The following is a 72089-nucleotide window of genomic DNA, read 5'->3' as shown; positions in this document are numbered from 1 at the left end:
TTTCCTTTTTTTTTATTTTCTTTGGTGTGCTTAGTTTAGTTTTTCTTTTATTGCTTTATAGTTTAGATTTTATTGCTTTGAAAAAAATTTAAAAAAATTCAAAATTACGATCCAATAAATTATAATTCATGCTTCCCTGTGCCCCATACATGAAAATTGTTTTGATTCTTGGTATATGATGATAAGTATTGTGGATAGGTTAGCCATGATTTGATGTTTGATTGCTTGGATGCCCTAACATGAGTCAATTTTGTCCAACTATTTGTGGATTTGGTGCTTGACTAGTTGATTTGGTGAGGAATGTATGTTAGTTCCTGGTATGTCAATGAATTTTAGTATTGATTTATAACTCTTAGTAATGTTTATATGACTCATTATTATGCACATTGAGGAGGACGAAGGCATTTGTTCTTTTAGGTGGCCTTCAGAAATATTAGATACATTTGTTCCCTTCTTGCTACCCATGTTGTTGCCTTGAATTTTTGTTATTTATTAGCCACATTATAAGCCGGTTTTGCCCCATTGGTTACTAGTCCCAAGCTTGGCTTGGGGGAGCTAATAGTGACTGAGGTGAGGGAGTTGTGTTGTGCACTTAATTTGCACAATGTGGGTGAATTTGAGAAGTTATTTATTTGTTCTTATTTTTGTGGATTGGAAAGAATTTAGAAAAAGTGTTCTAAAGTTGAAAATTTTCAATGTGAGATAAAATGAAAAAAAAAAGAGCAAAAGAAAAAAAATTGTTTCAACGTTCAAGTGTTCTAATTGAAGGTTGCTCAAGAAAAAAGAGTTCAAAGTTTGGTTGTTCACTCAAGTTCTATAGTGTTATATTTTGTATATATGAGTGAAGTTGTAAGTATTGGAAAATTTGGTTATGATTGGATTGGATGTTTGGTGAATTTTTGGTAGGGTTGAGTTGTGTTGGAGATGTTTTGGTCATTATTTAATTTTGACCTTGGTTTTATTTATTAGGATTTGGCTCCCTTAAGCATGACTTTACTCTCACATTTTACCAAATATTTTCTACCCTTTACCTAAGCCTTACATTACAAGCTTTAAAGACCTTCCGACCTTTGTGCATGGAGTTGTGTGAATGTGAAATTAGTTGTTTATCAATGCAAAGAATGATTTGACATATTTCAAGTCGACTGTTAGGTTGAGTACTTGTTTTCTTAAACACATGAGTGTTGTGAGTTTGGGAGGGCACTGTTCACAATAAAGGGGTTGGAAGGAGAGCGATCGGATACATTTTATATCCGCCACATAAAGAGTGCAGAGTGCGTGAGCGCTAGTCTTGAATTCCATATACACTTGTGGTTTGCTCTATTTGACGATTGTTAAGGAGGATAAGTAGTTAGATGAATTTGATTGGTTGACTTTTATGCATATTTGTTGGATTTGCCTTGAATCGATTGTGCTTGATTTAAATTATTTTGGGGTGAAGTTTTGGTTTATTTATTCATTGCTTTGCTTAGGGACAAGCAAAGATTTTGCTTAGGGGAGTTTGATAAGTCTATTTTATATATATTTTTATTCCCCGTCCCACGGTCATATTTGTGCTTATTTGAGCTCTGCGGAGCTATTTTAATTATTAATATATGTTTTCTATTGTTTTTGTAGAGTTGGTATTATTTTGCAGGAATTTGCAGAATTATGATAATTTCCGAGTTTATTGAGCCGCTACAAACACATTAGAATTTGATCGTATTTTATGACCAAGTATACGAGCCCAAGATCGAGTTAAAGGATTTTAGTTTGATGGGGCTCGATTAATTGAAGAGATCCAAATTAATGACACGACCAATACAAATGGAAAACACTAAAGCCCGCGCAAGAGAGAGCCTAGCTCGCTGCCAGACAGACGCGGCCCAATCGAGCGTGGATATCTTGAGCTGCTGTTGTGCTTTTGATGGAATAATAAATTTGGGCCAGGATTTATATTGGGCTTTGAGCATTAGGCGGCTATTACGATTTTAGTGGGTAGGAGGATGAGAGTTTGAGGGAGGTTGGGTTCTGTTTTTCCTTTGTCATAAAAAGGAACGGTAGTAGTATTAGGAGGGGGGTTCTTTTTGACGTAGGTAGTTTTAGATTAGATAGGTTTTGGTTTTATCTTTTTATTTCTTTTAGATAAAAACTTCATGCTTTACTTTTTAGTTTAGAGATTATTGTTTACGTATGATTGTTTTGACGCAACGACAGTTTTCAATATTAAGTTTTAATATTGTTCTTCTTTAGTTTTTATTATAATTGCTTTCGTTAATTTCTTCTTCTTTAATTTAATTGATTAATTGTTTTCATTATGTTTAGTTTATATGCTTTGATTAGTTTAATTTTAATTATGAGTGAGTAGATTTATTTCTAGGGTTTGTGGGGATCCATGAATAATATGAAGGGGTAATTTATTATTGTTAATTATTTATGATTGATTAATTTCCTATTGATTGATTTAATACTATGCAATTAGATTTGGCCAGGTTTAATTGTATGAGTTTTGCAATATTGATTCGAGATTCGAGAGATGAGAATTGATGTTTAGGCTTAGTTTCAATAGGCATGTTAATCTATAAATGGTTAGGTCGAGATTCGAGAGATGAGATTTCATACCGGTAAATTGATTATGTGATTATAATACATAGTGACAGCCCTTTATAATCTGATTAATTTATGCATTGATGATTGATTGTTATTTTTACCCTGAAGTATTATTTATTGGTGAACCTATACCCTAGACCTTTTATTATTGATTATTCCCTTATTTAATTTGTTTAGTTTAATTATTAGTATAATTTACACAATACAAATTGGTTACTCGATAATTTAGATTATAATAATTAATTAGGAGTAAAAGAACATTGTTTTCCTGTGGATTCGACCCTACTTCCCTAACTACTTTAGTTAGAGGACTTAGGTAATTACTTTTGATTAGGTGATACGACTAGATCCTGTCATGGAGTCAGACACCTCGTCCTCCGCATTTTCCTTGCCATCCGTCTGGTCCATGATCTTCTTGTTGTATTGATCGGTACAGATGGCGAATTGGCACTCCCTTTTTTCATAGCCGAACTCTAGGAAGAGGGCCGCCCAGGTCATCTTCATGATGGCACTACAGTCGTCCATCATGTCCTGAACAATGGCCATATTCTCCTTGCCAGCTTTCTCATTAAGCTTTTGGGTGAGCTGAGCCTCTTGATTCTGCAGGCGGCCCTTGAGTTTATTCACCCGGTTGCAGAGTCCCTCGGCCTCCTTGTCCACCTCCTTGGAGACGCCAGCTCAGCTTTGAGGTCCTTTACAGACTTCTCTAGCTCCAAGATCTTCTTCCTGGCCGCCTCCAAGTCCTTCTTGACCTGCAAAGTGGCGGACATCTAGTAATACAGTATGTCAGTGGTCAGAATCTCGTTTTGATCTCTCTAGAACATAGCTTTATCAGAATCAGAGGCGGCCATGGCCTTCGCAGCTTTTACCTCTTTGTTCTTCTCGTTGATGGGTTTGTGGAGACCATACACTCGCAGTATAGACTACACTTGGCCAAAAAAAAACAGACGTCAGTTACAGGCGGCTAGGAATTTAAATATGCAATATGTTAAGAATTTCCACCAAATATACCTCAGCAAGAAGAGCCAGGATGGTTTCTAAGTCAAGGGTGTCGACTCCCTTGACAGCTTCCCTCTCCTCGAGGGGGATGGCCCTTAGCATGGACTTGGCGAGTTGAACCAGGTCCGGCTCTTGAGGGGCATCTGCAAAGTAGACCCTGATTAATACGCGACATAAAAACAGAAAGCAAGCCGACTCATTTCAAAGGAGTCGGCTACTTGATGAAACTTGAGAGATTTGAACAAATTATACCTCTCGCCGCCTCCTTCTCTCTTGGAGGTCGGCTGCTCCCGGGGGCAGCCGCAGTTCTTCCCCCGCTTTGAGGAGTCCTTCCTTGCCGTTCGGCCGCATGTCTTCTGGCGTTGCCAGAATTCGACTCATCCCCAGTCATCTGTTTCCTGACCTTGGGATCCGGCTGGTTAGAGGAGGAAGGTCTGACTAAGTCGCTCTACAACACAAGTCATTGAGTTAGAAACAGGAGACAAATATAAAAAGAAATTGTGCTAAGTTAAAGTAGCTCACCCTAGGCGCCTGTTTGGCAGGCGACTCCTCAGTGGACCACTTGCCCAGAATGGCCGCGCGGTACTAAGCGATAGCTTTCTTGGAGGCCAAGATTTTTTCCATCGCTTTATCTGCAAAAGATGAATCAAATGGTTACACTGAATCAGCCAAGTCTTTCAAGACACTCTAACAGGTGGTCCACTACCTCTTGGCATCTCCCCACTAAGGCCGCAGGGGGCCAGATATGTCCCATTGTATAACCAGTTATACTTTGGGATGTAATTTTGAGGGATGAATTCCCTCACCCCAGTCTCGGGGTTTGCCTGTATACCAACTTTGAAGAGCCCTCGGTCTAGGATCTCTTCTCTTGCTTTTTGAGGAACAGGCGGGAGATCAGATCCGCCTGTTAGGTAAGGTGGATCCCTGTTCCACCTATTGAACTTCTTGTTCTGGACCCCTTGTCAGAATGGGAGACTATGTATAAGGTGTTCCTCCAATCCTTCCACTTGTTCTCTTTCCCCATGGTCATCATGTAGCCCTTGTGGCTAGTCAGCTGGAACCAGCCGGTCCCGCTTGTTTTTGGGGTCCGACTGAGATAGTTCATGTGAGTGAATGCTTCGAAGTTAGGCTCTACCTCATGCATCTCACAGCTGGCAACATAGCCTAAAATGTTGAACCAAGAGTTTGGGGCCAGTTGCCAGACCCCCAGCTGGTACCCGTCTAAAATCCTCTCTACAGCGGATGTAGAGGAAATCTCAAGCCAACCTTAATGGCCGCTTCATAGCAGCCAAAACACTTGTCCTGGTAGCTAGCCGCCTCTGGCCAGACTACGGTATCCTCGGCATTCGGCACTGTAAGAATGTAACCATGACCCATTACGTGGTCAGCCCTAAAACGACCAATCTTTTCAGACATGCCTTCCGCCTGCCTTTGGGAACGTGGGAATAGTAAGGGGCAAACATGTCTCTTTGGGTTGCAGCCGGCTCTGCCCAGCCCTCTCCCTTTTCTACTGAATGACCTTCTCTCGCCGCATGCAGCCGAGAGTGCTTCTCCTTAGAGTCGGCAGAGTACCGACTGGAGTAACTGGGCTCAGAGTCATTGCTCGAGCTCTCGGGCAAAGCAGCCGCCTTTCCGGATAGATCAATGATAGAAGGGTCATTCTGTACCTCCTCTCCTGATTCTGCCAAAATAGAATCACTCGGGGTGCTTGGGACGCCAGGCGGCACGTCCGAGATCTCGCTAACAGGCGCATAGAATGAGGAGCCGTCTGAATTTGTTGTCCTAAGAGTTCTCTTTGTTCTGGCCATGGTGTCCTGCACAGACACATAGATAGTCGAACTCGGGGCAGTTCGCAAAGGGTGGTCCAGCGTAGGGCAGTTGGCACTCCTAGTTCTAGATTCAGCCGTCCCCGGTGACCGACTGATCACTAACCTAGGTCGTGTCGTGTGCTTTTGGGCTACCATTTTTGAAAAAAAAAAACAGAAAAACAAACAAAGTGCAAAAGAAAACAGGCGGTTACCTTTGAGTAACGAAGTCTGAGAACTTTTGAAAAATCGAGCGGCTGAAAAAGCAGGCGGTCTGAAGGCAAGCGGCAATCGTCCAAAATGTCAGAGCAAAAGTCCAAAGTTCTGTCTGAAAATGTTTTCTAGAATGTCCAAATGATTTGGACATCCCCTAATTATAGGGGGGAATTTCAAGAGACAATAAAAATAAAAAATAAAATAAAATAAAATAAAAAAAAACGGGTAAAAAGCGTTAGCCAATCAGAGCGTGACACCTGGCACAGGCGCCACGTGGCATGCCACGTTACCCCTGTGAGGGACAAATGATTAGGGGATTTTCTCCCACCACGTGGACTAATGGAACTCTGCCACATGTCAACCACGTGGACCAACCTGAGCCCGCCACGTGTTACCTCGTGAGAGGTCCTAGGTGGACCAATCAGGCCACGACACGTGGCAGACAGATTGCCAACCAGGAAACCGGCCTCTAACGGCCCAAATTCCCAGGCAAAGCCCAGTCAGTCCTAGGTTTACTAAAACCTAGTACTATGCACGTTTTCCAACACTCTATAAAAGGGAGATGTTCCCCCTCGGGAACAAACAATTAATTCCATTCATAAATACATCGAGAGAAAGTCAAACACCTGACACCTCGAACTGAGCAATTACACATTGCAGATACTCTCTTGGAATCCAAGAGAGACCTTTTGCTTTCCATTCTTTACTCCTCAAACACGCTCTAACTTGATCGTCGGAGGCGGAACTCCACCCAACCGGAGTCTCCGTTGTTTTGCAGGTACAGGCGTCCAGAAACCAATCCCGGAATTGTAACTCTCCCGCAGGACATCAAAAAACCCCGAAACACCAACGATATTTGTTTTGGGAAAAGATATGATGTATCTTTTATCTATTTCTATCTTTTATGCTTTCTTACTTAGATGAGATTTGTAATTAGGAAATTAGATAGATTTTAGGTATATAATCAATATAGGATTATTTAGGCTTGGGGAGCAAGTAAAATATACTAATTGATGTGAGTTTCTAGGTTATCCTATATAAGAGGGTTTAGGATTACTAGAAAATTAATGATGGTTTTATTGAGGAAGAAAATCATCAAGAGGGTCATTGTCTAATGATGATTTATTGAGAAGGAAAATCATCAAGAGAGCTATTGTCTTATTTTGTAGGAACTTAATAAATTAATATTTTGTTTGAGGGGAGGAAATCCAACTTTCCTCATTAATATTGTCTCTTTTATTGTCGTGTTTTGCTATTTATATTATTTTGTGTTTGATGGTGAATTCCCAAATCGTTCCATTGCACATATCCATTATAACATAACAGATTGTGAAACTTTAGGAGGTGAGGTGAGTATGGGATTCTAAGGAGATGTAGTAGAATTATAACTCTTTAGGTATGAGATTTCATCATTAAAACCCCAACTAAAAAATTGATAGACTGGATTCTAACTTCATTCTAAAATATCCAACCATACGACTTATTTGTTTCTTTTTTTATTCCATTTCCAATATATGTACAGCACATACTCTTAAGTTTTAACTATTTGCATGAAAAATACTTGTCAAAATAGGTACTTGCCACTGAAGATGATATTCATTATTTGACTTAGTTCTAAACTGTAGTCAATATATCTGATGCACTTCAGGAACTTTTGAAAATTATAAAAGCAGAGAAATAATTGTGAAGATGAATTTGCGGTTGGATGAACTAGAATCTAATCAATCTAGGAGTGTGGAAGAGCCTGAAATGCATTACTACGGAGCAAGCAGAGGACAGTAATCTCTGAATAAGCACAAGCTTGTCCTCAGACTTCAGTTAGAGATCATCACATAAAATTGCACTCTGCAACACCTTGCGAAACAAAAGATGATGGAGTAATAGGGTAAAAGCTGTGAAATAACAGCTTCAAGCAACCAACTGCAAATACAAGCTTTGTTCGTCCACAAAATGTAGCAAAATTATATCACAAGCTTTAATCAACTAGCAGAAACAGATTTTTTTTTATTTTTTTTCATTACAATAGATGTCCTAAGGAGAATGCACATGTAACTCAACGAGATTAATACAGCTTGTATGTATGTAGTCCACTTCATTACAAAGACGTGGTCACTGGTAAAGATGGGAAAGGAATGTAGAATCACTAATACACAATCTGGGAGATTCTGCTCCAGTTCACAAGATAGAAAGATGGTTAGCAGTGAAGTTTGCTCGGGCTTCCAAAAATAAATGAAGGAATTGATAGAAATGGAGGCAGCGGCTAGGATGAGAAAGAGGAGAAAAATTACAAGTTCTTTTTGAGCTTCCCTGGCTTTTCCTTCAACTTTTCAATTTTTCCACTTACAACGCTACTTTGGTTACTGACTGACCCTTCTTCAGCACTGCACATTTGAGACTTCAGCCTGAAACCCAACTTCTTGGACACATTGCCCCAAGCACTTGAACTCTTACCTCGACCAAGTTTTTCAATTTCATTTCTCATGTTTGTGCACTCCTGCTCAAGCTCAGAAACCCGCATTCTCATGTTGTCCATTCCAACTTTCAATACCTGATTCTCTCTCACTGCGGTAGCCCAACCTCCTTCATTGGATCCAACAACGCCACTTCTCAACTGTCTGGAGCCTTCAAGATTCTCTGAAACCAAAAAGCAGCCAGCAATCGAATTTCTTAGCTGGAGCTGCTCAAAGAAGAGGACTTGTACTACTATTCTTAGAGGCAACCTCTCATTCTGGGCGGCATGGGTACAAGCTTCCAAGGATAATTTCTGACAATCCATTAGCCTACACAACTGTTCTCTCTCTGCTTCTGATAACCAAGGATGAGACTGCATATAACAAAATCATCATTAGACACATATGACTCAAGAAGATGGGGCTTGGTATATATTAATATAAACAAACTTACAAATACCTTGATAAGGAGACAGATCACAAGGGGAAAGAAAGAATGAATACAATAGGTAATTAGTCAGAATACAGGAAACGTTAAATATGGACTGTACTAAGAACATTACCTGATCTTCAACTTTCAACAGTCTCTTGGTTTTTTTTTTTTTTTTTTTTTTTTTGGGGTGAGGGGGGGGGGGGCAAAGGAGGATCAAAAGCCAATAAAGCTAGGGTACTAAAATTTTAAACAGCTAAGATAGCATACAAATTGATGATTCTTTGAGGCACTCCCTCTCACAAGGATTAGGAGGGTATGAGTAAATTTGTACAACACTGTGACTGCATTGGCCTTTGGCTATTAATACCAAGGCCAGAGGTGATCTATGAGTTTTGCCAAAGCTGAAAGAGGGAAAATGCTTTCTGAAAAGGGTACTTTGATTAATAATCAAAAGGTGAACCAGATTTCATGAGAAGATATGCAACAAAATAGATACAAAGTATGTGATAATTTAAAATTACCTTAAGATATATGTCAATAGCACGATAAAGGCCATCATCCAAGGGCCTTGCAAACTCCGGAACAGCTCCAGCAAGGGCTTGAAATTTAGGAAGTTTTAGATTAATATCAGGTGCCACCTCAGCAAGGTACCCATCAATCAATTTAGCAACCATTGTAATAGGGGTCAAAGAAGGTGAGCCTATCAATTGTCCATCATCAATGGAACAAGGGGAGGCATCCCCATTTGCCTGATCCATGATGAGGAAATGCTCAAGAATCCTCTGTACGCAATCCACATTATATAGAGTTTCCATTGAATAAGAAAAGTTAGGCATTAAAAGGTCTTCCAAATTGGCTTGATCAAGCTGCATTCCAACTCTCTTTTCCAAGGTTGATATGCAAGCTGAGTCTGCTCGAAGTATCATGGCAGTACGAAGGAGGCCAAAAAGGAACTTGGTTGAGACAAGCCCCTTCTGCATGGGAAGCAATTGGTCAATCTCTTCAACGAATAACCTCTGGTCTTCTTCAGACGGTGGACTTGACATAGATGGCGGCCCAAGACGGGAGCTGGAATCACCTTGCCGCCGGTTCAGTCCAGGTAGATATCTTTTAGCATAATAAGCAATGGAGCCAGAAATAATCTCTGATTTGATGCCCCGAGATTCCATGACTGATATCAGCCTCTTGTAAAGAGGGAAGCTCAAAGTTGATGCGTCATCATACCACCAATCCGAGCTTGAATTTTTAGGTCTAGCACCTGTGCTAATGCCATTCCACAGAACACTGCCACCAGGACTTTGCATTGGGCCACCACGCTCCACAACAGGCCAGCCAAATAGATTGGGGTCAGTGCTTGCCTTGACAGCCAATGCTTCAGTACATCTCTTTGTAATGTTGAGTTGATCAGCAAAGGAAAGTATGTCATCGCAAGTTTGGAGAGCTCTCAAAGACTCTTTCCAACTTTTAAGGACCACTTGAGTTAAGAATGTTTCTGTTTGAAAAATCAGATTACCTTCTCCATACTCTTCAGTCATTTCAAGATGTTCAGCAGCACAGCGCAAGTATACAACATTTGAGGATGTAAGTTCAAGTTTCACTCCATAACAGAACTTTGCAACAAGTTCAAACATTTTAGCTCCACCAGGCAGATCACTTAAGCTTATAACAGAACCCTCTTCTCCTTCAACAGCTTCAGCAATTAATCTTTCCATGACACCACTCCGTGAGAGTAAAGGAAACTGTAGCAGAATAGTTGTGAAATTATGTCAAGGGACTCATGGCACAAAAAAATAAAATAAATTTTGGAATTTTTTTTTCAACAGCAATTCATAACAATCCATCCAAAACTACGTAAAATACATTACAAATGTAATCGCAACCCATCAAAATCTCATATCCCACCTGGGCCATTCATATTTAACAATTCCAAATCATCACAAGAAATTCCAAAAAAAAGATAATAAATAAGGACATGAAGCAAAAACAGCAACATTAGGTGCATAAGTTTTATCTTAAAGTTCACTACCAAGAATGCTATAAAATAACATGGAAATCCTTACATCAATGCTCATATAGCCTAGTCCAAGCCACATATGATGCATCTAGCATAATTGCATTATCAGCATAAACTAGATTATGCAAGTGTCAAAAGCAAAACTAGAAATTCATCTTTCCTTTTAATATTCTGAACATTAATGCATAACAGATATTTGGTTCTGCGATAATCATGTGATTTCTTGGTACGCTATTCAAAACTGTTAGCTCATCTAAATATATTGGTATATTTGCTAGGCAAGAAAAAAGAAGAAGGTGTTACAACCTAAAACTGTGGACATAAAAAAAAAGATCATTAACAATATTTCAAGCGTAGAAGCAAATTTTCCCACAAATTGATAAATGAAAAATCTTGAACTTAGATGGTTTCCAACAAAATCACAATGGACAGACTAATATTTTTAAACAATAATGGTTTTGCCACCTTCCTCGTATATTTATGCCAACTATATAGCAAGAGAAATGACATTTGATCCCAAAGCTTGAATTTATCCAGAACTTCATTTTAACCTACTCATATCTGATCCTTATTCGATAAAGAAACTGAAGCTTGGTGCATATTGCAAAATTAAATTAGTTGTTTGCAGACAGTTCATGAGAAGTTTCTTAATAAGAGAAGAGATGAATGTGTATATAATTTAAATTGAATGTGCATATTTTTTCTACTAAATGTGCAAATTTGATATTTTGAGCTAATATTTTTTCTACTAAATATGCACATTCAATTTCTTGAGAAAAGGAATAGTGCACATTATGTTTACAATTTATGCACATCAAATTTTAGTCAAAAATTTTTGGCACAATATATAAAACTAAAAGTTTCATGTTGCACAAAGGCTAAATGAAAGAGAGGAAATAAACAAAATAATTTCCCAAATCAACTAGTATAAATTCCCAGCCAAGCTAGTGATAAGACCGTATACACTCATCTTGTTGTTGACTTCTTGTAACCAATTTGGTTACCTATATTATTGGTTTAGCCTGGATTTATGATTGGTAGATCTAAATTGACACGATTAAAAGTTGAATAAATACGGAGTATTTTTCAAGGCTGTACATAATGTCTTTGACATGGTAGAGCATACTGCATAGCTTGTCTTATTTTAATAAATTATAGTACATTTTGTATGAAAAAATAAGCAATTTAAATGCTTTAAGCAAGCTACAATGTATTGGTTGACACTTCCTCCACCCTTATTTATTGAAACTTCCTCCGCCCTTACATTCCAATGTATTGGTTGACACTTCCTCCACCCTTATATTTCGATAGAGATAGTAATAACAACATAAAGGTTCATTGAATTTATCTCGATCCTATAAATCGTCTTTTCTAACAAACCATCTTATTTCTGTGATCAAAACTTCTCAGAATATAATGGAGAGAACAGATTAAAGCTATTATACACTCAACAAAAACAAATTACAGTGAAACATCAGTGCAAATGTTTTTTACTGGAAAACAGAGATTTTCATCAATGGGAAGTTGATTTAAATTAAATGGATGATTGCCAAAAGAAAAGGAAGAAAAGAGGTACAAATTACCTTGTGGAGATGGAATGACATTTCTCCAACTTCAACGACAATATCACTTGGAAGACCAGTTGTGCAGAACCTGTAAATAATTAAGAGCAATTTTCCAAAGTGTAAAATCAGAAAACAAACTTGATATATAAAAGGAGACTTATGCGAGAACCAATGGCGGATGCTGCTCATAAAATTATGCAAACAATAACAAGTTTCTTGAGTAGTGGATATAAGTTCATAAGTTAGCTAAGGCTCTGTGAGGCATATAGAAGAGTTTTATATGTCAACCACGATGGAGTAATTTTGAGAGCAATGGAGCACATGATTAACAACAATTCCAAAACATTGGTAAGAATGAAATTTCTCAAGTCAAATATGACAGTTTGGTTTAAAGTTGAAACAGTCACTTTTAGTCTTTTACTCATTAACCTCTCTCTCAGTTCATAAACAACTAATCCATTATCATTTTCTGCTACATTTTTTTTGTTTGATCTCATACATTTAGCTTATTTCTTCCCATTTACCATAAATAACATGTATTCCACCACCACAACTAATGAGCCATCTAAGACCAACAGTCTTTGTTACTCGGGACGTGGATATCAGTGCCAAATGGAGAGCTATCTACAGATTAGGACACAGGACACAGCATTTGTCAAACTTAAGCCCTACTTAACAAGAAGCTTACATATAATTTCACAAAGACTGGATTGTTAGCTAGTTTCTTATCTCAATCCCCACAAGCCTGAGAGTCCGAAATAGATACATTAAGCAAAATAAAAGTTGAGATGACATAGTTTAGAATTCAGCACCATGATGAAGTCTTCTTAAACAAAGTATGCACTAAAATAAGGCCAGTAACAAGCAATAAGCCCAAGTTCTAACAAGAAGGCTGATATAGAGAGAAACAATTAGATTCCTCTCATCTATCAGTCTACCTATTTTTCTGTTACAATTCTCTAAATCTTTCCTTTAGGAAAAAAATGCTAGAAACATAGATAGATACGCAACATCGCCAAAATAGAACGAACAAACTGGCAACATTCATCACAAATCCTGACTAAATTACTTTAGCTTGAAAAAAAGTGTCATATACAAACATTTTATGATAATGCCTTATTCATTCCATCTTGCCCTAGTCTTAGTAGCGAGTATCGAGCACATATACTTGAGGTAAAATGACCAGTCTGAGTAACACTAATCCTAATGTTCCTAACCCGAAGAGGCCGCTGATTCGGGATTATAACAGCAATAACATCAAAGCATTAAATAATATAGAATGAAACAGAAATCAAAGATGAGAGAAACCATTACCATGCCTGCCCTTTTCTCTGAAATGCATCACTCTTAGATCCCAACTTCACACAAGCCATTTTTTCCACAATGCAGTCCAAAAATCAAAGTGACAGTAACTCGCTCCCTTCTTCAGAGAACACAAATAAGCACCCTTCAAATCAAATTTACCAAAACCTAAAAATTTCAACACAAACTCAAATGTAGCCTCTTTACTGAGCAACTCTGCATCAAAATCAACCCTAAACCTCAACAAAATCACCCATTTTTAATGTAAATTCACCCTAAATTTGAGCAAATCAACGAGTAAAGAAGCAAAACCCAGTTCATTCCAATCACAAAACAAACTGCTTAAACAAGCAAAACCCAAATCTGTAACCAAAACTAACCTACCTTACCAAAACAACCCAGAAAAAATAAATTAAAAAAACACAGAAATTAGGTCAACCCCTCAAAGATTCTTCCTTCAAAATTGATTAAAACCAAAAAAACAAAAAACCCAACTCAGAAAAGAAGAGCAAGAGGCAGAAGAATCCAAAATTTGACCTTAATAAGGGGGATATTAATCATTACACTACACTGTACTAAAGTATAAAGGAAAGAAAGGGAACAAAGAGACAGCGTTTTGCTGTAACTTTTTATGGCTTCTAATGACAAATTAAATATGATTTACAAAGGGTAATAATTGTAGCAATAAGGAAAGGGACCCCTAAAGCTGAGAAATAAAAAAAACTTGAACATGCGTATTAATGGCAGCTTGGAAAAACTTACCAAATAACTTACAAAAAATATAGTGTAACCTCCCTTTTTGGGTGAGCATGTGGGGGTTTTTGCCTTCATGAGTACTCATGTTTTTCTTGAAATTTGCTGCTTAGATTCTTTTTACTAGGCGTTTCAAATTTTATTTTACTGCGGCAGTAGTTTTTACTAGTAGGATGATTTGTTTTTAGATAACTGACTCGGTTGATACTAAATTAATCTCCAACCCATTTTTTTAATTGAAATTAGTGGTGCTCTCAAATTGATGTTTTATAAGAATTATTTATAAAACATAATTCAGAGATAACAAATATGGTAAGAACATTAATTCATAAACAAAGATGGTAAGAACGTTAATTCATTTTTTTATTGGTATTGTGTTCAAACCTTGTGATAAACATTTTTATTGCCATTAAAAAATATTTATAATACTTGATGATGATGTGGTATACATCTAATACATATGAGGGTGCCACGTGACACATATTCTGTTTTAGGAACGCTTTTTAATATAGAAAAGTATAGATACTTTATGAGTGATTTTCATGAAAATTTAAAAAAAAAATCAAAATTCCATAATTACACTACTTTTTTAATTCCATAATTACACTACTTTTTTTATAAAAATTCCCTACATACCATCCACGTCATATATTCTATTTAAAAATGATTTTATTTTTGGGATAGGAACAAAACCGCTAATTGAATTAGCAGTTTTACCTTACATAACCGCTATTTCAATTAGCGGTTTATCTTTTATGTAAGATAAAATTGCTAATTTAATTAGCGGTTTTGCTCTAAGAAAAATATATTTAAAGAGGTTGGATGACTTAGACGGCATGTAGGGAATTTTGATAAAAAGTAGATTAATTGAGGAATTTTTAGTTCTTTTAGCCATACCCATGAAAATCGCTCATACTTTATGGAGTAATTGTTTTATTTTGTAAAATAACTAGGTTAGCTCTCATGTCATGCAGGATAATTTCACAATTTAATTTAAAAAGATTAAAAATTTCTTTTTATAAAAATACAATTATATTTATTTTCTTCTTATTTTGCATATACAGAGTGAAATGACAAATGAAATATAATGAAAGAGTTGATTAGACAAATCTAATAAATTTCATATCGTATCAGTAATAAATAAAGTCGGATCTCGCAGCCAGACCACGAGACAACGACACTTGACATTCCAGTTTTTCGTCAAGTGTCGCACCATGTAGACGACAAATTAGATAGGTATTATTGTGACACATATGATGATAAGTAAACGAATTTTGGATAGATTTTCTAACATAAAAATAATATATAGAGTTTTATATCGATATTATTCTAATATTTCATATATACAAAATTAATCATAACTTTTAATAACTATCAGATAACTCGATTTTATTTCCATTATAAAATTCGTTTTTAAAAGTTCTTTAAAATAAAATCCATTCGTAATATATTTAACTTTTTAAATAAAATAATAGAAAATCTGTAAAAATAAGTTTTAATTAGTAAAAATAATTCTGGTTTGGTAAAAATACTTCAATTCAGTAAAAAAATTAAAATAATTTCAAGTTGATAATAACATAGATATTTATTTACAAACAAAACTATAGAAAGTACACTATTATATAAATTAGCGATATGATAGTGTATGTCTGAATATCCTGCATCATCAAAAAAGATTATATAACTATATTTAACATTTAACCAAAAAAGTTTATTTTAAAATTTTATAGACCATTTGGGCATTGTTCAAGCAAAAAACTAGTGTATATATATAAGGGGGAGTTTTTCCCAAGAATTTAGAGCATCACGTAAGATTATAAATTTCTTAAAAAATTAGAATGCCACATAGGATTATATTAGATTTTTAAAACTCCACGTAAGATAAATATATTAGATCGCAATGTAGGATTGTAATTATAATAAAACAAATATGAAAAGGAAATCTAATCTAATATACTACCTCCATTTCCGAAAGTTCGACTCACTTACTATTCATGTGGTCAAAATAAAATAACTTTGACCACATGTTATGATTCATACAATAGAAATAATTAGCATGAGGGATCTTATTAAATTTTCCTTATTATAAATTTTTTAAATATCAACTTATTATAATTTTCACTTATACATAACCGAAGATAATCACTGTAATACCCCATATTTTTATACGTATTTATTCCATAAAGTATTTAAATAATTTGAAACAATTATTTATGGTATTTTATTAATTTAAAAAGGGTTTATTTTAATTAAAGGTCCATTTTATTTATTTAATGGTTTTAAAAATATTTTATTTTATTATTTAGAAACTTTGGGGTATTATTTTATAAAAAGGAAGTTTTAAAGTCAATGGAATTTTACAGAAGTCAAATGACTAGGGATCATTAACGGTAGAAAGAGAATTTAAGGTTAGGAGGGTTTTTGAGAGGGGCATCTTATGAGCAAGTTAGGTATTGCCCAAGGTGGAGAATACTCAAAGGTAAACTCTCTCTTTCCCTTAATTTTAACCCTCCCCTTTTATTTTGCACACCCCACATGCATACACAAGGTGGCCGACCGCCACCACCACGTCCCAACGGTCGGCCACCGTCACCAGCAATTGCCAGCAGCAGCAGCCGCCGGTGTAGATGGCGACAGTAGCCCCCCCCCCCCCCGGTCGTGCGGTGCAGTTTTTACATTAAAAAAAAAAAAAGTCTCTCTTTTGTTTTAAATTAATCTAGCTTGATTTAATTATTGTTTTTGGGTTTTGTGATTATTTTTATGATGATTATTATGTACGTAATTTTCAAATTTAATTTTTGAAATAAAAAGCCCCAAATTGAAAACCCTAGGTTTCTAAATTAATGTAGATTGTTGGAAATTGATTGTAGATGATTGAAATTATTGAAATAGATGTTTTTAAACATAATTACAGCAATTTTACATGTTTTTCTAAAGCTGGAATTTTTATATAAAGGTTAAAATGATGTTTCTTGAAAGGATTTTTAATTACCCATTAATTGGGAATAAAAACAAGGATTTTAAATTAATTTTCAGCTTGTTTTAGAGGGTTTATAAGTGATTTAAAGAGTGTATATAATGCTGGAAATTTATATTGAATAGGTATTAATGTCTCTTTGTAATTTTGGGTTGTAGGAGACTTCCAAGTGAGTGACTTTATTTAGTCGTGGCGATTTTGAGATCATATTCGAGGTACGTTCGCGTACTCGGTAATTATTTAAGTGTATAGAAGCATGCTAGGCTTTGTTTAATTAATTCCAAGATAGTATCTTGATAAGTATTGGTTGGAATTATTGATTGGATTGATGGTTGTGATTGATTTGTGAAGTATAGATTATTTGTGGTGAATTGATGATTGGAATTAACTACGTTAGCATGTTGATTATGAACCACACTTTTATTATTGGCATGATAGAGAGCATGTTTGATTAAACTAAATGTTTAATTGAGTTTGGAATGTTGAAAGAGAATTTTATTATGATTCATATAATTTTTATTAATACTATAAGCATGGGAAAAGAGTTATTTAAGTGTGTATGTGTTGGGTTTCGTAGCGTCTAATGCTACGCGGAAGAGAAACCAGCCCAAGACCCCCCCACTAATTAAAGCAACTAAACATGCAATCACATAATTAACAACATAAGAGAGAGAAAGAGAAAAGACGTTATTACCCTTGACGCGTACTTCGCTCGAATCACGAGCTCTTACTTCAAAGCTCGAGCCATGCAAGTGCGACAGCCTCCTACAGCTCGCACCCTCGACCCGGCCCAAACGGTCTTAATCCCGAAGGTTAGTCGGGACTTGACCAAATAAAACTAGAGTATTACAAACTTAAAGGTTTTCTCACTAATGATGAGATGCCTTATTGAGTTCAACTCAAGTGATTTTTCCCAAACCCAAAGCTTGGGTATTTATAGGGAATGGAGCCTTGATCTCCCTTCTCCTATCAATGTGGGAGATTTGCATTTTCCTCTATTTTATTTTAATCAAAAACAAAATAAAAATGCAAGGCAATCAACAAGCTCCAAGTGTCACATGGAGGGAGAGAGTAGGTGAGGACCATTCAAGGGGGGGGGGGGGGTTCCAAATCCCTTTGCTCACCAAGCAACCCTTCAATTTCGGTCCCCACACAAAAATCGCACCACCTCGCCACTTGGCTGGATGGCAGCCTGCCTTTGCTGCCAAGGCTGCCAGTTGGCGCCTAGCACCAAGGTTGGGCAGCCGAGCCAGCCAGCTCGCAACACATGCGTAGCCAGCTAGCACGCAGCCAACCAGCACACGCATGCGCTGCTGCTGCTGTTGTGCGAGTGGCGAGTGCTTGGTGCTGCTATGCTAGCAAGCACGCACAACCACACAAGCACGCATGGCTTGCGATGCTGTGTGCTGTGCTGTGCGATGCCCAAGCATGCTGCGATGCTAGCAATGATGCGGCTGGTGCTGCTATGCTAGTAAGCACGCCCAGCCATACATGCATAGCCACAGCACACACACGCATGGCACGCATCTTGCGATGCTTATGTTGTACAATGCTAGGCACCCTATCACGCATGTGGTTTGGGACCTCGCCTAGCCTAGCACTCGCATGGCTAGACCAATGCGATGCTACAACTTGGCTTGTACTTGTCACTTGCTCGATTCCACATCTTGCCGAATTCCGAATTCGACTCGACTTACGACCCCACTCGGTTTCAACGCTCTAAGCTCGATATCCGACGTCTTTGTTCGTAATATTCTAATGACTCATCTAATCCTTTCGGATTGATTCGTCGTCTCGGATCGGTTATTCGATAGGGGTGCAACCCGAAGGGTTTGTTCAGTCTAGATTAAGCCGTAATATTAAATATGCATTAATATTACTTATCGGAAGCGGCCTCCACCTAGGCATTCCGATCACTTGACCTTACTGAAGAATTAGCTTTCTAATAATTCCAAACCCTCTATCAGAATAATACACTTGTTGGAAGGAAACCATTCCTTTCACTATGTAAATAAGGATTAAATTATATTTTGGTGCCTAAGTGCACTTAAGGTGTTCTAAAGACCGAGGAATAGCATTTGTGGTGCTTTATTCACTTAAGGTGTTATTTAACACCGAGGTAGTTTTAAAAGGATTCAACATTAAATTTATGTGGTCACTAATTATTCAAGAATTAGATTGATATGTTTGATTGCTTGAATAAATTATAATGATTGATTGTATTATGGTTTGAGAGTCATCACCAAGTCTAAAAATATGTAAACAACATAAAGTGAAAGAGATTACACACCAAAACTCTTGGAACATATGTACCTTGAGTATGAACATATGGGGGGAGTCATGCGACTTTATATTTGACCATAACTTCTACTAGGAGTACAGGACGTTGTATATTCCTTTTTATTATGCGCTGGAATTCCGCCACTTACGAATGGTTCTTTTATACTAGCATGGTTAGCTCCTGTGTTAGTACCCCTTTATTGGGGCAGGTTAGGGGGAAACTCGTTCGATGTGTAATCAAGCTAAATAAGTAATCTAGTTATTTATTGGTTGGTTATGTTGTATGCTTGTAAACAGGTGCAACAAGGTAAGTTCTGTGATGATAGGATGAAAGCATATTAGTGTGTACTGTTTACGCTTATGTACTCAGCATTGCTGATTGTGTGTTGTATGTTTGTTTGGCCTTGTCTTTATCTTGGCCCTATGACGACCTATTTCTAATGGCGAGTAGTGGGGACAAAGTGAAGAGAAGCTTTTCAGGTGATGAAGCATATTTATGATTGCATGAGTGAAGAGCGAATAATGTTTAGTTTCCATAAGAATATGATGTGGTTTATTGCTTTGATTATTATATATTTTTCTTGAGAGATTAACACAAAGGTTTTTAAAGATTATTTCAGTTTTATTAAAGGGCCTACGATGGTTCCAAGTTGTAGGTTGATTTTGTTTGACTTTTTAAGTTGACTTGTTTTGAATGGTTTTAAATATAGTCTTCCGTTGTGTGTCTTTGACAATTGTCTTAGCCGTTTTCACGGTGGCGGTAATGTCTTAGAATTTCCTATTTCGTATTTAAAAGGAGCAAAACAGGTATTTTAAAGGAAAGGAATTTCTAGGGTGTTACAAAGTGGTATCACGGAGCTTTGGTTGAGATTTTGTTACCACTAAAGCCAAAAACGTGTTTTAAAGTATTTTGTTTTAAACATGGCCAAGTGTTTTCAAGTAATTTTAAAAGTGAGTTATTTTATTTTAATTAAATGAGGACCGAATTTTCTTAATAAAAGGGGTTCGGAATTTTTTTTTATTTTGGGAGAAATCCGAATTTTTTTTTTATTTTGGGAACATCTGAATTTTTTTTTAATTTAGGGTGTTCGAATGTTTTTTATGAGGGCTGAAATTTTTGGCCTATCTCGGAATTTATTTACGAATTTATTTATTTATTTATTTTGTAAAGGAGGGGTCAAAAATATTTTAGTTTGTTTCTTTTGCAGGAGAGTGAAGGATTAAGGTAAGAATTATGTGTTAAAAGCTTTAAAAAACATGTTGGTGAGCTTGGGTAGGAAAAATTTGGGCATATAAGTTAGAATAATCATGTTCTTGTATGCATTAATATTTAGGTTGTGATGTTTGATCATGTGAATTCTTTGTTTGGAAGCATGTAATTATGTGACTAGCAATAAGTGAGATTGTTTGATTGAACATTGAACCTGATTCATGCAAGAACTGTGTTATTTTATTTTCTTTGGGAAGAGAATTATTTTATAAGTCTTTTCCTTTACAGGATGCCGATCTTTCCTAGAAAACACTCTCAAATTGGTACTCTAACTAAGAAAGAATTTGAACTTCCATTTGACTATGTTAAGAAATTTTGATTCTACTATTCTCATATGAGCGATGTCCTAGGTGACAAGCATTATGACCTTCCTGATCGTGTTTCAGCTATGATCATTCATTGTCTTCTAGATGAACCCCCATATCTTGCTATCAAAGCAAAATTTTCTGATTTTTACTTACCCGAGACATCCTATATTACTCCAAATACAAAGATTACTATGGACAGTGGTATCCTGATTATAGATACTTAATTTCTTACCTCGTTAGAGTTGAGAAATATCATTGTGAGCGCTTACACATTCCATATCCAAACTACTACTATGATAATCCAGCAGGGAATGATTCCCCTTCCACTAGTCATCAATCAGGAACTTCTTCTCCACCGCAGGGTAATTAAGCAGGAACAGATGGAGGGCAAGAGGATGGAGAGCTAATGGATGAGAGTAACCATATTGTTGACAGTTTCATTATGGAGATTCCAAATCCAAATCCACCCCCAACTCCAATTATAATTGATATTTCATCTGACGATGAGGAAGATGAAAAGTTCATTCAAGTATAGCAAAATCCAGAGACACCTGAACCAATGGAGGAAGAAGATGACCCAAAATTCGATCCAGGAAGCTACAAACAATTGAAGGATAAGAAAGACAATGTTCGAAAGGACTAGATTTTTGTAGTTTCATTTCTCTTAGGATTCTTAGTTTCATTTCCGCATTTTAATTATTTCAGTTTCAGTAAAGTAATAAGTGGCATGTCCACAAGAGTCAATAAACCTATTAAGTTGCGTAGGTTATTCGAACTCATTTCATTTCAGTTTTCCATTCATTTTCTTACTCAACAATAAAATTCTATTCATTTCCTTGTTAAATAATTTATTTCGTTTCCAAATCATTCATTTCGTTTCCAAATCATTCATTTCGTATCACTACTCCAATAAGCCATTTCTTACTCAAATATATTTCAATAATTCATTTCTAAACTCCGCGAATTCATAGGAATTATTTTTTATTTATTATTGTGATGCTTTATTAAATGTATGGTTGGTTAGAAATCAATATTTGGTTAATCAAGCTGCAAATTTTGGGAATTGTAATTTTGCAATCTCAATTCGTTAGCTTAAAATTAAATGTGTGTGTATAAAAGGTATAAGATGGTTAGACGGGTGTCTAATTTGAGAGCTAACCATGACCATAATTAATAAATACCCCTTGTTTTAATTCAAGCGAAGAAAGAAGGCAAGAGGAAGTGGTAACAACAATGATGGAGGAGAGCTGAGTGAGGTTGTGAGGCAGTTGGCAGCAGTCGCCCAACAGTTGGCAAGAAACTCAACCAACAATGGAAATGCTCAGGGAGAGCTATTTAAGAAGGTGGCCAAAGCAAGCCACCAACCTATCAAGGAGAACCTGATCCAACAGTACTGGAAAACTAGTTGAGGGAGTTCGAGAAACTGTTAGGGGCAGTAGGGTGCCCAGAAAATTCGAAAGTAGGCTGTGCTACCTATTACCTCAGGGGTGAAGCTGACCTTTGGTGGCAACAAAATGAGGCTACCATTAAGGCACTGCCTGGGTTTAACTGGACTATGTTTCAGGAGAAGGTTAGGGACAAGTTCTACCCTAGCTTCTTACAGAAACAGAAAGCTGAGGAATTTTCCAACCTAGCAATGGGAGATATGTCATCACTGAGTATTATACTAAGTTGAGTTGTCACGGTTTGCCAAAGAGTCTGTGGCTACTGAAAAGGCAAAGGCTAGGAAGTTTTGAGAGTGGACTGAACACTAATTTGCAGCTAAAGCTGTGTAGACAAATGTTCGAAACCTTGGATGAAGTGTATGGGAGATCTGCACTCCTTTATGCATTGAAGTTGAAGAAAAAGAAAGAGTTAACTGAGGTGGAAGGGAAGGAAAAGAGATGGGGAAAAACTCTAGGAACCCTCAAGGTAACCAGAACAACTTCAAAAAGCAGAAGTACCACCATAATAACAACAATAACTTCAACAACAACTATAATTTCCAAGGTAATAATCGTCAAGGTGGACGAAACTTTAATGGAGTTGCTAAGAACTCTAACCAGGGAGATAATAAGGAAGGAAGGCGTTATTTCTATAGGAGGTGCAAGAATAATCACCTTGGAAGAGGCTGTGACGGCAACCTAGTTACTTGTCGTGCTTGCAACAAGTTGGGACATAGGGAGTATGAGTGCTTCTCCAATGATTAACAAGCAGGACAATAATCAAGGAGCTGAGGGGCTCAAAGGAACTTTCAGGGAAATAACAACTACTCAGGGAACAAGGAGGCACATCAGAATGGAGGGAAAAGCAACAATAATGGAAATAATCAAGTGAAGAGTGGATCTCTAGGAAAGCTGAATGTGATAAGTAGGCATGAAGCTAATACCACGAAGGATGTTATTACTGGTCCCTTTTCTATTACTCTACTCCTATTAAATTTTGGTTTGATTCTGGTGCAACTTTTTATTTTTCATTTCAAAGGCCATTGTTTCAAAACTATCACATTGTTTGAAAATCGTAGATGTTATAGATGTACCCATAGTTATTATTCCTACGGGAGGGGTAGTACACTGTACCAAAACCTTTTAAGGATGTTCAATTAGAGATCAAGGGAAAAGTGTTTATGTCTGACCTCATTGAGTTTGGGTTAAGTGACGTCGATGTCATTTTGGGAATGGATTGGTTGAGCAAGTATAGTGTACAAATTAGTTGTCGATCGCAGAAAGTGCAGATGAGTACAACTGAGAATTAGTTGGTAACATATTGGAAACATGGTGAAACAAAGTGCCCAAGGATCATATATGTGTTGAAGTTGGAAAAGTATATTAAGTAGGGCATCCAATATATTTTTGTAGTGTGAGGAGCTTAGAACAAGAAGAGGCGGCCAAGCCTGAGGACATAGAAGTGGTGAATGAGTTTCTGGATGTGTTTCTAGAAGAGATTCCAGGAATGCCACCTAAGAGGGCAATTTACTTCACAATAGAATTGGTTCCAGGGACAACACCAATTTCCAAGGCACCATATCGTATGGCATCTATAGAAATGAGTGAGTTAAAGGAGCAATTGTAGGACTTAATAGAAAAAGGGGTACATTAGATCAAGTACATTTCCTTGGGGAGCTCCAGTGTTGTTTGTTAAGAAAAAGGATGGGAGTATGAGGTTATGTATCGACTACAGGGAGTTGAATAAGGTCACCATAAAGAACAAGTACCCATTACCAAGAATTGATGACTTATTTGACCAGTTGAGGGGCGCATCTGTGTTTACTAAGATTGATTTAAGGTCTAGATACCATCATTTGAGGATCGCAGACAAAGATATTCCCTAGACTGCATTCAGAACAAGGTATGGACATTATGAATTCACAGTAATGCCATTTGGATTGACGAATGCTCCAGCAATCTTTATGGACTTGATGAATAGGGTCTTCCATCCATTTATGGACAAGTTTGTCGTGGTATTCATAGATGATATACTGGTGTATTCAAAGAATAAGGAGGAACATGTAGAACATTTGAGGGCAATTCTACAAACATTAAGGGAGAACAAGCTTTATGCGAAGTTTTCCAAGTGTGAGTTTTGGTTGGAGAAAGTAGCATTTCTGGGTCATTTTGTGTCCAACGATGGGGTAAAAGTAGATCCAACAAAGACTGAGGCAGTGAAAGGATGGCCTACGCCATAGACGGTGTCTAACATTAGGAGTTTCTTAGGTTTAGCAGGGTATTATAGGCATTTTGTGAAGGACTTTTCTAAGATTGCTAAGCCTATGACCTCTCTAATGAAGAAAGACAAGAAGTTTGAATGGGATGAGATGTGTGAGGAAGCTTTCCAACTCTTGAAACAAAAGTTGGTTACAGCACCAGTGCTTACACTGCCAGATGATAGTGGAATCTATGATGTATATAGTGATGCATCCAAGAATGGTCTGGGATGTGTACTTATGCAAAATGGGAAGGTGATTGCATATGCATCAAGACAATTGAAACCTCATGAAGTAAACTACCCTGCTCATGACTTAGAATTAGCTGCAATCATTTTTGGACTAAAGATTTGGAGGCATTACTTGTATGGAGTAAAATATAGGATTTACATAGACCATAAAAGTTTGAAGTAAATTTTCACCCAAAGAGATCCAAACTCACGTCAAAGGAGATGGTTAGAATTCACGACGGACTATAATTTAGACATACAATACCATGAAGGGAAGGCAAATGTAGTTGCAGATGCTCTAAGTCGTAAGACTAGTCATGGACTGAACACTTTAATAGTGGCAAATGAGTTATGTAGAGAAATGAGGAAAATGAACCTGGAATTAGTAGAATGGGGAGTACCAGCAGGTATACTTGCGAATCTAAGCATTCAACCAACAATATTTGATGAGATAAGGGAAAATCAGGAAGGAGATGTTAAGTTGGATAGAATTCGTGAGAAAATTAAGCAAGGAAAGGCTACAGATTTCAAAATTCATGAAGATGGAAGTTTAAGGTACAAGGGTCGATGGTGTGTGCCACAAAAATGTGAGGAGGTAAAGAGAAAATCGATGGAAGAAGGTCAAAATACACCATACTCAGTACACCCAGGAAAGGACAAGCTATACAAAGACTTGAAAAAGATGAAGAATGAAGTTGCGAAATTTGTAGCGAAATGAAGAATGAAGTTGCGAAATTTGTAGCGAAATGACTAACTTGTCAAAAAGGTGAAAATAGAGCACAAGAGACCACAAGGAATTGTGCAATCATTGGAAATTCCTGGTTGGAAGTGGGATTGTATTTCGATGGATTTTGTGACTTGCCTCCCAAAGTCAAAGAGTGGAAATAATACCATTTGGGTCGTAGTGGATAGACTTACAAAATTTGCGGTGTTCATACCAATGAAGGAGACCTAGAAGATGGAGCAACTTGCAAAAACTTACATAAAAAATGTTGTGAGGTTACTTGGATTTCTAAAGGATATTGTTGTATCTGATAGAGATTCTAGGTTTCTTTCAAAGTTCTGGAAGAGTGTTTAGGAAAACTTTGGTGCAACACTAAAGATGAGTACAACATATCACCCTGCCACAGATGGACAAACTGAGAGAACTATTCAAACCTTGGAAGACATGTTAAGAGCTTGTGTCATAGACTTCCAAGGGGGATGGGAAGATAGCTTGGACTTAATTGAATTTTCTTATAGAAATAGTTACCATGCAAGCATTGGCATGGCTCCATTTGAGGGATTATATGGTAGGAAGTGTCGCAGCCCTGTATGTTGGAACGACATAAGTGAAACAATGATCTTAGGGCCTCAAATGATTGAGGATACAATTAAGCAGGTAAAAGAGATTCAAGCAGCACAAGATCGTTAAAAGAGTATGCAGATTTGAAGTGCAGGGAGGAAGAGTTTGAGGTTGGTGACAAAGTGTTGTTGAAGGTGTTACCAATGAAAGGTGTCATGAGATTTGGGAAGAAAGGAAAGCTTAGCCCAAAGTATATTGGCCCATATGAAATATTATAGAGAATAGGCAAAGTAGCTTATAGGTTGGCCTTACCTATGGAGCTAAGTAAAGTGCATAATGTATTTCATGTATCTCAGTTAAGAAGGTATATATAGCTGATAAGTCACATGTGCTCCAACCTGAAACAATTGAGTTAGATCAAATCTTAACTTATGAGGAAAGACCTGTCAAGATCCTTGACAGTAAAGTGTGTAGTACACGCCACAAAGAAGTTAAGATTGTTAAAGTGCTATGGTCTAACCAAGAGTATGAGGAAGCAACTTGGGAAGCTGAGGATGAGATGAAAAAGAAATACCCTGACTTGTTTAAGGTATGTTGAGTTACGGGGACGTAACTCGTTTTCTTTAAGGGGGGTAGAATGCGGTAGAATTTTGTGCCTTTTCCCAATATTTTCAGTTATTTTTGTGCTTTTTGCACATTTTTAACGGTTATTTCGTGTTCTTTTGTTTTCAAGAAGACATTAAAGGTAAAAGTATGTCAAAAGAGTACAACAAATTATACATAGTGAGGAAAAAGTTTGATTTACGTTACCCAAGTTTCGGGACGAAACTTCTTTTAAGGGGGGTAGATTGTAATACCCCGTATTTTTATACGTATTTAATTTAAATCATTATTTCATAAATATTTAAATATTTATGGTATTTTATTAATTTAAAAAGGGTTTATTTTATTTAAAGGTCCATTTTATTTATCTAATGGTTTTGAAAATATTTTATTTTATTATTTAGAAACTTTGGGGCACATTATTTTATAAAAAGGGAGTTTTATAGTCAATGGAATTTTAAAGAAGTCAAATGACTAAGGATCATTAAGGGTAGAAAGGGAATCTAAGGTTAGGAGGGATTTTGAGAGGGGCATTTTATGAACAAGTTAGATCTTGCCCAAAGTGGAGAATACCCAAAGGTAAACTCTCTCTCTCATCTTATTTTCTCTCTCCCTTAATTTTACCCCTCCCTTTTATTTTGCACACCCAACACGCATACACAAGGTGGCTGACCGCCACCACCATGTCCCATCGGTCGGCCACCGTCACCAACAGCCGCCAGCAGCAGCAGCCGCTGGTGTAGATGGCGACAGTAGCCCCCCCCCCCCCCGGTCGTGCGGTGCGGTTTTATTTTACAAAAAAAAGTCTCTCTTTTGTTTTAAATTAATCTAGCTTGATTTAATTATTGTTTTTGGGTTTTGTGATTATTTTTATGATGATTATTATGTACGTAATTTTCAAATTTAGTTTTTGAAATAAAAAGCCCCAAATTGAAAACCCTAGGTTTCTAAATTAATGTAGATGATTGAAATTATTGAAATAGATGTTTTTAAACATAATTGCAGCACTTTTACATGTTTTTATAAAGCTAGAATTTTTATATAAAGGTTAAAATGATGTTTCTTGAAAGGATTTTTAATTACCCATTAATTGGGAATAAAAGCAAGGATTTTAAATTAATTTTCAGCTTGTTTTAGAGGGTTTATAAGTGGTTTAAAGAGTGTATATAATGCTGGAAATTTATATTGAATAGGTATTAATGTCTCTTTGTAATTTTGGGTTGTAGGAGACTTCCAAGTGAGTGACTTTATTTAGTCGTGGCGATTTTGAGATCATATTCGAGGTACGTTCGCGTACTCGGTAATTATTTAAGTGTATAGAAGCATGCTAGGCTTTGTTTAATTAATTCCAAGATAGTATCTTGATAAGTATTGGTTGGAATTATTGATTGGATTGATGTTGGTGATTGATTTGTGAAGTATAGATTATTTGTGGTGAATTGATGATTGGAATTAACTACGTTAGCATGTTGATTATGAACCACACTTTTATTATTGGCATGATAGAGAGCATGTTTGATTAAACTAAATGTTTAATTGAGTTTGGAATGTTGAAAGAGAATTTTATTATGATTCATATAATTTTTATTAATGCTATAAACATGGGAAAGAGTTATTTAAGTTTCTATGTACACGAGGATTAAATTATATTTTGGTTCCTAACTGCACTTAAGGTGTTCTAAAGACCGAGGGATAGCATTTGTGGTGCTTTATGCACTTAAGGTGTTATTTAACACCGAGGTAGTTTTAAAAGGATTCAACATTAAATTTATGTGGTCACTAGTTATTCAAGAATTAGATTGGTATGTTTGATTGCTTGTATTATGTTTTGAGAGTCATCACCGAGTCTAAAAATATGTAAACAACATAACGTGAAAGAGATTACGCACCAAAACTCTTGGAACGTATGTACCTTGAGTATGAACATATGGGGGGAGTTATGCGACTTTATATTTGACCATAACTTCTACTAGGAGTACAGGACGCTGTATATTCCTTTTTATTATGCGCTGGAATTCCGCCACTTACGAATGGTTCTTTTATACTAGCATGGTTAGCTCCTGTGTTAGTACCCCTTTATTGGACAGGTTAGGGGGAAACCTGTTCGATGTGTAATCAAGCTAAATAAGTAATCTAGTTATTTATTGGTTGGTTATGTTGTATGTTATATGCTTGTAAACAGGTGCAACAAGGTAAGTTCTGTGATGATAGGATGAAAGCATGTTAATGTGTACTGTTTACGCTTATGTACTCAGCATTGCTGATTGTGTGTTGTATGTTTGTTTGGCCTTGTCTTTATCTTGGCCCTACGACGACCCATTTCTAATGGCGAGTAGTGGGGACAAAGTGAAGAGAAGCTTTTCAGGTGATGAAGCATATTTATGATGGGCATGAGTGAAGAACGACTCATGTTTAGTTTCATAAGAATATGATGTGGTTTATTGCTTTGATTATTATATATTTTGCTTGAGAGACTAACGCAAAGGTTTTTAAAGATTATTTCGATTTTATTAAGGGCCTACGATGGTTCCAAATTGTAGGTTGATTTTATTTGACTTTGGGTTGACTTTACTTTCGTTTGGTTTGACTTTTTAAGTTGACGTATTTTGAATGGTTTTAAAAATAGTCTTTTGCTGTGTGTCTTTGATAATTGTCTTATCCGTTTTTACGGTGGCGGTAATGTCTTAAAATTTCCTATTTCGTATTTAAAATGAGCAAAACAGGTATTTTAAAGGAAATGAATTTCTAGGGTGTTACATTCATAGTTAAAGATGTTCATTGGAGACCGCACAAATGCAAAGTGAGTCGAACTTTCAGGAACGGAGGGAGTATATGATTAAAAAAACTATTAAACTTTAAATAAAATTACGTTCAGTTAGAGAAAAAAAAAAGCTTCTATTTTAGATTAGAAAAAAAAAATATGAGAAGTGATTATAATAAACCAAATAAATTTAAGTTGTAAATTAATAATAAAAATAAAATATTATATTTTTATATTAGATTTTTTATCTAAGTATGAGAGTTAAAATTTATTATTTATTTTATAGTAAAAAATTCAAGTAAAAAACAAGCGAATAAAATCACAAAATTACCTGAGAAACATATAAAATATTTGAATTAAAAAATTTAAAAAAAAAAGTGCATCGCACGGGTTTCATCTAGTGAGTATATTAAAACTATATCTTAAAAATTCAATGATAAATTGGTTTTTCTTTTTATCAACCAAACAACTATCAAGCTTTATTCTCTTCTTTATTCTAATTTTAAAAAACAATAAATATTAATGGGTGTAAATTTAAAAAATGTTGATAAAAATATAAAATATAAATTGTAGTAAAAAAAATTATAAAAATAAATTTTACACAAGGTAGATCGGGCTTTTATGACTTCAAATCAAGTTCTGCAGAGCAGTGATACTATGAGGCCAGGGAACGGGCCTGTGCAAACATATTCATCATAATTGTTAGTTTCCTTTTATAGCCACTAAGTGAGCTACCAAATTGAGAGTTCGGTTTACATGGGAAAAAGTACAATTATCGAAAGTCAAATTCTTCTAATATCTTTAAAGATGTGATGAATCGGAGCAGCCCCGTAGCTAGTACCCTTAACATTATTCATTACATTGATAGCATCACATTTAACCTGAATTCTTCTGTACCCCAACCTTCTAGCAAGAGCGCCAACAAATAGTGAGCTGCAAGCGCCTCTGCAATCGCAAGAAAAGTGTAGTGCTGCTTCCTCTTCCCCACAGCCAATAACCATCTCATCCCTCAACACCGGACCTAGACCCACCCCAACCCCTTCACAAACATGAGCATCAATGTTCACTTTAATCATCCATACACTTGGGCGTTTCCAAGATGAAGTAGCAGTTGCACTTCTAGTATGAGCATAGCTAGCCCTGTAGTAGCACTCACAAGAGCATACACTCTCCTAGAGTATCTGCCATAGTCCTCTAATAGTCTCGAAAATCCAGCAGGAAGCATAACATTGTTAGGCCGCTCATCATTGAATACAATGAGGTTTCTGTATCGCCAAGCTGCCCACATCAAGGTACTGGTGGACAGCAGGTCCTTACCACTACAATTACGAGCAATCCACAGCCACTTGCTTCCAAACGAATCATTCGGTGCCCCAAATAATCTGATCGCATTTATACAATGCCTTCAAATCTCCATAGCAAGCTCGCATTCAAACATCACATGATTAATTGATTTACTTGGAGCGTGACATACCTGACATGTTCCATTTTCAATGATGTGTCTATGGCGTAGGGTTTTCTCACTGGAGAGTAGGGTTTTGGTGCCAATGAGTCGGCGGATTTTGACGTGGTGATTTGACTCTTGTTACTATGGCAGACGAAATAGTTGAGCGTTACGCTAATTTGAAACTTGAGGACGAGGATGGTGGCGTGGTGGACTTAGGGGTTGTGGATTCAGGACAGCCGAATGACAAATTCCATTTGGTTTTAATTAGACGATTGGTGACGGAACGACCTTACAATGTGGAAGCGTTCAAGATTAACATGACTAAGGTATGGGCGCTGGAGAAAAAACTGGTGATCAGGGTTTAAGGTCATAATGTCTATGCTTTCTAAATCTGTAAAGGGCGCGATAAGGAAAGAGTTTTGATGGGGAGGCCTTGGTGTTTCGATAATACATTGCTGATTTTGAAAGAGATCGAGGGAGATGAACAACCTGAGAAGATTGCACTATATCACTCCGTAATATGGATTAGAATCAAACACCTCCCATTTAATTATAGGTCGGATAACGATGTTAAGGAATTGGTGCAAAGTTCTTGAGTTGAGGAAGACAAGCTCGTACTTGATAGATTTCAGAGTTAAAGTGATGATTAACATCACCAAACCTTTGCGCAGATTCCAGAGAATATTTAATAAAGGAGGGAAGATTGTATATATGAAATTTGGGTACAAGCGATTGCCATTTTTTTGCTTTGCTTGTGGTGTTATTGGGCATTCCGAGAAAGATTGTTGCACGATGTTGAAGGAGAGAAAAAAAGAGAAGTTAGGATAGGGGAGATGGCTTAGAGCTTCTCCTAGAAAGGGGATGGAGGCTTAAAGAAACTGAAAAACTGGAGGAAGTGTTGGCAGCACACAAGCTGAAATTTGCTAAAAAGGATTATAATAACCTGGAGGAGTTAAATTATAAGGAGACTGAACCGTTGATTTAGAGGGTGGGGGAGAAGTGTTGAGTAGCTAGTTGTGCTAGGCGGATGACAATGCAGCGCAAGAGCAGTGGAGCAGGCTAGTGTTTTGGCTGATGTGGGGGCTCTAGTGTTAAAGGATGACCGGTTAGGGGTGAATGGGAATGCAGTAGGAGTGGAGGTGGGAACAGGAGGAGGTGGAGGAGGGCAGTGTACCTAATACAGCGTCTAATGTTGTTAAAAAATTTTTTTGGGGGGGGGGGTAAGGTTGCTGGTGGGTTAAAAAGAAATTTGGTTCGAATAAATGCTAATTTGGGGAGTGATGAGGGAGGGGAGGAGACAAAGAGATTGCAGGGTGCGTATACTTATTCTACCGGCGACAATATAAATCATGTAGAGGGTGTTGGCGAGGACCAAACCCTCGAACGACAATGCAAATTCTAAGTTGGAATGTCCGAGGGCTTGGCAGCCCTTGGAATGTAAGAATTCTCTGTGACATATGTTGGAGAGAGAGGCCAAACATTGTCTTTTTAATGCAGACAAAATTTGATAGTTGTATTTTGGAGAGAATAAAGAGGCTATGTGGATATGATAATGGGTTGTGTATGAGTAGTAACGGAAGAGCGGATGGAATGGGTTTTTAGTGGAGGAATGTTGGGATATCAACAATTTTCTGCTTTATTCACCACTTTGCAGTTGACGTTTTGATTAGTGTAGGCGTCACTATAAGGAGAGCAATAGGTGTGTATGGTTGGCCGGCGACTTAAAACAAACATAAGACTTGGGAGATGATGATTAATTTACACTTTGATGGTAGTTTTCCATGCATTATGTTTGGTGATTTTAATGAGATTGTGAGCATGAATGAGAAGGATGGAAGGGTGGTTAGAAGGGAAAAGTTAATGGATGCTTTTCGGGAAGCTATTGACATGTGTGGATTGAGGGAACATTTTTACTCGACAGAGAGGTACAACTTCAGATACTATGGTTCGCGAATGTCTTGACAAATTTCTAGCGGAGGATAGTTGGTGTAATATTTTCCAAAATTTTACTATTTCCCACCTACCAATGCAGAATTCGGACCATGCCCCTATATTGCTTGATGCAAGTAGAGTTTTTGACCGTGGAAAAAAAAAAGAAAAATTACATATATTTGAAGCGATATGGTTGTCTCAGAAAGAATGTGAGAAAGTGGTGTCGGATGCATGGAAGAATAAAATGGTGTATGTCCCTCATGAACGAATTATGTCATGTACTGAAGGTTTATCGAAGTGGGCTGCTAAGACATTCGGTAGCTTAAAAATAAAAATTAGAACAGTCAAAAAAAAAATCTAGAATGTTATAGCTAGAATGTTATAGGAAATGTGAACGAATTTCTATCGAGCTAGATGAGTTACGAAGACTTGAGGAATCCTACTGGTTTGCACGTGCAAGAGCTAATGAGATGAAGGACGGTGATAAAATCACCTCCTATTTTCACATTAAAGGAAGTCAGAGAAGAAAAAAGAATACGAGTAGTATTCTAGGCTTTTTTGACAAGCACGATGTTTATAAGGTGAACTAAACATGGCCGATGTGTTTGATCTCTTACTATAATATCACTCCCTCTGTTGTACTCTGTATATATTTCACAGTTCCAATGGAAAACTTAGAGGAAAGTATTCTATTAGTATATATGTATATATTGTATTTTAAAAATAAAAATTAAAAAAAAAAAAAAAAAAAAAAAAAACAAATAAAAAAAAACCCTAGATAACTGAAGACAAGATTATAGAGCTTCTTTGAGATGAAAAGTTCTTAAAATTGCTCTGGCCTTATCATACTCATTCAGGTCAACAAGCATCTTCTTCAGACGCCGGGCAAGGACACCAGTTTCACTCTCCAGCAGTCCTGATGCATGCTTCTTCTCCAAAGTCTTCCCAAGCTTCAGTACATAATCAACCAGCGGCAGCAACTTGTGACTGCATGACAATCATAATATATGAAAATATAAGTTTTCTGAAACCAAACAAAAAGATGACTATACAAAGTTCTTTAATGCATAAAGAGTATCAAAGCATTGATTGCATAGAACCACAACTGAAAAGCATGTTGAGTATTAGTTTAAGAGGAAAGGAAGTGGAAACAAATAATGGCTTAAGGAGAGCAGAGGGTAATGTTAACTGCTGCCAAGGGGGCTGGGAAGGGTAATAATACAAATAAATTGAACCCCTCAAACCACACAAGTCATGAAAATGGTCATCGAACCTATATGCTTAGGAATTGGTTACCTTTGGGAAATAGTGTGGTAAATAATTACACTTAAGAAATGGGTCTAAACGACTAATAACTACCCTAAAGTCCTTATCTATCCACACTAATCACCCCAACAGATTTCCGTCCAACAGACCCTGCCCCAGTCAAACAGCTCCTTATGTCCTGACTGTCACTTCCACCCTCATCACATCCCTTTCTCATCCCCTCAAGCCCCAACTAGAGAACTACCTTTTATACCAATGAACCTACATAAAAAATAAAAATAAAAACCTAATGAGGAAAGGTAAACAAAACCTGAACAGATTCATGAATCATAGAACTGCAGACAAAGCACCCAGAAACGAATAGAGAAAGAAAATCAACTAGCCTAGATTGGAGGACTACTGAGCGTTGGAGAGAATAAATTTCTCCAGAACCAATGTTTAACACAATTGATGGAGGCAACTAAGGTTGAAAGCGGTTCTAATGTGTTAGGTGCCATTATATAACAGGGGCATCAAATTGACAAGTTCTTAGTCACAACTGTCTAATGCATCATCTGCATGGATCATTTAAATGTCGAACAAGTTGCAGCATTGCTTTCAATATTAATCTCACAAGTGGTTGACAAGGGAACGCCCTAGCTTAATAGTTAATTTAGAAATAAAAACATATATTCAATATGCCTAATCTATATTCAATATGGCTAGGTTTCGGAATTTTAATGTGGGCAATAATTCCAAGCAACTTAGGAATCCATGTATAATTCATTATCACAGAATATACTTCCTTAGCCCCTTGGGCCTTGACACACAAGTTTAGGAAGAGATAAGATTGGGTAAGCAGAGTATTTAATAAAAATTAAATAAAATAAAATAACTTAAAAGACCAATAAGAGAGTGGGTTTTTTTTTTGTTTTTTTGAAGGGAACCAATAAGAGAGTGGATTGAGATGATATGGTTTTAACTTTTCATTTGTATCAAATGGTATGCTAATTTTCTCTTATTGCTTCCTCAAACAATGAGTCCAACCTGCTATAGATTAATTATTTTGAAACAGATGAAGCATAATAGGAGAGAATATGAGCTTGAAAAAGGCCGCAATTGGAAAAGAATAGTACTTCCTCCGTTTGTTTTTAGTTGACAACGTCATGAATATTTTTTCACAAAATCAATGGCATGGAAGTCGAATTTGGCTATATGATTTTTGATCTAAAACCTCCAGCCACCATGGTTCGACTGTGATAAATGTCTTTGGGTAGGGCTGCGTTGAGGGTTAAGAAAAGAGGGGGATAGGGGAAGCATGTGAAGGTGGGGATGGTGGAAATGCCGATGATAAGGAGTGAGGGAGTTGAGGAGGAAGTGGTGGCTGATCGAAAATGACGATGAAAATGTTTTAGTTGAAGAGAGTGGGGAGTACAAAAGTAAGAAATGAATTTGATGTGGGAGGGGTGGGGTGGAGTTGTTTAAGTAAGGGTAATATAGGAATTTAACAACACAAAACTTACCAAAAAGAGAAACGTGTCAGCTAAAAAGATATATCCCATAAAGGAATACGTGTCAATAAAAAATACGGAGGAAACAAATAAATGAAAATTAGAAATTTTGCCAGGGATGTTCTATGTTGTTTTACACATGAAGCACTACAAAGACACTTTGTTGTGCCAGGCAAATGAAGCCTAGCCTTAATTATCAATAGATTCATTTTACTAGGTGAGTGAAGCCTTGTTAAGCAAACATAAGTACATGACCCCTTTACTTATGGTCATTTTCATTAGACAATGTGTATAAAAGGTTGGATTATTTGCAAATAAAAAAAATAAAACAAAAAATTAAAAAAATTGGATAATTATCAGCGAACCAACAAAAGGTTGGATTATTAGAATTAACTTTTACTATTAAATAATCCTAGCTTATGATTATTCAAGAATATTCCCAAGCTTAAGGAGGAACCTCTTAAAATAAAAACAAATGTTATCATCCAACACGCCCTCCATTATACAATAATCGCAACACTAGGCATTGCATTAAATTTTAGGAAAATATAGGCGAGGACCAAAGGAGGAATTTTATGATATAAAGTAAAGTTAGTGGGATATATTTAATTTAGGAGAGATAATTCTAATAAAAGAGTGTAAGTCGGGTTGTTAGGAAAGAAAAATAATAAAAATACAAGGAAAAATATGTGCAAGTGGGGTTTGTGGGAGAGAGATAATAAAATAATAATGGGTCCACACAAAATACGGAAGTATTACAATTATATGAAACAAACATAAAAGGATAGTGTTGCAATTATTACGAAAAGAGGGTGTACACTACACCTATAAAGACCTACCAAAACCATAGAGGTAATACCTAAGACTTTTATGAAAAGGACCCACCAAAACTTAGGATAAGTGTATGAAGATGAGTAAAGCTTGGGATAATTAATATCAAATTTCCAAAAAAGGAACACATATAATAGGGATACACAATCTTAAAGCAAAAGCTTACATTTCCACCTTCAATAGATAGAAAATAGGATAGATTAGATCAGACACTACAACCAAGCAAACAATTTTCCAGATATTACACAAGCCTATGGCATCAGAAGATTACCTGCGTGCAGCTGCAACACTTGCACCGGACCACACCCCATTTAGTGAAGCAATTATTCTCTCGGTTCTAGTAATTGCATCATGAATATCAGGAATAAGGCTTTGAACATGCGGAAGTATTTTTCCACCCAAAAGTTCATCAAGAACAAGCTTCTCCAAAACCGGCAAAGCAAGTATATCTTTCCACATGCAGATGTTCCTTACCAATCGAATTGCCACACCAAATCGATATGCTGCAATTCTTGCAGCATTTGGCACAGCTTTCATAGCAACTGTACTCCACGTAGGAACCTATAAAACATCAGGGAAAAAAAAAAAAGAAAAAGTAAATATCTCATTCTACAGTAACATTCACATCGCACATTTATTAATGCTAAGGGCTCTGTGGAGGTTTTTAAAGTACCACAAGATTCGCAACTGCTTCAGTTAGCCGAGTACGAATGGCAGCTATAAGTTCCTTGAGGGCCTCACTTGAGGCAGGAATGTAGTTGATGATTAAGGTTGTTGCTGAAACAGCGTTCTTTGACTCTCTACTACTAAGCAAATCCCAGCAGTGAGCTATGTCATGATGCAATATGGGAAGTGCCACCTTCTCCACTAATCCAGGGACTAGATCAGCATCTGCATCATCAGGACTAAAGTCACTTCCATCTTCTGGAACACCATAATCAAAGAGTAGAGAATGCCTGAAAAAACAATATAACACCTATGAGAGACGCACAAAACTACGAGACAAAACAGCTGGAGAAAATTATAAGCTTTATCAAGTGAGATATGGGGCATATGGCCCAGCATGAAAGTAAATAACATTATATTTAATCCACCAATACCGCAATCAGCCAGAGAAAAGTGGGTACTTACATACCATCTCATGTCAAAAAAGTCAACCTCTTCATGTAGAGGGTCCCACTTTAACAGCTCTAATCTCACATATGGAGAGAAGATAGATGGAATGCTCAATGATATATAAGCATCACGATAACTATCCAAGTACAATCTTTTCCACCTTTCAAATCTTTCTTTAACTGAAGAAAGTTGGGAATATTCTTCAGCTGCGTCACTGAACACTTCTGAAGCTGTCTGAAGCAGCAAATCACGATTTGACTTATAAGCTTCACTCTCACTGTCACTCTCATCAGTGCTAGATTCACCCTCCATTGGATAGGAGTTGTCATTTCCAACATATGACATTCTCTTAATATCTAAACGAGATCTCCTACGCTGTCGAGCATCAGCCCTCCGAGCCATATCCAAACGCTTTTGCAAATATTCATCTCTACCATATTCATCATACTTCACCGGAAAGGTTTTTTGTTGCTTGATGGTAGCAGCTGCAGCCTGAGCTGCACTAGTGGCGGCAGCAACTGTAGCAGCATTGCCACCACCCTTTCCTAAAACTGACATAGCTGCATCTACAGCTGCTTGCACTTCTGCCATTTCCTCATCATTATCAGCAGCTCGTCTTTCAAAGATAGTCAAAGCACGTTTCTTGTGGAGTTGCTGCATATGTTCTTCAAGTTCCTCTATGTAAGGAGCTTTATGCTGAAAAGTTGCGACAAAATTAGCCAGAATACATCAAAATGGAGGATCACAAAAGTAAAAACGGAGAAATGTTGATGCCAGAGAAGCAGGAAAGGTAACTGAGAAGCAGAAGCGGGCAATCATTTGTTGAATAAAAAAATAAATCTTAAAAATAAACTTCAGAAGTAACAAAAATAAGCACTGTTTATAATTAATTTGTCTTCAATTCCCAAATTTACAGTTGTCCCTCAATTGGAACTGCAATTAGCAATAAAAAAATCATCCTAACATCAAATTATGACATTATTTATTTTGCTTTGACCCGAAAATTTTATAGATTAGTTACTTTGACTAGAAAATAGAGGGAATGGTCTTCATGACTGAGGTGGTTGTAAATGTACTTCTTGAATACAGGTTTTTTATTATTTTTTACCCAAGTAGTTAAGACAGCAAAAATGATACAGAAGGTGTAACTGTGTCACAATTAATTCCTAAAACCGGGAAGATCCTCTAAAAGATTTAGATCACCATATCAAGGGAAAATTTCAACAAGGTGCCCCAAGGGGAGGTTGCCTCATCCTTCACAAAAGGTTCCCCCAACCCTTAACTTGAGCATGACAGGTAAAAATAATCCTGAATTCAATCAGCAGCAGTTAAGGCATGGTCAAAACTCACAAATGAACCTTTCAACAAATGCAAGGTTTCACTTTGGCAAATCCAAGGTATTCTTATTTGTACTCAGGCTCTAATAAAATTGTTTCAGAATTTCTACAGCAAATCAAAATAAGATTTCTTTTCATAAACATCAAATTCGACTTTAGGGCAATACACCAAGGTTTAAAGGATTTCCTTGGATTGGTTTGAAATATTCTAGAGTGCAAATTACACCAGATCGTAAACTTTTTGTATAGATGTCAAAATTTAAAAATAAAAAAGCAATAATATTTCCTCCTCCACCTCTCCTTTGCTCCACTTTATGGCTCAGCATCACATCGATTTCAGGGATGAATTAAATATAGCCAACCGTGGGCAATTGTCAGGTGCTACTAGGCACTTAATCTTGGTCCCAACAATGGTTAGCCTTACTCAAACTTGCAATGGACGTTGCATAGTACCAAGGGGAATTGAGTGGACGTTTGGACTCCTCCAAAACACTCAACTACCATAATCTCTTCCCTACCAAGCAACTCCTCCTCTTCATTTCCACAACAGTAAATATAGCAACACTCCCCCCCCCCCCTTCCCCCCTCCCCATACAACAAGCAAACAAACTCAATATTTATATTTCTTCCTTTTTAGCGTTTTTACAGGATGGGGAACTATCATAAATTAACTCTTAACAACAAAAAAGTATGACCAACTACACAAACTCTCTCCAATTAAACAACCAACTTATTCTTATTCCATGTAAATACATAATAAGTCATGACAGATATATTCAGTGGTAAAACGTTGTAGAGAAAGATAGACCAGGTTACCAAATTAGACAGAAACACGCAGCAGCTAATGTTCCAAAGAGAATGTACTTTTTCATTAATAGTAATTGCAATTTCTTCCATGAGGAATAATTTGGTAGCCACCTCCTCTTCAGCACTCATATAAAGACTTGGTTATCTTAAACCGGATCCACTAGTCAAGGTCTCAGGTTCCAACTTGTGACATTTTGGTGTAGCTGAAATCTAGAATTAATTTCTTAAGAGTCACTCGAGTTTTCTTCATTTTTTAGAAAAATTACTCGATGATATGGCTGACACCACCTTTGGTGTTGTTACCAAGAGCATATGGCTCACAATCATGTGTAAATGACGTAATCCTAGCCACAATTTCAATTCTATTTGATTGTTAGGTTTAAGGATAGGCCTTGTAACTACAACTCATTGTTAAATAATGAGATGTGCTTTTGGTTTTCCTTTTGTAATCCCAAATTTGCAACAATTAGGATTGTTCATCCAATTTACAGATCTAAAATATTACTCCCTCCCTCCCATTATAAAGTTTCTGTTTTACTAATTGGGTGTCCCAAAATTAAGTGCCTATTTCTAATTTTGTTTCATGTATAATTACCTAGATACCCTCACTTTATACCTTTTAACATACTAAACTTCCCTAAATTCCCTGTAAAAAATTGGTCCCCACATGTACTTCACACATGTTTTTTCATTATCGTCTCCACTAGAAAACAAAATATTTTATTTTTTATAATTATCCCTAATGTACTTCTCACATGCTTTTTATACTTCATTCGCATTAAAACCCATGAAATATGAGAAATGGGTACTTAAAAATGGGACGGAGGGAGTACTACAGCTAAAAAAGGGCCTAAGTATTCTCATTTTCTTTTGCTTATTAAACCAGCCAAAAATATTGATTCTTTCAGTTGCGATTTATTACTATAAAATAAAATAAAATAAAAAAATAAAAAACCAGCATGAATAATTGCTTAGAAAACCATGGTAGAACAAGTCAATTGTTAAAGTAACTTTACTGAGGTGTTTGTCGGGTACCCCATGTTCTACATTTCTAGTCAATTTAGTGCTACAAAACATCCTGATTTAGTAGTGACCTAAATGAAATTTATTTAAAATAAAATTTATACTTCATTACTTCATGTATAAAATAAAAACCTTAATGCAAAGCCCAGCCTCAAAAATTCGATCTTAATCCAAATTCATCTCTCAGTTCTTTCTATATCCACATTATTTCTCTTTCGTCTTTACTAATGGAACCCCTTTCCATAGCCTAATAACCTTTCTTCTGACGAACCTATTGTAGCATGATGGAGCAAGCTGCAAATGCTAAGCAAATAATGCCCTCATCAAAAACTAACCCCAATCGCAGAGAGCAGCCATTCATTACCCATAATAAAAAACACAAGATCTGTAAGTAAAATAACCAGAATAAGCCCTATAACTAGGCCTGATAAACCAAGATGGGTTTATGTCAATTTCTGCAGACATCCATTGATCTGTTTGAGTTGATAGTATACAAGCTGAAAATCCTGACGCAAACTTAATTCGTTTTGTTAAATGGGCTGGAAAACTCTACCCTAAACAAACCTCTTTGTTTGGGGGATTACATAGTTTAACCCATGTACTTATGATTATTTTTTTATTCAAATCATTATATATAAACAAATCAAATGCACAAGTCTCCATAAATATTACTTCCTCCGTTTTTTTTTAATTGCACTATATTCCTTTTTGGGAAATTACATATTAATTGCACCATTTCCTTATTTGATATGTTTTACTTACTTTTTGCTTGTGTTCACGCACAAAATACCCTATCCGTGTTCACATGTGATAACAACCATTATTAGTCCACCTTTTCTCTTTCATTTGTTTGCATCACATGAGCATATTTGACATTCACCATCTTTTACTCTTTTTATTAAATATTGTGCCCATAGTCCATACTAAATGGCGCGATTATATAAAAACAAAGGAAGTATATATTTTCTAGGTTAACATTTATTAAAATAATATTTTGGGAATTTAACTAAAAGGGCTAAACAAGTAAATATTTCATACATGATTACGGACTCGAAATAACACCCTAACCTGACACATTTATTTAATGGGGCAATTCAAGTTAGCTCAATTAATTAGATGGGTTAGAATCCAAGAGGATCAACTTTTGCCAACGCAACTAACTATTGAGATTGCAAATCATTGAGGCAATAGTCTTTGCCCAAACCTAGACGACACCAGACACCTCAAATATGATGAAGAGATACATATACTACCCTTTCCTTAATCATATACCTCTGTAAAAGATGAATTTATATTAATGACTATCTTCAGCAACCAAAAGCCCAAGCAATACCCTCCTAAAAGTCCTCCTTGTCAAATGAAGCCACAATTTCTACATGAATATCGAGATTAAGATACCCATCTTTGGTAAATCTAAGATTTATACGGCACTTAAGATGCAGTGAAGTCATTCCAGTAGTTATTCGAAATATAAAAAAAACTTTTCTTCCCATGTGAAAAGGTACATATATATATAATCTTACAAGAATTATTACTTCAAAATTCATTTAATCACTAGTAACTCTTTGGGATATTAATGCAGAGAATCAGATACTATAATATATTATCCTACCTGCAAGAAGTCACATATGACAGAAACAAAGTCACGAAGTCTTTGCACAAATATATATTTCTCTCCAGCATCAGATGAAGACTTCTCAAGCACAGTGATATTCGTCAGTGATGCAGATAAACTTTCATCAACACGAGCCAGTGAAGTCATGGTTTTTGCATGTGTTTCCTAAAAACAAAGAAAGGGAGCAGAAATCAAGAAGAACGTATGAGAGCACAACAAGGCAAAGAATGAAAACATGCAGCGTTATTATGTCCACAAGCATAAAAGGTGTGTGGAAACAGATGCCTAACATCCACATATTGCAGAACAAAATTACACCAGGGTTACAGTCCTTAAAAATGGCCATCATGACTTCATGTTTCATGATTCAGCAAAAATACCACCCATTTTTTTGATATCATTAAAACTCCGACTACTTTCCATACAAGAAAGAGACAAATTCTACTTTTTAAGTAAATTTCACTCAAAGTTGGAATTACAGAAAAGATTGATAATAATCATGTGTCCACAGCAGCATAAACCACACGCTTGCTCTTTAATAGAAAAAGTTCTTTTACAGCTTGATGCACATTACTGATATTTGGCATAAAATAACCAGTATTTACAGTTTATTACAAAATAGAATATCATCAAGTTAAAAATAAGACTAGACCAAAAAAACTGTAATCCAGATTAACATATATATGTAAAAGATCCCGAACTATCAGCATCTCTAGTTCCTTTTCTTTCTTTATTTAAGATATGAAGAGAAGCAGTCCTTTGAGAAACCAAAGACTAAATATTGAAAAATCAAATACAAAGAGAAACCACGGGAAGTCAAACCCATAGGACTCTAGGGACATTGTGAGGAAAAAATTCCCAACTTCGAAGGTATGAGGGAGCTCTAACATTAAACTCTCACACTTAACTCATATAAGGGTAGGGAGGACAAAGAGAAAGTGGGTTTTGGGGGGGGGATAAGGAGAAGAAAAAGTTCACACATACGAAACCCTCCATGGCTCCATCCTACACTCCTATTTGGAGTTTGTTAAACTACCCAAGCTGCAGATGCAACCATCATAAAAAAAATGTGACAAATAATCTAAACATATGTCGTGTCAATCACTTCTTCACATAAAATGTAAGGACAACATCTAAATTTAAAATATACAATCATCTTTACTTAAGCAGAAGGAGGAAATTCTTTACCGGATAATGGACATTTCATTCTCCACCTTGAGCCAAAGTATATTATTATCAATCAAGGTTTTCAAATAAGTTAAAAATAAAATTCACCAATTATCAGGTGGAAAAACTAAAACTATGAACACAGGTATGCCTCTTAGCTATAGGATCACAATCTATACTAAAAAAATATAAAAAAGATCACAAGTCTAAGATGAATACTCTCACTTTTCTAACTTCCCTAGGAGTTAAACAATAACACAAACAAGTGTTCATTTGTGATGAGGTGACAATGGTTGGGGTTATGGTCATAATTGTTGTATTTTATTAAACGTATATATGAGCACATATCCATAACAACTAAGTAAAAAGAAAGAAAATATATTGTCCGTGTAATACTTCTTTTGTTCCATTTACTTGCTCCAATATTCTTTTTGGGTATCCCGATTTACTTGCCCTATTCCTTTTTAGCAATTAAAAGTTCTCTACTTTTTATCTTGAGTTGGGTCTCAGAGAGTTATCCACCCAATTTTTTCTCTCTACATCTCCACCCCTGGACTACGATCTAGAATTTCCACAATACATCAACAAGTTTCTTGAAAAAAAAAAAAGATAAAATAGGAAAAAATTACACATACCTTAAGTCTCTTCAAGTTATCTTGAAAAGCTTGTTTGGCAATTTTAGCCTGCTGAGATATGGACATTGTCCCAGCACCCTTTACACCACCAATTGCCCCTCCAATGCTGGGTGGCCCAGCAGGAATACTGGCAACAGATGGATGAGAAATTGGTGATGCGTACATGTAACTTTGAGGTTGAATAGATGATGCATTTCTGCTAACTTCGGTAGGTCCTTCTTCCATTCTCTTGCCCAGACCTTTCCTAAACTGCTCCTCTTCCCATTTTCTCTCTTCCTCATCATCGTCATCATCTTCCAGACTACTCTGTCCAGCGCGCACTGGTCTTTCATCTACATCCTCAAATACACCCTTTCTGGGACCATCTATTTTCTCACCAAACATTGCAATTCGAGTTTGGAATTCTGGTTCCTCATCACTTAACCCCTCAGCAGCTCCATGATTGCTTCCAGAATCCAATGATATATAATCTGGTGCTGCAGCCCGTGATTGACGAAGTTTTTCCCTCTTTGCTCGTATAGCATTAATCGTTGCTTGATCTAGGAGATCCATATCCTTCTCCCTCGTCAGAGAAGCATTTTCTTCTTTTCTTGAAGGTTTGTCTTCATTGAACTCATCAACAGCACTTCCAGTTTCTAGAACTGGTTTGACAAGACCCTTGAGAACAATCACAGGCTCTGAGGAAGAACTAGGTTTCGTGTCTGATGCTGCCGGTCTTGGCCTAGAGCTAGCAAGGGTTTTGGTATTCTTTTGGAGCTCAAGGAGGGCTTCTTTTGTATATTGGCCAGCTTGAGGTTGAACGTTGGAGGGAAGTGAAGTCGAAGAAGACCCACGACGATCCTTGACAGATGTTATATGATGACAGGAACTGGACTTGGAAAGACGGGATGAGGAAGATTTTTGCGGACGAGAAAATGGGGTCTCATTTTCTTCATCTTCAGCAAAACTAAGAAGCTTTTGGTGGCTTTTCTTTGGTTTATTAATAGAAGTTGCAGCTTTGTTCAAAGATGGCTTTGTGGGAGTTTTAGATGGATCCCCACTACCGCTAGTTTCATTATCTTCATTGTCATCACCTACTCGACGACGAAAATTTTTCGATCTAGAGCTCATTGATATCACTGCCAAAGCCCCCTCAATAATCCCCAATCTAATCTAAATGAGCAATTAAGTTTACCTGTTACAATTTAGGTCATTCTTTCAGCAACAATCAGTAGACTAAACAAGCACATAAAAACAATTAAGGTCTAATTTCATAGTTATTCCTAAGATTAAGGGTTGTGCAATACATTAGCAACCAAATTTGATTCAATTATCTCGAAAAATCACATAATTTTAGGGAATTTGATTCAAGAATCAAATTAGGCTCATAATTTTCTTTTCTTTTTGGTTATGATGGTTTCATAATCTTAGAATTTAGAAGCAATAGTTGAGATTTTCGAACCCTACACTTAATGCATTGACAATTAAATTTAATAAGATTAGATGAAAGCTAAACCCTAGATTGTGAAATCGATTACAAAAAGAAGAAACAGCTTACCTTCGAAGCTGCTTCAATGGGGGATACAACTATTAGAAGGCGCCGTGCGATTCAACGGAGAACGTTAACTGCGCTTCAATGGAGAACGTTGAGTGCGCTTCAATTGAGAACGTCGAGGAAGAAGGTATGGGCGCACGGCTTTGTAATGGTTACTTTTTATTTCTTCAACATATGGACAATATCATTATTTTTTTTATTTTTGTTTAACCCTATCATTATTTTACTTTTTCGTTGGCTACCCTCAACTATAACTTTTTATATAACTGCCTTAAATAAAATTTTAAAAAAAAAAAAAAAAAAAAAACATTTTTATATAACCATGTAAATTGAATAAGGTCAATGGTTTTAAAAATGGTTTTATGCATGTAATTTATGAATGAAAGTAGACAGGGGCAGTGGAGACAAGGTGCAGATTGAGCGACCGTATAGGACCCCATAAAAAAGGGCCCCAAAATTATTATAATGTTATTACTTGACTAATACAAGGTTGAATGCTCCGTGGCTCAGCGGTTGTACTTGAGGCACACAACATGAAGGTCTGGAGTTCAAAACTCCCTAGCCTAAATTTGGAATTAAATATTAGTGTTTGGCTGCCAATTGTATTGACAAAAGTAGTTTAAAGCAATTAAAAAGTCAAGCAATAATTTTTTTCATCTTTTTTTTTGTTACATAGTCATCCTCTTTCTTTCTCAAAGTTTCATATCCACTTTTCGCTTTTTCTCTCAAAAATATATCTGAATATCCTAATTTATATGGACTCTTAGTCGTATTATCATTAGGATATTTTGGATTTTAACACCACACAAAAGGCTGAAAATGTTTTTTAACACCCCAAAAAAAAAATTATTTTAACACCACATAAAATTTTAAAAATGGAAGTTACCACCAGTTAACGATTTCTGTGACGAAAAAATGACGTGGGTCCCACAATTTGGTTTTAACTCCAACTTTTCACCCAGCAAAACACGAATCTTCTTCCTTCATTGAATTCTCACCAACCATCTTCATTGAATTCTCTTTGAACCATCATTGATTTCACATTGTAACCTAAATTGTGTGGCTGAGGAGTGGAGTGTAGGAGGGAGCTGTCAACATTGGTGAAGATTAGGTCAGCAGGGTTTCGTCACCAATCTTCATCAACTAGAAAAGGGCGAAAGTTGGTGGAAATCTGACACCAAAGAAGGTAATTTTTTTGTCTTTTGACAGCAATTTCGTCTATTACTGATGCTTTATTAATGTCAAAATTGCAATATTGGGCTAAATTAGGGTTAATTTTGGCAACAAAGTAGGAAACCCTTAAAAAAAATCAATTTCTGCAATTGACTATGCAACTTAGGTTAATTGGAGTTCTTAATTGTAATTAGAGATTAAATAAAGTGGTTTATTCTTTATTAACTGTGCATGTGTGATTTGTTTATTAATTTATGTTACTGAGCACCTAAATTGGGTTTCAATTGTTTAGTTTCAATTGTTTATGCATATATGTTGGAATTGGTGCTTTGTATTGTATGTTTGGTGATTGTGTTGGATTTGTTTATTCGTAATGTGCATGTATTGATACATGGCTTTTAATATGGTAGATAATGGGTGACAATGATGGTATGGTTGACATCTACCTTAGAGTGGGAGGTGCTTTTGTCCCTAAAAGAGTTAGCAAAGACAAGCAGCTGCTATGTTGGTGTGGTGGTAGGTGTTACTGGAAGAGGAAAGTCCAGGTTTCTAAGTTGGATGTGCATTTGATTAGAACAGCTGCAATTCATGGTTTTGTTAGTGGTGTTTTGGCTATGTCTATGCATTACAGGTGTTGGTATAGGCAGAAGGGGAAAACCTTTAACACTGGGATAAGGGAACTAGTTAACAGTGAAGAGGTTAAGGGCCTTTTAGAGACAGTAAATGCAGAGGGGTATGTTGAAGTCTTTGTAACAGCAGAAGCTCCTAGTAAGCCCATAAAGGAGGCCCAAACCAATCCACCAAAGACAAATAAAAAGGGCAAGAAGGTAGGAAGTTCAACTACTGTGACTGTTAGGAGGAGCCCTAGGTTTAAGAAGATAGACACTTAACAAAGGGAGGAGAGTCCACCTAGGGATATATTTGTCACAAAGAAAGGGAAAGAGAAGGTAGCAGAAGTAGGAGCTTCTAGTTTTGCAAATACAGAGGTGAAGTTGAATGGGAAAGCCTCAGCTAAGGCTAAAGTCTTGAGGTTTGATGATGAGGAAGATGATGGAGGTGAAGGATTTGGTTATTCAAGTTCTGATTTGAGTGATGAGGGCTAGGATTGGGAACCTGGTGAAGAAGAATATGATGAAGGGGATGAGGAATGGTATATTGAAGGGTCAAAGGAGATCTTGGACAAGGTGAACAACAGCCTTAGGAAAGGTTTGGGGAGTGAAACAGATGAGGGACACTACTAGAAATAGGTTGTTTTCTGCCGAAATCGTTCCGACGGACCTTAAATTCCGTCGGAAAATTTTAAATTTCAGATGAAATTTGATCCCTTAGAATATTCCGTCGGAAAATACCATTTCCGACAAAAAATAATTCTGTCGGAATAAATAACTTTCGACAGAATATTCCCTCAGAATGTTTCCGACGGAAGTTAATTATGTCGGAATTACAAGCTTCTGACGGAATTTTCCCTCGAAAAATATCTTCCGACGGAATTAATTTCCGTCGGAACATGTTATCATCACATAGGATTCTCAGCCCTAGGATTCCGCCTCTTTTTCCTCTCCTCTTTCTCTCTCCTTCTCTTAAGAATTTGCTTCTTCTCTCTCCTCTTTTATTTCCTCTTCTTCTCTTTGCTCTTCTTCTTTCCTCTTCTCTCCCCTCTCCTCTCACCACCGCCTCTCATTTTCTCTCTCCTCTCCTCTCGCAAGCCTATCACCAGCCACAACAACACCGAGCAACACCTACATCCTCCAGCAAATTCGAGCCAAATCCCCTCATTTTCGAGCAAAAAAACGAACTAAAAACCCTAGGAAGTCTGAGCAAAGAACGAACCAAAAAAAACAAGCAAAAATCCCCCCATATTCGAGCAATGAACCACAAAATATTCAATGAAAAAATTTGAGGAATTTCGCAACCCAATTCTCCAGCAAATTCGAGCAAACTGTAGCAAAAATAATTGAAATTCGACATGCACCACTTCGTTCGTCCAGCATTTGCAGATCTGTTATCGCCCAATTTCATTTTATTATTTTTCGTTTTTTCGTTTTATTCTATTTGTATTCTGTTTTTTTTAATTAATTTGCATAGATCAGGTATTTTTTTCAATATTTTTGTTTTGTTCCGATTTGTATAGAATACAATTTTTTTTGTTCCGATTTGTATTCTAATCTGTATTTTGTTTTAATTTGTATAGATATGTTTTTTTTTCAATATTTTTCGTGTTTTTTTTTTTGTTTTTTTTGTTCCGAATTGTATTCGAAAAAATGGATTGGTGGAATGGTGGTGGTGGGTGGTGTGGGAAAAGGGGTTAGACGTGGTGATGGTAGGTGGTGTGGGCTGGTGGCGGGGGTGGTGCTAGCTGTTTTTTTTTTTTTTTTGTTTTTTTATTGACTTTTCCAACGGAAATTTCCGTCAGAAAATTGCGGCGGAATTTCAATTAAAGTAAAAAAAGCGCCGACAGAAATAAATCCGTCAGAAATTCCATCGGAAACTAGCCTTCCGACGGAAATTCCGTCGGAAAAGGTGGAATTTCCTACAAAGGGTTTTGCGACAGACTGGTTCCGACGGAATTCCATCGAAAGACCATTTTCCGACGGAATTTCCGATGTTTCTGACGGAATTTTTCCGTCGGTATCAAGCTGTTTTCTTGTAGTGGGAGTTGGTAAAGATAAGAGGGCAGAGTTCAGGGATGACTTGGATGTTGGAAAACTGAAGGTGAATCCAGAGACTGGTGGTGATTCAGATGATTCAAGGAGTTTGTGTGGATTTGATGAGGAAGAGGACTCTACTCCACGGTTTAATGCTATTGTGGACTTTGACAACCCAATCTAGTTGAAGTTAAATAAGAAATTCAGCAATTCTTCAGTCTTAAGGAGGGCCTTAAGACTTCATGCCATTCAAAACAGGTATGAGTTCTACTATTTGCATAATGATGGTATAAGGATTACAATTCAGTGTAGGTATAGATGTGCATGTGAGTTCAATAGCTACACCTGTAGAATGCCTGCTTGTAAATGTGTGGGGGAAGTAAAGTGTCATTTTAAGGTGTTTACATCAAAACTTGTGAAGCAGCAAACTTGGCAAATTAAAACCTTGAAATTAAACCACACCTGTTTCAAAGTGAAGAAGAACAAGATGCTTATTGCTGAATATATAGCAGAGGGGTATTTAGTGTTAGGTTTTCAAGTAATTCTAAAACAAGAACTACTATAACAATTGTGGGAACAAAACCTAACTATGTATAATTGATAATGAATTATACAAAAATCCAAATACAATTCAATGTATTACAACCAAACACCAATTTATCAAAGTAATACAGAAAAACACAATGAAAACACTAGTTGTGAAAGATATTTTACTTGCCTCTACTCCAAGTTATTACATCCAACATGAACATGAGAAAACCGGTGACCACTTGAGTCTCAATCCTTGACACACTGACTTAGGCGTATGAATAAATTCCTAAAGAGTTTAATTTCCCCCACAAAGGTGCTTGGGTTTGATCCGGAAATACTCTTTGAGATACAAAAGTCAGCCCAATTGTTCTTTGCACTAAGAAACAAATTGATGATGAATAATTCACAAGAAAGACTAAAATCAAGAAGATTTCTCACAAAAGATTCCAAGTTTTTTGAGAGAAAAATGGAGAAATTACTTAGGGAGAATCACAGAGAAAAGTTCTGTCTATCTTACGAAAAGAAACTCCTTTTTATAAAATAGAATCAACCGTCGTATAAAACCGCAAAACGGCAAGAAGCGCGGGCGCGAGCGAAGAGGCGCGGGCGCGCCACCACAGCAGCGCGGGCGCGCCACCATGGGGCGCGGGCGCGCCTCCTTCTTTGCCTAAAATCTTCGAATTTCCAGAAAGTTAGCGCGATTTTAGCGCGGTTAAGGCGCGGGTCGCGCCATGCCATGACGCGGGCGCGCCAACCAGAGGCGCGGGCGCGCCTCCAAACTTTTCCAGAATTTCAAGAAACTCATCGCGGTTTTGTCGCGGGTCGCGCCTAGCTGGCGCGAGCGCGATTCAGAAGAGCGAGCGCTCCTCCGACACTCTAAATTATCAACATTTAGAAGAGTTTAGGAGTAACCCTGGTTGGAGAATTAAGGAGATTAGGGCTAGGATTTTGAATGATTTAGGAATTGAAGTGAGTTATTATAAGGCATGGCTATCTAGGTGTAGGGAAAAACTTTATCATATTTGGTTCAGCTAGGGAGCAGTATGCAAGGGTGTGGGATTATGGGAAAGCTATGATGAAGTACAACCCTGGTTTCTAGGTGCAATGTTGATGTTGATGGTATTAACAGCCCAGAGCCACCCTTGTTCATGAGAATGTTCATCTTCTTTAGGCTACTGAGAGATGGCTTTGCAAAAGGTTGTAGGCCACTAATAGGGTTGGATGGTTGTCACCTCAAAGGTGCCTTTCCTGGGGAAATTCCGATGGCAGTGGCTGAGGATGGGAATAACAACTTATTTCCTCTAGCTTAGGCTACAGTGGAGATAGAAAACCAGGAAACTTGGGGTTGGTTCTTGGAATATCTTATGGAAATGTTCACACATGATCAAGGAGCTGGGCTAACCATCATGTCTGACAGGCAGAAGGTATGCTTTTGTTTCCCTTTTTAGTATTTAGGTTCAATTTTTAAGTTTCCATGTGTATGTATGTGATTGGCTTTTGAGTTTGCTTCTGTCTGCATTTGGTAGGGTTTAATTAAAGCAATGGTTGATGCTCCGCCTGACCGGGCGCGTGTTCTGTAGTGGATTTCGACGATTTCTTACTTTGTTTTTAATTAGGATTTTTGAGCTTATGTATAAATACGCTTTTGTTAAGCGTGATTGTTTATGTCTTTCTTTAGTAAAATTCTCAGATTTTAGTTTTAAGCTTTTGGTTAATACTCTTGTTTTCTCTCTCTACACTTTTAGTTTATGTAATTCATTATTTCCATTTATTTTGGTAACGATTTCTTCCCCTTATATTTTCAGTAATTAATTGCTTTGATTAATTATGTATTGTTTATTCGCTTTACTTAGTTTAGATTCAAATATGTGAGTAGTTTTATTTCTAGGGTTGTAGGGATCCATAAATAATATGAAGGGGTAATTTATTATTGTTGATTGTCAATGCTTGATTGATTTCCTATTGATTGATTTAACGCTATACAATTAGATTTGGCTAGGTTTAATTATATGAGTAATGCAATTTTGATTCGAGAATCGAGAGATGAAAATTGATGTTTAGGCTTAGTTTCAATAGGCAGGTTAATCTATAAATGGTTAAGTCAAGATTCGAGAGATGCGATTTAATACCGGTAGATTAATTTTGTGATTGTAATACGCAGAGAAAGCCCTTTATAATCTGATTAATTGATGCATTGATGATTGATTATTGTGTTTTTCCCTGGAATATTATTTATTGGTGAACCTATACCGTAAGCTTTGATTTATTGATTTATCCTTAGTTTAATTTGCGTAAGTTTATTTATTTTCCTTAGTTTAATTCTCACAAAAATAATTTGCTACTTAATAGTTTAGATTATTTTAAGTATTTAGGAATATAAATACTTGTTTCCCTGTGGATTCGACCCTACTTCCCTATGTATTTTATATTAGTTAGTGGTTTTAGGAACTACTTTTGATTAATTAGGTGATACGACTTTACCCTGTCATACTCATCACACATTATAGCTTTCCAGTTCGAGTCCTGAAGAGCATGGTTATGAGATTTAGGTAGAGGGGATATGGAAGGTGTAATGGTGGCAGTAAGGATGTAGTCAGAGTTGAAATATTTTGGATTTGGTTTGTTAATGCCACTCATACTGCGTGTATGACTGGGTTCTATTGTGGTAGTGGGTTGCTCTAGTGGACCTTGTGAGCTGACAAGAGGTTGTGGACTTGGTAAAGGTGCTATAGTGGGCCTTTGTTGCTGCTGGGTCGTGGGAGAGGAAGTTTAGGGGGTATCTTCAAGTTGTTGTGGACTTGTATGCGATGAGGGAGAGTTAGGTGGGTAATGTAGTGGGCCTGTATGTGGTGGCCCAGAGGTTGATGTGCTAATTGGGCTAATGGGAGATGAATATTGAGTAGTAGAATGATGTTCCACCATAGGCAATTGCCCAAGAAAAGGAGGGGGGTCATCCTCAATGAGAAAGTCATAGTCACTGACTTTAGGAGTATAATTGGAGGAGTATGGGAAAACATTTTCCTCAAAATTAACGTGTCGAGAAATTGTGATCTTTTTAGTAGCTAGATCAAGACACCTATATCCACGATGAGAAGAAGGATAACCCAAAAAGATACATGGAGTTGATCGAGGGCTTAATTTGTGTGGTGCGGTTTTCGAGAAATTTGGATAGCATAAGCAACCGAATGTACGGAGATGATCATAGGATGGGATTTTATTATAAAGAATGTGCATTGGAGTGTTATTTTTAAGTAGGCGAGTTGGTCTTAAATTCAGTAAATAGATAGTAATATTGAGAGCTTTTACCCAAAAAGATGGAGGAAGAGAGGCATGAAAGAGTAGGGTCCGAATGACATTATTGATTGTTCTTATCATTCGTTCCGCTTTACCATTTTGTGGAGAAGTGTGAGGGCAAGAATGGCGAAAGATCATACCTTTAGAAAGAGAGAAGTTGTTAAATTGATGATTATTATCATACTCACGACCATTATCGCATTGCAAAGCTTTAATATTTACCCCAAATTAAGTTTTGACATAAGCATGAAAATGGACAAAGGTTGGAAGGACATTAGATTTATTTTTGAGAGGAAATGCCCATAAAAAAATGAGAATAATCATCCAAATATAATTCATAGTATTTATAGTCTGATTGACTCAAGATAGGAGATGTAAATAAGTCACCATGAATTATGTCAAATGATTGCATAGTAACTGACAAAGAAATAGAAAAGGGTAATTTGCAATGTTTCCCCAACTGACAAGCATGACAAAGAGTGGAGGAAATCTCCTTATTACAAGCTATCAAATTATTTTGTCTAAGAAAATTTAAAACATAATCGCCCCGGTGTCCTAAACGGTTATATCATGTGGAAGGAGTTGTAATATCTTGGAAATTTCCTTCCTTTAAAATACTCCTTTTACTCTAAATAAAACCCTTTTAAGGAAATAACCAAAATATTACCGCCACCGTGATAACGGCTAAGGCTAGTTTTCAAAGTCTCTTGGCGGAAGTCTAAAACATAAAAACCAACTTTCAAAAATAAAACTTAAAACTTGAGTTCACAACCTCAAAACAAAAGTAGAATAAAACATTCACAAGTCGGAACCAATTCAAACGTGGCCCTTCTTAAAAACCAATTAAAAACAAATATAATATTGTTAGTCCATAAACAATAACCAATAATTCAAAAATATTAAAACTAAGTGACATAACAAGTAACTCTCTACACTCTATCCCATCATGCTCTTCATGTTTCAAGTACCTGTTACTTCCTCTTTATTCAACCCTCTACTCACCATATAAATGGGTCATAGTAGGGCCAATCCAAAGGAAAGCCAAACACAAACACAAAAGTACAAATCAGCAAAGTTGAGTACATATGCACCACACTAACATGAATATCCTAGCATCAATAATTAAAACATGCTCGCCACATAATCACAATTCAACTTACCTTTGACTCATAACTATTAATTATTAATGATAATTTTATATTACGCATCGAACGAGTTTCCTTCCTTGAAAATAGTCCATTTAAATATTAAGCTTCCAATCAGGGACCACCCCAATTGGCACCTACTATGTCACACTTGGTGACGGAATTCCAACGCATTAATAATAAAAGAAAGTACAACGTCTTGTACCCCTATAGAAACTATGGTTAAATATAAAACCCCATAAATCCCCTATATGTTCATACCCAAGGTATATACGTTCCAAGAGTTTTGGTGCGTATCCTCTTACAATTTACGTAATTTACCAATTTAACTTGTGATGACTTAAACCAATCAATCAAGAACAAACATATTAACAATCAATACATACTTCCAATTCAATCTTGAATTAATTAATGAGCACATACTATTTATTCTAATTAAGGTTCCTTGCCTAGTTTTGTGCACAAAATTGCACGATTACTACCTTGGTGCATAAGATGCACTAGTAAACTTCCTTGACTCAAACTCAACTTACTTGAGTGAGTAAATAAATAAACTAACTACTTGACTCAACACCAATAATAAATGGGTGAGAAATAAATTCATGAATCATGCTTAATAATTCTAACTTTAGCTCTTTAATTCATATATAAGTCTTTCTTATTAAATGCATGCCTTCTTGATAATTGAAAATAAAACATACTTCCATGATTCATACATACTCAACTTGCCTCAAATAATATATTCACTTGCTTGCATAATAATTTATGCTCAACCAACATCAATTTCAAGCATATAATCAACCAAACATGCTACTAAATCCTCACTTAAATCATACTTTACAATCCTAGCATGATACTACGCATACACAAATATTCTTGTGCACATACGTACCTTGAATAATGCCTAAACTCGCTAGAAATCACCTAGCTCAAAGGTTCCTACAAATAAGAATACATAACTATAAATAATCCACTATTCTCACAAATTTCCAGCAACTATAATACTCTTTAAACCTTACTAATTAACCCAATTTAATGACATAAAAGCCATAAAATCTTTTCTTTAAGTGGGTACTTCAAATCCTTTCAAAAAGACTTAATTTTTATGACTTAAATAAAATTCCAGCATACTTATTTAATATAAAACATCACTAATAGACTAGGAATCATATTTAAATCATTAAAACCTTTTTCCCTTTTATGGGTAATCAAACCCCAACTCAATAATTAAAAAGTAGTGTGCATAGATAAATTTCAGCATTAATTTGAGGGCTTTAAACTCATTAAAAATATGTTTAGACCATTAATTAAACAACAACAACAATCACCTAGGATCAAACCCTAACCATAAACATTAAATTCCAAATTCTAGGGTTTGTAAATTGGGGTTTTTGATTGAATAAAAATCTAAAAATTATATAAATAATTTAACAACATTAAATACCTAAAATCAATACCAAAATATAATAAAAAAAATGCTTTAAATTAATAAAAACAATAACATTAAATTAGGAAGAAAAAAGAGGTTTTTTTTATTATTAATAATAATACCAAACCAACCGAAAAAGAGGAGAGAGAAGGAGGGGCGGCCGGCGGTGCTGCTGGCTGCTGCTGCTGTCGGCGATGGTGGTGGTGGTGGTGGCGCCGGTGGCTGCCAGTGTGAGGGGGGGAGAAGAAAGAGAGAGAGGCGTGGGGAAGAGAGGAAAAAGAAGAGAAAAAGAAGAGAGGAAAAATAAGGGAAAAAAGGAGAGAGAAAATAAAGAGAAAACCTTGGAATTTTTGTGAAATCTGACAATTATGATTTTAGAGTGAAAAATTTTGAGGTTTTGAAGTATTTATACTCCCCTTTTAAAACAAAAACTTATAATTACAAAACTGCCATTACTAAATCCTACTCCCTCTTGACTTCTTCCTTTGGGGCCACCTTGTTGGGCTTTTAAGTGTCCTCAATTCCCCAACAAGTTGATCCAACTATTAAACAAAGATGACCCAATTCAAAATACTTTTATTGCCTCAATTAATGACCCATATTATTTTATGCACACTTACATAATATTTAAATAAATAAATTCTTTTAAAATGAAATGAATCATTTTAATTTATAAAATAAATAAAATAATTAATTTATAAAATAAATAAAATAATTAATTTATAAAATAAATAAAATAATTAATTTATATAAATAAATTATTATAAAAATACGGAGTATTACAGGAGTGGTGACAGCGAATGCGGAAGGATTTGTTGATTGTGAAGTGTCGAAGCCAAGGGATATAAGTCACCCACACTACTGCACCTCGTCAGAATTGCCCCCGTCCGAAGATCCTTCACAAAAAATCCAAAAGGATAAAATTCAACAGACATGAAATTATCTTTAGTGAATTTACGAACTAAAATAATATTTTTTGAAAATTTTAGGTGCAATGAGTATATTATGAAGGTTTAGGGATGGGTGAGGTTTAGGTAAGATAGATGAACAGGAGCCTCAAAGTGGAATCTGAGAGCCATCACCAACTAAAATATTAGAATTGAAATTCTGCAAATTGTCAATAGTAGAGAGTATACCTGGGTTGTTCATGACGTGAGTTGATGCCCCAGTATCCATGTACTAATTTTTATCAGGTTGTCGAAGACCTAGAGTATTGAAGAATGTAGGAAGATCAGTTGGTGTGTATCCTTGACCATTGGTAAGGAAAGCATGATTAGGTGCTTTTGGTGCCGAGCCAAGTATCCCTTGGTTGTTGTTTGGAGTTGAGCCACACCATGATTGAGGTTGAGTAGGATATGGGCATGTTAAGGTTGACTCGCCCATTGTCCTCCCCATGGGTTGAAACCATGTTGTTGGAATCCTCTGCCTCCTCCACCTTATTGGCTGCCCCCACAACCTTTTTCTTTTCCCTTGTACATGGTCTTATTTCATTTCCCTTTCCCACCATGATCAGACTGCTGCTAGTGGTTCGGACTTGATGGTGGTTGCTGGTTAGTGGATGATGCAACAACATGTAGTACAGTGGCGGGGTCTAACTTACCACCATTAGTATTGTGCTTGTAGTTGTCCTGTTTCTGTTTTTTTAGTTCAAGCATAGAGCGAGCCTTAGCAAAACCGGGGAGAGGGACATTATTGGTAATTATCGTACCTATGGTTCCATATTACTCAGATAAGCCATTGACTATTTAAAGGACTAATCTTTCATCAAAAACAGGATGTCTAACGCCGGCAAGCTGGTCGGCTATGTCCTTCAATGCTTGACAAAAATCTGCAATGAAGGGAAATCACGCAAGAATGTGTTGCCGAGTTGGACTTTAAGGTGCACCGTTCGAGTGCTCTTGTTGTCCTGAAAAAGATCACGGATATTTTTCCATGTTTGCATGGCCGAAAGGTCCTCATCAAGAACCTGGTTCAAGAGATAATTCGAAATAGTAGCATAAATCCATTGTTTGACTATTGCATCGAGACGTTGCCACAAATCGTCATCGATGTCGGCAGGACATTGAAAATTAGAATTAATGTGGTCTAGAACATTGTAGGCTTTAGCCTGTTATGGAAGAGTGAGGCCCATTTGGTGTATTGTACCTTACATACTGATATATTAATTTTATATATTATTTTACCCCCATCCCTTGGTCATATTCACGAGTATTTTTGGCTCTTTAGAGCCACTTTTATTACTAATATGTGTATTCTAGTGTTTTCGTAGATTTGGTATTGTTTTATAGGATATTGCAGATTTGGAGCATTTTCCCGGACTATTGATAAGCCACTACGAGTACTGGAGAAATATGACCATATTTCGTAGCCCAAGACCGGTTTGTTGGGTTTCGTAGTGACCCGACACTACGCGGAAGGAAACCCACCAAGACCCGCCCTTTAATTAATGCAATTAACAAGAATAATAAACTTAATCAAACAAGATTAAGAACAAGAATTATACCTTTGACGCGTGCTTCGCTCCCAAAGAGCTCTTACTTCAAAATCCCGAAAAGACGAGATCTCCGACGGATCGTACCCTCGACCCGACCCGAGCGTCCTAAGTCTTGAAGGTTAGTCAAGACCCGGACAAAATAACTATGAGTTTTACGAATCAAAGGTTTACTCTTTCTTAGAGTTGCCTTTTTAATTCCACTCAAGGTTGTATACTCAAAATCCCAACCAAGTGGGTATTTATAGAGAATGGTGACTTGAAACCCCTTTTCATGATCAATGTGGGATCATGTGCAATTGCAATAATTTATTTAATTCCAAAATAAATAATTAGGCAAAAGCAATCACAAGCCAACAAGTGGCAAAAGGGAAAGAATGGGTTAGGTGAGGACCATATCCCATGGGGGGACCATTGCCTTGCTCCCCAAGGGAAGCTTAGTGACTTTGGTCCCCACCTCTCCTTAAACCGCCACTCACAAGGCAGCTGGGCTGGCTGCCACCTGGTGCTGCCAGCACGCATAGCCACCTAGCATGCCTGGCTGGCACAGTACGCATCACCCAGCCTAGCACTTGCGTGCTGCTAGCGAGCCACGCCTTGTGCTGGGCGCTGGGCGCTACTGCCTTGCTATCGCAGGCACACGCACATGCATGCGTGGTGTTGCTGCCTTGCTATCGCAGGCACACGCACATGCATGTGAGGCTCTCGCACAGCCAGGCCAGCATACGCATGGCCCCAGCCCGCGAGCACCACTCGCCCATGCTCGCACAGTTACGCGCATCTAGGCCAGCACGCATTAGCGCTGTGCTTGGTGCGTGGCCTGCGATGGTGCCTAGCACACACGCAAGGCTAGCGCTGCCTGCCAACTAGTTGTGCTTGGTGCGTGGCCTACGATGGTGCCTAGCACACACGCAAGGCCAGTGCTAGCTTCCAGCTTGCTGTGCTATGGTGCACACACACACGCACACACGCATGTGCCTAGCACTGCGATGGTGCGGTGCGTGGTGCTAGGGGGCTGCGATGGTGCTCACTCTTATGCACACACACATGGGTGCTGTGCTTGGTGCGATAGGGCTGCGATGGTGCCTTGCATCATGCTAGGGCTGCGATAGCGCCTAGGCATGATGCTAGGGCTGCGATAGTGCCTAGCACACCATGGTGCGCCTAGGCTTGAGATGAGCTAGCCTAGCCTAGCCTAGCTACGGCTACACTCATACTTGTTGCTTGTGATTTTACGACGCTCGGTCTCGACGCTCTAGGCTCGATTTCGGATTAATTCGTCGTCTCGGATCGGTGATTCGATTGGGTTCGACCCGAAGGGTTCAATTAAGATTAAGCTGTAATATCAATTGCACCTCGATATTACTGATCGGAAGCGCCTCCACCTAGGCATTCCGATCACTTGACCTTACTGAAAAATTAGCTCTGTAATAATTCTGAACCCTCTACCGGAAGAATACACTTGTTGGAAGGACACCATTCCTTTCACGGTTAGAGTCATCAAATCGGTGATTAAGGGCTCGACAAAGAAGAGACCGAGGTAATGGACCAAGTATTAAATACCCATGGTGGAAACCCAGAATTGGGCCAAGAGAAGTAGCCCAAACCGAAGATAATCCCTTGCCCGGGAGCTCGCCCGACCAGGTGGTTGCCTCGACCTAAGGCGCGCCCGGCCGGGCGAGGAAGGAAGAAGATAGTAGCCCTTTGCCCTGTCTCGCACCCGACCGGGCACGAGCAAAGATCCACTAATAAAAAAGGCGCGCCCGGCCGGGCGAAGCTCCGCCCGACCGGGCGCTTGTTTTTAAGAGGAGTTTTGACAATTTTAATTTGTTATTAATTAGGATTTTTGAGCTTAAGTATAAATATGCTTTTCTAAGAAAGTGACGATGACTTCTTCTCATTAGTTAATTTCTCAGATTTTAGTTTTAAGCTTTTGGTTAATACTCTTGTTTTCTCTCTCCACACTTTTAGTTTATGCAATCCATCATTTCCGTTTATTTTGGTAACGATTTCTTCCCCTTTTATTTTTAGTAATTAATTGCTTTGATTAATTATGTCTTGTTTATTCGCTTTGCTTAGTTTAGATTTAAATATGTGCGAGTAGTATTATTTCTAGGGTTGTGGGGATCCATAAATAATATGAAGGGGTAATTTATTATTGTTGATTGTCAATGCTTGATTGATTTCCTATTGATTGATTTAATGCTATGCAATTAGATTTGGCCAGGTTTAATTGCATGAGTTATGCAATATTGATTCGAGATTCGAGAGATGATAATGGATGTTTAGGCTTAGTTTCAATAGGCAAGTTAATTTATAAATGGTTAAGTCAAGATTCGAGAGATGCGATTTAATACTGGTAGATTAATTCTGTGATTGTAATACGTAGCGAAAGCCCTTTATGATCTGATTAATTGATGCATTAATAATTAATTGTTGTGTTTTACCCTGTAATATTATTTATTGGTGAACCTATACCCTAGACCTTGATTTATTGATTTCTCCCTAGTTTAATTTGTTTTACTTTATTTACTTTCCTTATTTTAATTCTCATAAAAACATATTGGTTACTTGATAGTTTAGATTGTTTTAATTATTTAGAAATAGAAAGACTTATTTCCCTGTGGTTTCGACCCTAATTCCCTATCTATTTTAGTTAGTGGTTTTAGGAATTACTTTTGATTAAGTGATACGACTTTAGCCTGTCAAAGTTTGGTGCCGTTGCCGGGGAAATGGTTTTATTTTTATTCCTGATTATTATTTCTGTAGTCTAGATTATTTTCTTTCGTCTTAGAGAACGCAAGTTCTTTGGGACAGTTTCTCATATTTGTTTGTTTAGTTATGTGTTTATGCCCAGGAGTTCTAGATCAGGTTTCATTCCATTCTATCCTAAAATCGAACGTTCTTTTCATAGATAGAAGAACCTTTTCAGACAAGTATGAGCTACTTCCGAGGGTAATAACCCCATCTGATTCTAGTGACACGGAAGTTTCTTTAGAATCAGAATCATAGATGACGGATCAACCACCTCGCAAGCTCAGCAATTATTCGCAGTCGTCCCTGACGGATTTTCCACATCTTGCTCTTACACCTAATCTCGAGGGAGTACAATTCGAGATTAAACCCCAGGTTATTACTATGATAGTAAGGAAGCAATTTAGCAGAGCTAAGAGTGAAGATCCAAATCTTCATATTTTGGATTTTTGCCAATATTGCAACACTATTAGGCAAGCTGGGATCACGCAGGACCAAATCAGGGAGATTCTTTTTCCCTTTTCTTTATGTGGTAAAGCTAAATTATGGTACAATGGATTGAATAGAACTGCACTTAGTGTTACTGACTGGGATACTCTTGCTTTGAATTTCTATGATAAATACTACCCTGCAGAGAGGACGGCTTTGTTAAGGAGTTCAATCCAAAATTTTGCCCAAGAAGCTGATTAAAGTTTATATGAAGCTTGGGAAAGATTTAAGGACTTGTAGAGAGAATGCCCTCATCATGGTCTAGCACAATGGTAGATAATCCAAGCCTTCTACAACATGATTGGAAATTCATCTAGTTCAATCTTAGATTCATTAGCTAATGGAAGATTTATGAATCTTCATAGATGTAGTAGGAACATTTATCGAAGAGATGGCAATTCACAATTCCCAATATGGGAATCCTAGAGGTTTTGCAAACAAAGGGAAACATAGTGTCGATTCTGTTTCCTTTGTGAAAGCTCAATTAACTTCTATTTGTCAGAAATTAGATAATATTATTACTGCTATATATTCCAACCACCGTAGCTAATGTTTCTGCTGTTAATAATAATATTAATGATGCTTTTTGTGAAAACTGTGGAATTGTAGGTCATTGGAACAAGATTGTAGGAGTTCCATGGAGCAAGTTAATGCCTTCCAAACCTATAAGCAAAATAACCCATACTCCAACACTTATAATCCTGGTCTCCAAAACCATCCATATATTTCTTACCGGAGTACCAATGTGCAAAACCCTCCAACTCCACAACAACCACAACAACAAGCGCCACAACAAACACAGCAAAAATATTACCAACCTCCTAACCAAAGGGCCCAACCACAAACTCCACCTCCATCTACTGACCCTGCCTTGTCAGAAATTAGAACGATGTTAGCTAGTATGCAAAAGCACATGCAGAGTAGGGATGCACAAATTGATTCGATCTTAGCTCACAATAAAATCATGGATAATCAAATTGCACAACTTTCCTCTACTTTACAAACTCGACAACAGGGAGCCCTACCATCGCAGCTAGTACAACCTACAAATCATGCAAATGCAATTACTCTGAGGAGTGGTTCACACTATGATGGGCCTCCTATGCCTAAGGATGATGAACCTGTTTTAACAAAAATTGCTAATCCTGATTCTGTTATACCAAATGATCTTGTTATTGGCCCTGTAGGGCTCCAGGGTAAAACTAACATTCTGATGATACAATAACAACTCCAAAGAAAGTTACAACTTAAGACAAGAGTGGAGATGTACAGAAACCAGTTATCAAACTACCATTCCCTAATAGACATTTGAAGACTAAGTTGGATAAGCAGTTTGGTAAGTTTCCGGAGGTTGTGAAAAACTTGTAGGTAGCAGTTCCTTTCACAGATCGAGTTAATTACACAAATTCCTGCATATGCTAAATTTATGAAATATATTTTGACTAGGAAGAGAGACTTTAATGAGGTAGAGACTGTAGCTTTTACAGGGGAATGTAGTCCTTTATTGCAAAATAACTCTCCACCTAATTTAAAGGATCCTGGTAGTTTCTCTATTCCTTGTCATATTGGTAATGTCTTCATTGATAAAGCATTATGTGATTTGGGTTCTAGTGTTAGTGTTATGCCATCGTATGTGTGTTCAAAGCTTAATATGGGTGATTTAAAAGTTACTAACATTACTTTGCAAATGGCAGATCGTTCTGTTAAATACCCTTTAGGTATTCTAGAGGATGTCCCTGTTAGAGTTGGTAAATTTTTATCCCTATTGATTTTGTTGTTTTAGACATAGCTGAGGATGCACAAATTCCAATAATATTAGGTAGACCTTTCCTCCACACTGCAGGAGCCATTATTGATGTAAAAAATGGAAAACTAACTCTATCTTTTGGAGATGATAATATCACTTTTAATTTAGGGAAGGTTTTGAAAGGTCTTATGTTAGAGGAAAATTGTTCTAGTATTGATGTGATTGATGTTATTTGTGAAGATAACTTACCACAAATCCTTGCGAGGGATCCCTTGGAGGAAGTACTTTGTGGTGATTTTACTACAGGTGATGCTGGTATTTGGAGCAGTGAGGTGGATTCTATAGAGAAAGCTCTCACACTTGAAAACCTTGACCCTAAGGAGAGCAAGAAGGTAGTACAATTAGTTCAGGAATCAAAACCTGTAGAGGTTAAGAAACCTGAACTAATACCTCTCTTTTCTCATTTAAAATATGTATTTCTTGATGAACAGGAATTACACCCTGTGATGATTAGTACTGCACTTGATAACCCACAAACTTCCCAACTTCTTGAGGTTCTTCAAACCCACAAAAGGGCAATTGGGTACAATATTGATGACCTCAAGGGTATTAGCCCTGATTTTTGTACACATGATACACTTAGAGGACAATCAGAAGCCATGTATTCAACCCTAGAGAAGGTTGAATCCTAACATGCAGGAAGTAGTTAAGAAAGAGGTTATGAAATTACTTAATGCAGGTATTATCTATCCTATTTTTGACTCAAAGTGGGTGAGTTATGTACAGGTAGTTCCTAAAAAAGGGTGGGATGACTGTGATTAAAAATGATAAAAATGAATTGATTCCCAGTAGAAATGTAACAGGATGGCGTATGTGCATCGATTATCGTATATTAAATATTTCCACCAAGAAAGATCACTTCCCTCTCCCTTTTATTGATCAAATGTTAGAAAGGTTAGCTAATCATAAGTTCTTTTTCTATTTAGATGGGTACTCGGGATTTTTCCAAATTCCAATTCACCCTGAAGATCAGGAAAAGACCACATTTACATGCCCTTATGGTACTTTTTTATATCGTAGGATTCCCTTTGGTCTATGTAATGCCCCTATTACTTTTCAACGTTGCATGATGAGTATCTTTTCTGAGTTTTAGAGTCTATCATGGAAGTCTCTATGGATGATTTTAGTGTGTATGGGTCTTCATTTGATGCATGTCTAGCTAATCTCACTAAAATTTTGAAAAGATGTGAAGAATGCAATTTGGTCCTAAATTGGGAAAAATGTCACTTTATGGTGACAGAAGGAGTGGTTCTTGGTCATATTGTATCTGATAAGGGTATACAAGTAGATAAAGCTAAGGTTTCTGTGATTGAGCAATTACCTCTACCTGTTAATGTTAAGGGGGTTAGAAGTTGCTTAGGTCATGCGGGGTTTTATCGTCGCTTTATCCAAGATTTTTCTAAAATTGGTAAACCACTAACTCAGCTTTTACTCAAGGATGCCCCATTTGATTTTACTGACTAGTGTCTTGAGGCTTTTAACAGGATTAAGCAGGCTTTGAAATTGACACCTATCATATGTGCTCCCGATTGGAATCTTCCTTTCGAGATTATGTGTGATGCTAGTGATTTTGCAGTAGGAGTCGTGCTAGGACAAAGAAAGAACAAAGTTTTGCATGCTATTTATTACGCAAGTAAAACTTTGGATGAAGCCCAAATCAATTATGCCACCACGGAGAAGGAGTTTCCACTACTACATTTTTAACCAGATGCAACAGCCAATAAAGGGCTAATGCAACGCCATTTTTGTTACCGTCGCAATAAATTAGGCTAATGCAACGGATATTAGTTTACACTTCATAAGATAGAGCTAATACAACGGCTTTTTAGATCCGTTGCATTAGTTGAGCAGAAGAATCTAATACAACGGCTAAATAAGCTAATGCAACGACAAAGAAATTCAATAATACGGAGAGGCGCTGAAAATTTCACTTAGTCCCTCTAATTTTTTCCCCAAATTTTGAACCTTCTACTACATCACTGCCACACTTACAAGATAAACCAAAAAGAAAAGAAACTCTCTTATCCTCTCTCTCTCTCTCCTCCTTTCCCCAATTCCTCATTTTTTCTCAATCTCATGCTCCTACAATGGCAGTCGCTGCTACTCATTTCTTCGTCTACGCTTTAACCCTTCTAAAATTTGCTCATTAGTTTATTATTCATAAGAAATTTGGGTTGAGTTCTTTTTATAAGTTTTCTCTTTTCTTTGTTTCCTTCTCTTCCACTCAAATTCTTCTGATTTCTACTATTGCCCAAATCTCAAGGAAAATATCGTTATTTCTTCTCATTTTATGGGCTATTAGCCCCAATTTCAACTAGTAAAATTGGTGAGTTCGCTGATTTGAGCCTCGTTAATTCCGCCATATTTTTTTAACAAGACTTTAATTCCGTCATTTACCTAGCTCATAAGTTAAATTAATTTTTGGTTTTTATCTTGTTGTCTTAATTTGGTGTTATATATGGAGTGGATTTCGATTTTGTGGTTATTTACCAAATCTATACTTTTATCAGTTCATAATTTTGTTGAATATTTTTTTGTTTTTTGTTTGGTTAATAATTATGTATAGAACTCGTTATATTGTGGTCTTAGTTAGTGGTTTGCAATTCTAAAATATTTTGCTCTATAATTTAATTTTCTAAAAATTAATTATTTTGAAAATGGAGCTCCCCTTTCTAGATCTGTTTAAATTGTAGAAGAAAATTGAGGAATTAGGATAGGAAAGGGCCGATAACGACCAAAATATATGTAATCACTGTCGAGAATTTTATTGAAGGTTTTTACTTTTTCTCTACCACCTTATCAATGGAAGATCAAAGGTTTCTAGGAAATAGATAATTGTTTGTTGAATATGGTTTTGTAGAGGAAGTGAATGGAGGAGGAGACATACTTTGTGTGTGAGGTGTGGCTTTCACCATTCCCTCTTCAGCAAAGTCGTTGCTTTGGTTGTAGATCTCCCGTCACTCGCAAGCAAAAGTATAATCTTTCTCTTCATTTTTTTAATCTCTTTTTGGATTATTTTATAGCTTTGATTTGATTTGCACGGTCTAATGTCGATTTTTATTTATTTATGCATGATTTTGTGAATTAATTTGAGTGATAGGTGGTATTATAATTGACTATGATTTGAGCTAATTTGAATTGGTAGATTGGTTTTGGGAAATTGGGTTTAAAAGTTTATGGTGTAAATCTAGAATGTGATTATAAATTTTTGTTGTAGCCTCCATTGTTATTGTTGTAGTTGTTATTATTGATATCTAGCCTTTAATATTGATATTGTTGTGGGTGTTGTTGTCTCTGCTGTCTACTGTTATGTAAATTGTAAATTTTAAATTTTAATAGCCGGAGAGCCACTGAAATTCTTAGTCAAAACTTATGACATACTTATGCATCTGTCTTTCAAATGGCCTATTTCTTGTTTTATAGATGATTTGTTGTCAGGTCAAATCTAGGATGCTTAAAAATATATGGCCTTTCAATTGAATGCCTTTTATTTTACTACGAATTGTAATTGACTTTGTAATTTTTTAATTTTAAGGTGCCCCTCTGTAGGCTACGATGCTTCTTCTGATTTCGGCTAGTTCTTTGTCACATTTCTTTCTAACCACTTATTTGAGGTAATGCTCTTTCGCCAACATTATTGTGAATAACTGCATCTTGTAGACTTATAGTATGAAGTGATAAAAGTTACAAAATAAAGCTAATACTTGGGTAGCAGAACATTGTTTAGTGGTCCAATGCAATTTATATTAGAAATTGTTTCCTCTACCGGGTTCTTGTTTGAAGATTTTTCCTGCTGTCAGCTTTTTGTATCATGAGAAAGTTGTGAATATTGAATCTGTTGGCCTTTTGGGTTACTCTTAAGAAAATGTAGTGGAAGACACATGGTTTGTAAAATCAGTTTTCCATTCTATTTAAATAATTATAGTTGATCAGGCCATTCTTGATTCTTGCTACTAATTTTCTTTATGAGTTTGTTTAGAGGTATTGGAGTATTGTTAATGTTCGTGTTGGATATGAGTTCACAGGGTATGATAATATGAAGATAAAGCTTGACAAAGACAATTTATCACTTTGAAATACTTTGCTTGGTTTCATATAATTTTGTTGCATGTATAGTAGTTATCCTACTCAATTCTGATTAAGGGTGTTTTTTTTTTTTGGTTTATTCTCCTGTTTTATTATCTATATATTAAAAGAGCACAAGGATCTTTGATTTTGTATACATGCTAACTTTAATTTTAATTGATTTTTCCTAGCTTAAATTGACAAATGTACAGAATGAAGCTTGGAAAACAGTGACAAGATATATAAGCAATAAAAAACAATCTCAGATCAATGTCAAAATGTGACTTCTTTAAGCTTTTGTGTTGCTGCAATGTTGGGATGTTTATGTTGGTTGTTATGTTGCTTTTGATAACTATAGGACATCAGGTGCTCTAAATTTATCTTTATTTTGATCCAAACACCTAATTTTGTTGTTAAAAATGGTTACAGCGAGAGCAGACTTAGTTGTTGTTCTTTTGAAGATATTGTATTCTTCAAAGTCTGTAAAATAGGGGAAATTGATGTGAAAGGGATGGGGGCTGTTTTTACTCGTTGTATGGATAGCTGGGTGCCCTGGTTTATTGTTTTTTAGATGTGTTTGGTGTGTGCCCTCCTTATTTGGCTTATGGTTGCTGCAGGTTGCCGCTTCTGGTTTGGTTTCAGTGTTGGATCTGATAGTGGCAGATTAGCAGCTCTGGTTGAGGGTTCTACCTGCTTGTAGCCTTTTTTGTGCCTGTTGTGTTTTTGTTTGGTTTTGGGTTGGCTGCTGCCTGTATTGGCTTTAGGGTGCTGCTGTGTTGTGGCCTGCGGGCTAACATGAGTATTATTGTATAGCTGGATTCTCCATGCGTTTTGAAATTTTCTCATGTTGATTATGGCCTTGATCTTATAATTTATAGTTTAGTTTAGTTGTATTTCTATTATTTTATTCTATTTTACGTGTAGGTGCATGGGGAGCTAAATGGAGCTGAAGTATAGTAACTAGCTAGTCATCTAACAAATGGCGCATATATGTTGGCGACTCTTATTCAAGTTCAAGTTTGTGAAGATTTGGAAATTCCGGCTTAAATATATGTTGAAAATTTGTATTTTGGAGGATTAAATTAATTATATAACTTTTATTTATTATTAGTAGGGTGTCATACAAAAAACAAGCAACTAATATTTTATAATGTACGTATTTAGCATTATAATTATTTTATATAAATTTAATGATATTTTGTTTCTTAGTATATTTAAATTTGTACTGACTATTTATACATATATTATATTACTGTAACCGTTCAAAATAAAAAAATAAAAAAAAGATCAAATGATCAATACGTTGCAGTAGATACGTACTCCATATATCATTTGTATTAATTAGCTTCATCCGTTGCAATAGGTGTCAATTTCATCATAATTAGTAGTCAGTAATCTATTGCGACGGGTAATTTATACCGTGGCATCAGGTGTAAAGCTAACGCAACGGATTATAGCTGCCGTGGTATTAGGTGTTGTATACCGTTGCAATAGACTTACTGCAATGCCAACAAATGCCACGGTACATGGCCGTTGCATTAGGCCTAATGCCACGGAATTTGACGCCTAATGCAACGGATTTGGGGGTTGCAATAGGTAAAAAATGTAGTAGTGTTCTTGCTGTGATTTATGCTTTAGAAAAATTTAGAGCATATCTAGTTGGTTCTAAAATTATTGTTTTTACTAATCATGCAACTTTGAAATATCTTATAGCTAAGGCGGAAACAAAGCCTAGGCTCCTCCGTTGGGTTCTCTTGCTCCAAGATTTTGATGTGGAAATTAAGGATAAAAAAGGAGCAGAGAATGTTGTTGCAGATCATATATCGAGGATCAGGTATGATGAGGATAAGGATTCTCTTCCTATAGATGATTTTTTCCCTGATGACCACTTGTTTGCAGTTGTAAAGCAACACCCTAGGTATGCCGATTATGCTAATTACTTGGTGGGCGGTACTTTACCTCCCGATTTGTCCTACCAACAGAAAAAGAGGTTCCTTTATGATGTTAAACATTATTTTTGGGATGATCCTTTTTTGTTTCGTGAGTGTGCAGATGGACTATTTCGCAGGTGTGTTCCTGAATGGGAAGTCCACGGTGTACTTACAAGATGCCACAACTCACCATATGGTGGACATCATGGTCCCACCAAAACGGTTGCAAAGATCAATGAGTCGGGTTTCTATTGGCCTACCATGTTTAAGGATTCTCACTCCTTTGTTCAAGCTTGTGACTCTTGCTAGAGGACAAGCAACATCTCGTGGTAGCATGAGATGCCTTAAACAGGTATTTTGGAAGTTGAAATTTTTGATGTTTGGGGTGTTGATTATATGGGACCTTTTCCCTCTTCTAAAGGGAATAACTATATCCTTATCGCCATTGATTATGTATCCAAGTGGGTTGAAGCCATTGCTACACCTACCAATGATGCCAAGGTGGTCCATAAGCTTTTCAAGAAAACCATTTTTCCTAGATTTGGAGTCCCTAGAGCCGTTATTAGTGATGGAGGATCTCACTTTCATGAACGGAAGTTAGATACCCTTCTCAAGAAGTATGGTGTCTACCATAGGACAGGTTTAGCTTACCATCCCAAAACTAGTGACCAAGTTGAGGTTTCTAATCATGATATTAAGGCTATTCTAGAGAAGGTGGTAGCAAAGTCTAGGAAGGATTGGAGCGATAAGTTGGATGACACTCTTTGGGCGTATAGAACCGCATTTAAGACCCCCATAGGTACTTCCCCCTATAGACTTGTGTATGGGAAAGCATGTCATCTCCCGGTGGAATTAGAGTATAAGGCTTATTGGGCAATTAAAAAGCTCAATTTGGATGCTAAGTTAGCGGGAGAGAAGAGGCTACTACAACTTAACCAACTAGATGAGTTTAGGTTGATGGCCTATGATAGTGCATGTGTTTACAAGGAGAAGACCAAGAAATGGCATGACAAGATGATCCTTCCGAGAGAATTCAACGAGGGTTATAAGGTTTTGTTATTCAATTCTAGACTTAAACTTTTCCCAGGAAAGTTAAAGTCAAGGTGGTTGGGTCCTTTCATTGTTAAAAGGGCAAACAAATTCGGTTCTGTAGAGTTATATGATGAACATGGCGGTGATTTTAAGGTAAATGGCCAAAGATTGAAATTATATCATGAAGGGGCTACGATTGGTGCAGTTGAATTACTTCAGCTAATCGATTCCATATCATCTTGATCGACATAGGGTAAGAAGGTCGTGCGGGACCTAGATAAACCAGCGCTTTGCTGGAGGCAACCCGTATTTTCTTGCTTTTTAGAATAGTTTTTCCCTTATTTTTGTCTTTTGAGAGGAAGAGAGGAGGGAATTTAATGTGTTTTAGAGTATTTTGTACAGGTTGGAGAAAAAGAGTTTAGCCAAATTTTGAAGAAAAGAAGGGAAAAAAATCGGACTAATAGTGTTGTAGCGCACCCGACCGAGCGCAAGAGGAAGTCTATATGTGAGCAAAATTCGCCTGACTGGGCGAGGCTCACCCATCCGGGCGCGAGAGTGAAGGTCGAAAAAAAAGAACCAGCCTCGCCCTACCGGGCGCAAGAAGAAGCAAATCCAAGGCTACATATACCCCCCAACTGGGCGAGGTCCCGCCCGACCGGGCGCAAGCCCAGTCGAATTTTATTCGCTAGATCGCCCGGTTAGGCGAAGGGCCACCCGACCGGGCGCGCCCTTATCCTTCCGGATTCCTCTTCTTTTTTCTTCTTTCTTTCTCTTTCCTCCATACTTTCTCTTTCTAAAACCTTAATTTTCTCTTTCTTCTCTCTAAGATCTCTCCTCCATTTCTCACCCAAATCCAAATTTTTTTTACATATTCCTTCTCCTCTCTTCATCCTCTACATTCATATACTATTTTGGTTCGAATTTGAGCAAATTTTTTTTGAAGACCCATATACAAGATGACTACGAAGAGGGAAAGAACTCAATTTGGACGTGGTTCAGGATCGAGTACTCCATACGACCCAGATTTGCAACTACTAGAGTGGCCAACAATCAAGATTACAACCTCGACGCAACGTCAACGGCTCATTAATCTCTACGAACGCGAGGTAACTCCCTCTCGGTGGTTACACCGAGATACTCTTGAAACTTTAGGATTATTTGAGCATGTTAGGAGGTTTATGAATGACATAGGAATGCGTAAATTTGTTTATATACATTATCCCACATTTCGTGAAATTACTTGTGAATATCTTTCATCTTTAAATGTTGTTCAAACAAACAATCGACCGGTTATGCATTTTAGGTTGAATAATAGAAATATTAGTTTAACTTATGTTGAATTTGCAAAATTGTTTGATCTTTATCCCCATCCTCCTACTCAATGGCATGAGAACTATAAATCGAATGACATATATTATGCTTTGACGGGTTTGCCTTGCCCAAACTCACAACATGCCAGTGCACGACCCCAATTAGGTCAAGCCAAACCACCAACGGATTCTAGAGTGGCATGTGAGGGTAGGAACGACCCCTTTGCCCATCTTTACTCTTCCCAACCCCGAGCTGACCGCCTTTCCCCCT

The 72089-nt window shown here is 36.8% G+C and overlaps 2 protein-coding genes and 1 long non-coding RNA gene across 3 annotated transcripts; 1 reads left to right on the top strand and 2 right to left on the bottom strand.

Moving 5' to 3' along the window:
• Window positions 1-7482: 7482 nt before the first annotated feature.
• Window positions 7483-14169, bottom strand: LOC110692620 (BTB/POZ domain-containing protein At1g30440-like). Its single transcript, XM_021869648.1, has 4 exons — window positions 13386-14169; window positions 12090-12159; window positions 9014-10231; window positions 7483-8433 (listed from the first exon to the last, which is right to left on the bottom strand). Exons 1-4 carry the CDS (start codon window positions 13442-13444, stop codon window positions 7894-7896), a joined length of 1887 nt encoding a protein of 628 aa, XP_021725340.1. The 5' UTR covers window positions 13445-14169; the 3' UTR covers window positions 7483-7893.
• Window positions 14170-33392: 19223 nt separating this feature from the next.
• LOC110692619 (transcriptional repressor ILP1-like) lies at window positions 33393-46147 on the bottom strand. The gene is made up of 7 exons (XM_021869647.1): window positions 45726-46147; window positions 44189-45362; window positions 42384-42551; window positions 37624-38300; window positions 37162-37444; window positions 36760-37049; window positions 33393-33888 (listed from the first exon to the last, which is right to left on the bottom strand). The coding sequence occupies exons 2-7, from the start codon at window positions 45296-45298 to the stop codon at window positions 33696-33698; spliced, it is 2721 nt and encodes a 906-aa protein (XP_021725339.1). The 5' UTR covers window positions 45299-45362; window positions 45726-46147; the 3' UTR covers window positions 33393-33695.
• Window positions 46148-65297: 19150 nt separating this feature from the next.
• Window positions 65298-68731, top strand: LOC110692618. The gene is made up of 3 exons (XR_002505493.1): window positions 65298-65806; window positions 67016-67094; window positions 68470-68731. It is a non-coding gene; the product is annotated as an uncharacterized LOC110692618 (long non-coding RNA).
• Window positions 68732-72089: the final 3358 nt, after the last annotated feature.

The sequence above is a fragment of the Chenopodium quinoa genome, unplaced genomic scaffold (genome assembly GCF_001683475.1).
Source record: "Chenopodium quinoa cultivar QQ74 unplaced genomic scaffold, ASM168347v1, whole genome shotgun sequence".
Classification (NCBI taxonomy): domain Eukaryota; kingdom Viridiplantae; phylum Streptophyta; class Magnoliopsida; order Caryophyllales; family Amaranthaceae; genus Chenopodium; species Chenopodium quinoa.
This window is presented reverse-complemented; position numbering and strand designations above follow the sequence as displayed.

What these genes read in the sequence shown, in the direction of transcription:
- LOC110692620 (XM_021869648.1), bottom strand. Translation starts at nt 13,444, where the DNA reads ATGGCTTGTGTGAAGTTGGGATCTAAGAGTGATGCATTTCAGAGAAAA. An exon ending in CAGAGAAAAGGGCAGGCATG is followed by an intron (nt 12,160 to 13,385) that starts GTAATGGTTTCT and finishes AATTATTTACAG; the next exon opens with GTTCTGCACAACTGGTCTTC. An exon ending in TGTCATTCCATCTCCACAAG is followed by an intron (nt 10,232 to 12,089) that starts GTAATTTGTACC and finishes ATTCTGCTACAG; the next exon opens with TTTCCTTTACTCTCACGGAG.
- LOC110692619 (XM_021869647.1), bottom strand. Translation starts at nt 45,298, where the DNA reads ATGAGCTCTAGATCGAAAAATTTTCGTCGTCGAGTAGGTGATGACAAT. An exon ending in GACTTTTTTGACATGAGATG is followed by an intron (nt 37,445 to 37,623) that starts GTATGTAAGTAC and finishes TTGTTTTTTCAG; the next exon opens with GCATTCTCTACTCTTTGATT. An exon ending in AGTGTTGCAGCTGCACGCAG is followed by an intron (nt 33,889 to 36,759) that starts GTAATCTTCTGA and finishes ATTGTCATGCAG; the next exon opens with TCACAAGTTGCTGCCGCTGG.